Source organism: Oncorhynchus kisutch, linkage group LG16 (genome assembly GCF_002021735.2).
Source record: "Oncorhynchus kisutch isolate 150728-3 linkage group LG16, Okis_V2, whole genome shotgun sequence".
In the NCBI taxonomy this organism is placed as follows: domain Eukaryota; kingdom Metazoa; phylum Chordata; class Actinopteri; order Salmoniformes; family Salmonidae; genus Oncorhynchus; species Oncorhynchus kisutch.
The window spans coordinates 33,537,454-33,598,401 of NC_034189.2; the positions used below are offsets into that span (position 1 = coordinate 33,537,454).

Here is a 60,948-nt window from a genome sequence, read left to right on the forward strand (position 1 = left end):
CTGCCAGTTGAGGACTTGTGAGGTGTCTGTTTCTCAAACTAGACACTCTAATGTACTTGTCCTCTTGCTCAGTTGTGCACCGAGGCCTCCCACTCCTCTTTCTATTCTGGTTACAGTTTTATTCCTTCTTTAATCAGGACAACAGTTGTCAGCTGTGCTAACATAATTGCAAAAGTGTTTTCTAGTGATCAATTAGCCTTTTAAAATGATAAACTTGGATTATCTAACACAACGTGCCATTGGAACACAGGAGGGATGGTTAATGATAATGGACCTCTATACGCCTATGTAGATATTCCATAAATCTGCCGTTTCCAGCTACAATAGTCATTTACAACATTAACAATATCTACACTGTACTTCTGATCTATTGATGTTATTTTAATGGACAAAAAAATTGCTTTTCTTTCAAAAACAAGGACATTTCTAAGTGACCCCAAACTTTTGAACAGTAGCGTATCTACAACACAAACTCCATGTGTACATGTGTGTATAGTGAAAATGTTATCCTGTGTGTGTGTGTATCCATGTGTATGTTCATTTGTTTGTGTTGCTTCACATCCCCGCTTTTCCTTAAGGGGTGTGGATCTGGGTCGCTAAAGAGTGGGGGGGGGGGGGGCAGTTGGTGGTGGGAGTAGGGAATCATGGACAGTAAGGGGTAGGGAGGAGGGATCAGAGGAACTAATGGACTGGGGGGAGACGGTTTCTCTGAGGGGATAGGGGGTTTGGCGGGTCATTTTTGTCCAAATTGGGTCGTCATCATCTAAGAACTGAAGATGTGTGGTGATGGAGTATTCCGGTTGTATGACCTCTCTCGAAAACCGGCTCCACTTTGACCAGGCATTTGCAGGTGGTGGAGGTGAGGGTTTGTTGAAGATGAAGGTGCAGGCAGGGTGGATTGGATGGTGACAGGGATGGGGGGCCATTTCTTAGACATCTTGGATGGTTGGTTGGGCGGTGCCTGTGGAAAGATCTGGGTCTGTGTCTTTGTTGTTTTTGTCTGGTGAGTTGGTGGGTTTGTGATTTGGATTGGTGGCTTTGGCCCTTGCCCTGCCAGCATAGGAACTGGGACAGTTTCTGAAGAAGTGGAAAGTGGCCCCCTTTCCCGCACAGGTTGCAGAGGCATGTGGAGGTTTTATTTTATTTTATTAGGATCTCTTTTAGTCCTCATTTTGACTAATCTTCCAAGAGTCTTTAAACATTAAAGTACAATTTATGATACAATCACATTTTCCCATTTAACACACTGTTACAAACAGACATAATACGCATTCGGGAAGTATTCAGACCCCTGGACCTTTTCCACATTCCAGCCTTATTCTAAAATGGATTAAATCATTTTTCCTCATCAATCTACACACAATACAACATAATTACAAAGCAAAAACAAGTTTAGACATTTTTGCAAATGTATTATAAATAAAAAACTGAAATAGAACATTTACATAAGTATTCAGACCCTTTACTCAGTACTTTGTTGAAGAACCTTTGGCAGCGATTACAGCGTTGAGTCTTCTTGGGTATAACGCTACAAGCTTGGCACACCTGTATTTGGGGAGTTTCTCCCATTCTTCTATGCAGATCCTCTCACGCTCTGTCAGGTTGGATGGGGAAAGTTGCTGGACAGCTATTTTCAGGTCTTTCCCGAGATGTTCGATCGGGTTCAAGTCTGGGATCTGCTGGGCCACTCAAGGACATTCAGAAACTTGTCCCGAAGCCACTCCAGCGTTGTCTTGGCTGTGTGCTTAGGGTCGCTGGCTGTTGGAAGGTGAATCTTCACCCCAGTCTGAGGTCCTGAGCGCTCTGCAGCAGATTTTCATCAAGGATCTCTCTGTACTTTGCTCTGTTCATGTTTCCCTTGATCCTGTCTAGTATCCCAGTCCCTGCTGCTGAAAAACATCCCCACAGCATGATGCTGCCACCACCATGCTTCACCGTAGGGATGGTGTCATGTTTCCTACAGACGTGACACTTGCCATTCAGGCCAAAGAGTTCAATCTTGGTTTCATCAGACCAGGGAATTATAGTAAATTACTGGCAGCACAGTAGCCAGTAAGTTACTGCATATTTACAGGACAAATAAAACGTTAAAACAACAAGGGGTACAGCATTCTCACTAATGGGTGCAACAAATATAGCCTTTATTTATTTGTTACATTTTTATTTAACCTTTATTTAACTAGGCAAGTCAGTTAAGAACAGATTCTTATTTACAGTGATGGCCTACCAAAAGGCTAAAGGCCTCCTGCGGAAAAACGGGGGCTGGGATTAAAAAGAAAAAAGAAAAAGAAAATAAATATAGGACAAAACACACATCACGACAAGAGAGACACCACAACACTACATAAAGACAGACCTACAACAATATAGCATTGCAGCAACACATGACAACACAGCATGGTAGCAACACAACAACAACATGGTAGCGACACAACATGGCAGCAGCACAACATAATAGCAGCACAAAACATGGTATAAACATTATTGGGCACAGAGAACAGCACAAAGGGCAAGAAGGTAGCGACAACAATACATCAAGCAAAGCAGCAACAATTGTCAGTAAGAGTGTCCATGATTGAGTCTTTGGATGAAGAAATTGAGATAAAACTGTCTAGTTTGAGTGTTTGTTTCAGCTCATTCCAGTCACCAGTATTTATGCTGCAGTAGTTTATGTGTCAGGGGGCTGGGGTCAGTTTGTTATATCTAGAGTACTTCTCCTGTCCTATTTGGTGTCCTGTGTGAATCTAAGTGTGCGTTCTCTAATTCTCTCCTTCTCTCTTTCTTTCTCTCTCTCGGAGGACCTGAGCCCTAGGACCATGCCCCAGGACTACCTGACATGATGACTCCTTGCTGTCCCCAGTCCACCTGGCCGTGCTGCTGCTCCAGTTTCAACTGTTCTGCCTTATTATTATTCGACCATGCTGGTCATTTATGAACATTTGAACGTCTTGGCCATGTTCTGTTATAATCTCCACCCGGCACAGCCAGAAGAGGACTGGCCACCCCACATAGCCTGGTTCCTCTCTAGGTTTCTTCCTAGGTTTTGGCCTTTCTAGGGAGTTTTTCCTAGCCACCGTGCTTCTACACCTGCATTGCTTGCTGTTTGGGGTTTTAGGCTGGGTTTCTGTACAGCACTTTGAGATATCAGCTGATGTACGAAGGGCTATATAAATTTGATTTGATTTGATTTGGCTAGCTGCAGCGAACTGAAAAGACGAGCAACCCAGGGATGTGTGTGCTTTGGGGACCTTTAACAGAATGTGACTGGCAGAACGGGTGTTAAGGCCTAAGAGGGTTTTATAAATAAGCTTCAAACAGTGGGTCTTGCGACGGGTATACAGAGATGACCAGTTTACAGAAGAGTATAGAGTGCAGTGATGTCTCTTAAAGGCACTCCTCAAAATATGTTAATGAGACACAGATAACATTTTCCCACAATGCACCATAATTCAAAATATTCCGCTCTAAATCCTCAGCAAAACAGGTAATACAGTACTTTACGGTAAAGCAACAGTTTAGCAGAATGCCAGTGAGCCCCCATAATGCTTTGCTCTTTAAAGTACTGTACTTTAATATAGAATTACAGTAGCTTACCGTGAAAGTTGTGGTGTAAATATCCAGCAATTTGTTAGTGTAATCGACCCCCCCAAACATTTAACCGTGTTACAGTTACATTATTATAAACAGCTGATTACATTTAGGATTTCTTCATCTATAATGATGGCAGCATTTACTCTTTCTGGGGTCCAGCAAACATTAAGGCAGTAATACATAATATAATAACATTTTTAAATATTCTAATACATTTTTACAACAGATTTCACAATATGTTAAATGAGTGCCCTCCGGCCATTACTCTACTACAACACACAATCCAGGTATACGTGTGTGTATAGTGTGTATGTTGTGTGTGTTTGTATGTGTGTGTGACTCTTCACAGTCCTCACTATTCCATAAGGTGTATTTTTATCTGTTTTTTAAATCTGATTTTATTGCTTGCATAAATTACTTGATGTGGAATAGAGTTCCATGTACCCATAGCTCTATGTAGTACTGTACGCCTCCCATTGTCTGTTCTGGACTTGGTCACTGTGAAGAGACCTCTGGTGGCATGTCTTGTGGGGTATGCATGGGTGTCTGTGCTGTGTGCTAGTTGTTTAAACAGTCAACTCGGTGCATTCAACATGTCAATACTTCTTACAAAAACAAGTAGTGATGAAGTCAATCTCTCCTCTACTTTGAGCCATGAGAGATTGACATGTATATGATCAATGTATGCTCTATGTGTACATTTAAGGGCCAGTCATGCTGCCCTGTAGGACCTGGGCCTGTAGGACCTGCCTTGTTGATAATGTTGTTAAGAAGGCATACTGTTGCATCAATATGTTTTGACCATAACAGTTTTAAAATCCAGGGTTACTCCAAGCAGTTTAGTTTCAACTTGCTCAATTTCTACATTGTTCATTACAAGATTTATTTGAGGTTTAGTGAATGATTTGTCCCAAATACAATGCCTTTAGTTTTTGAAATATTTAGAACGAACATATTTCTAGCCACCCATTCAGAAACTGAATGCAGCTCTTTAAGTGTTGCAGTGATTTCACTCGCTGAAGTAGCCCACGTGTATAGTGTTGAGTCATCCGCATACATAGACATACGGGCTTTGCACAGAGCCAGTGGCAGGACATTAGTAAAGTTTGAAAAAAGAAAGGGGCCTAAACAGCTGCCCTGGGGAAAGCCTGATTCTACCTGGATTATGTTGGAGATGCTACCATTAAAGAACACCCCTGTGCTCTGTTAGACAGGAAACTCTCAATCCACAAGATAGCAGTGGGTGTAAAGCCATACAATTTTTTTTCCAGCAGAATATTATGATCGATAATGTCAAAAGCCACACTGAAGTCTAACCAAACAGCTCCCACAACTATTTTATTTTCAATTTGTCACATTCTGACCTTAGTTAATTTGTTATGTCTTTGTTTTAGTATGGTCAGGGCGTGAGTTGTCTATGTTCTTTTTTCTATGATTTAGGATTTCTGTGTTTGGCCTGGTATGGTTCTCAATCAGAGGTAGCTGTCATTCATTGTCCCTGATTGAGAACCATACTTAGGTAGCATGGTTTCACTTTTGAGTTGTGGGTGATTGTTTCCTGTGTCTGTGTTTGTGTTTGTACCACACGGGACTGTTTCGATTTTAATTTGTTCATTCACGTTGTTATTTTGTATTTTTGTAGTGTTCAGTTTTATATATTAAAATGGACACTTACCACACTGCGCATTGGTCCGACCTCTCTCACTCCTCGTCAGAAGAAGAGGACGATCGTTACAGAATCACCCACACCCAAAGGACCAAGAAGCGTGGTAATGGGCAGCAGCAGCGATCTCCAGACTCCTGGCCATGGGAGGAGATCCTGGATGGCACGGGACCCTGGGTACAGCCGGGAGAGTATCGCCGCCCCAAGGCAGAGCTGGAGGCAGCGAAAGCCGAGAGGCGGTGGTATGAGGAGGCAGCAACGGCAGCGCGGTTGAAAGCCCGAGAGGCTGCCCCAAAAAAGTATTGGGGGGGACACACGGGGAGGCTAAGTCAGGTAAGAGACCTGAGCCAACTCCCTGTGCTTACCGTGGAGAGAGGGGGACCGGGCAGGCACCGTGTTATGCCTTGAGGCGCACGGTGTCCCCGGTGCGCAAGCATAGCCCAGTAGTACATAGCAGCGCCTCGTATCGGCCGGGCTAGAGTGGGCATCGAGCCAGGTGCCATGAAGCCGGCTCAGCGCATCTGGTCTCCAGTGCATCTCCTCGGGCTGGGGTACATGGCACCAGCCCTACGCATGGTGTCCCCGCATGGTGTCCCCAGCACAGCCCAGTGCGAGCTATTCCACCTCGCCGCACTGGCCTGGCTACTGGGAGCATTCAGCCAGGTAGGGTTGGGCAGGCTCGGTGCTCGAGACCTCCAGTGCGCCTCCACGGTCCGGTCTATCCGGTGCCTCCTCCACGCACCAGCGTGGAGCTGCCAGAGTCTCCCGTCTGTCCTGAGCTGCCAGAGTCTCCCGTCTGTCCTGAGCTGCCAGAGCCGCCCATCTGTCCTGAGCTGCCAGAGCCGCCCATCTGTCCTGAGTTGCCAGAGCCGTCCGTCAGTCAGGAGCTGCCAGAGCCTCCCGTCAGCCAGGAGCTGCCAGAGCCGCCCGTCAGCTGCCAGATCCGTCCGTCAGCCAGAATCGCCCGTCACTCCGGCCCTGCCGGAATCGCCCTTCACTCCGGAGCTGCCGGAGTCTCCCACCTATACGGTGCTGCCGGAATCTCCTGTCCATTCGGGACCCGTGGCTTGGGTCCCCAGTCCGAGGTCGGCGGCGAGGGTCGACGCTTTTTTATTTTATTTTACCTTTATTTAACCAGGAAAGTCAGTTAAGAACAAATTCTTAATTTCAATGACGGCCTAGGAACAGTGGGTTAACTGCCTGTTCAGGGGCAGAACGACAGATTTGTACCTTGTCAGCTCGGGGGTTTGAACTCGCAACCTTCCGGTTACTAGTCCAACGCTCTAACCACTAGGCTACCCTGCCACTTTAAGAGGCCACGGAGGCGGTTAAAGAGGCGGAGAAAGACTATGGTGGAGTGGGGTCCACGTCCCGCCCCAGAGCCGCCACCGCAGACAGACACCCACCCAGACCCTCCCCTATAGGTTCAGGTTTTGCGGCCGGAGTCCGCACCTTTGGGGGAGGGTATGTTCTGACCTTAGTTCTTTTGTTATTTCTTTGTTTTAGTATGGTCAGGGCGTGAGTTGGCTGGGTTGATAATGTTCCTTTTTCTATGATTTGGGATTTCTGTGTTTGGCCTGGTGTGGTTCTCAATCAGAGGCAGCTGTCATTAGTTGTCCCTGATTGAGAACCATACTTAGAGAAATGACTGATTTACAGTTCATGAGGGTTACCTAGTCACACATATGAAGTTTTGGAAAGATGTGACTTTTTTAACCTTCAAAACAGACACTGTGACCCCAATTAAAGGCACTTCCGGTTGGCACAGGAAGCTAAAAGTAAACCATATCCTCATTTGAGTAGGCTTTTACAGAATCCTGAGTTTTAAGTCTATACGTTAAGAACTGACTGATTTACACAGGGTTGAATGCACTATTTCTCACAAACTGCAGGTTGGGTATGGCAAAACACTTTAGCGTGATTTTAACCACTTCCGGTTGCTCCAGGAAGTTTGGAATCGACACAGGTAGACCTCATAGTGGCCTGATGGACTGTCATCGAAGACAGATTCATAAGACATTCATAACCCACAGAGGCTTCAGGTTGAATTTAGGGGAGCAGGCAATGTATTCCTATGGGGAGAGATGTCATTGTAATCTGTGAGATCAAAAAACCCTGTTTTACGGTTAAGGGTTAATGCCACACGGTCAAGGCTAGGCCTGCACAGATCGGGAGGACCTTAGGAACATTCCTGTGGTTGAATTGTCCTTCTAAACCTAACGGTTCTGCCGCTGTCCCCCAAAATTTAGGGCCAGAAATTTAGGGCCAGAAATTTAGAAATTTAGGGCCAGGCTTCATTTTGAGCCTGCTTTTCTCACGGTTGCTGCACTCAGAGCGAGCTACGGTCAAGCGGGGCTTCTCATTGAACTCGGCACGGTCTGGAGACTATGGTGATGCCATTTTTAGTGTTGATTTCAGAATGCCATTTTGGTAATGGTCCCTCTTTGTTTAAACATATTGCAAATGTACAAAAGTCAACTAGCAAGTCAGTGTCCATCAGTCAATTAGATGTCATTCTGACACCAAACTGATACCATCTGACACCAAACCAACTTTTTCCAACTCGTTTAGAAGCCAACTATCACATATTTCAGAGCAGGCCCATCATTCACAGCGCCTTCAGTTTAAAACATAATACAAACGTAAAACACATAGTTATGTTCTAGCTGCGGGTCCAGTTCTGACAGTAATGTGTAGGCCTATGTGAGGCGTCCCCGAATCCAGAGTTTCGGCTCGATAGGTCATTCGGTGCCCGAGCAAGACCTTAATTGGTGCTGAAAATCCACTTTTTTCCAAGCCTTGCTACGGGGACCTTGAATGAGCTATCGGACAGAAATGTTGGGGTCTGTCTCAATGGGCCGAGCCAGTTTCAATACACCTAGTCTTGGCGACTCTGGGACTTTTGTAAATGTCGACATTTTAGCAATGGTCAAAATGAATTGAAGTCATTGAAATTACTGATTTACAGTTTATGAGGGTTGCCTAATAACACATATGAAGTTTTGAAAAGATCACACCTTTTTAACCCTTCAGCACCTATGACACCATTTTAAGGCACTTCCGGTTTACACAGGAAGCTGAAAGTGAACACATATCCTCCTTGGGGTAGAATTTTGAGTTTTAAGTCTTTACGTTTAGAACTTACTTTTTTACGGAGGGTTTAGTGAGTGTGTGTTATTTTAAAAAATCACAGAAAATCACAGAAATCTCGCAGAGCTCCGAAGCACACTTTAAAAAGATTTGTATGAACGCGCTGCAACTGGATCAACTTTCTTTTTTAAAAACTATTTTTGAACATCACCAATTTCACATTGTACGATTTCTCTTAAATTACGATAGATAAATGGCTGGTTCTTTTTTTATTGACTCTGTAGGTTCCATCACTATAGGAACAGAGGAGGAGTAGGATAAGGGTACAGCTAAAAGCTATGAGAATTGGTCGTCTAGGACGTCAGGAACAGAGAGTAAAAGGAGGTTTCTGGGGGCGATAAAATAGCTTCAAGGTATAATGTACAGACAAAGATATGGTAGCATGTGAATACAGTGGAGGTAACCCTAGGCATTGAGTGATAATGAGAGAGATATTGTCTCTAGAAACATAATTGGAACCAGGTGATGTCATCGCATGTGTGGGTGGTGGAACTGAAAGGTTGGATAAGGTATAATGAGCAGGGCTAGAGGCTCTACAGTGAAATAAGCCAATAAACACTAACCAGAACAGCAATGGACAAGGCATATTGACATTAAGGAGAGGCATGCTTCGCCGAGTGATCATAAGGGTCCAGTGAGTAGTGAGGTTGGTTGGGGTACCGGCGATTCAGACAGCTAGCCGGGCCATCGTTAGCAAGCTGGCAGAGGATGGAGGTCTGTTTTCAGCCACCTCGTGCGTTTCCGTCGGTAGATTAGTGGTGTTCCGTGTGGTAGAGGGGACCAATCCAATTGGCAAAATAGAGATAGTTATAGTGACCCAAGAAAATTGTCCGATAGACCTATTCAGATAGCAGCCGAGAAGACAGCTAATGATTAGCGGTCCGCAGATGGGCGTTCAGGTAACGTCACGACAGAGGGGCCAGTTGGATAACTCCCTCGGGCAGAAAACGTCAGTTATCCAGTCGTGAAGGCCCCGTGGGGCTCTGCATCTGCAGTAAAACGGGTCTGGATTAGTGATTGTAGCCCAGGAGTGGCTGATGGAACTCTTCAGCTGGCTAGCTCCGGAAATATTGATGTTTGCTCCGGGACCGACATAAGCCAATAGTCACTCGGATAGCAGCTAGCTAGCTGCAAGATCCAGGTGTAAATGTCCAGAGCTTGCGATAGAAATTCGGGGATATGTAGAGAAAATAGGTCCGGTATGCTCTGGTCTGAGTCACGTTGTACAAAACTGGCGATAGCTTTTCGAGCTAAAGGATAGCTGACTTGACTCGTGTAGTGTGGTGTCCAAAAAACTGTCCATAATAATATGTTTACAACCATTGAATCTAAACTAATGAAAAAGAAATGTCACTTTTCAGGACCCTGTCTTTCAAAGCTAATTTGTAAAAAAAAAACTTCACATATCGTCATTGTAAAGGGTTTAATCACCGTTTCCCATGCTTGTTCAATGAACTATAAACAATTAATGAACATGCACCTGTGGAACGGTCGTTAAGACACTAACAGCTTATAGACGGTAGGCAATTAAGGTCACAGTTATGAAAACTTAGGACACTAAAGAGGTTATTCTACTGACTGACAAATGCCAAAAGAAAGATTCCCAGGGTTCCTGCTCATCTGTGTGAACGTGCCTTAGGCATGCTGCAAGGAGGCATGAGGACTGCAGATGTGGCCAGGGCAATAAATTGCAATGTCTGTACAGTGAGATGCCTGAGACAGCGCTACAGGGAGACAGGATGGACAGCTGATCGTCCTCACAGTGGCAGACCACGTGTAACAACACCTGCATAGGATTGGTACATCCGAACATCACACCTGTGGGACAAGTACAGGATGGCAACAACAACTGCCCGAGTTACACCAGGAACGCACAATCCCGCCATCAATGCTCAGACTGTCCGCAATAGGCTGAGAGAGTAGGCCTGTTGTAGGCCTGTTGTAAGGCAGGTCCTCACCAGACATCACCGGCAACAACGTCGCCTATAGGCACAAACCCACCGTCGCTGAACCAGAAAAAAGTGCTCTTCACCAATGCAGTTTTGTCTCACCAGGGGTGATGATCGGATTGACGTTCATCGTCAAAGGAATGAGCGTTACACCAAAGGCCTGTACTCTGGAGCGGGATCGATTTGGAGGTGGAGGGTACGTCATGGTCTGGGGCAGTGTGCCATACTGCTCGTTCTGTGTGTGATTTCCTGCAAGACAGTAATGTCAGAGTTCTGCCATGGCCAGCGACGAGCCCGGATCTCAATCCCATTGAGCACGTCCGGGACCTGTTGGATCGGAGGGTGAGGGCTAGGGCCATTCCCCCCAGAAATGTCCGGGAACTTGCAGGTGCCTTGGTGGAAGAGTGGGGTGATCCAGTCCATGAGGAGATGCACTGCAGTATATAATGCAGCTGGTGACCACACCAGATACTGACTGTGGCTTTTGATTTTGACGCCCCCCTTTGTTCAGGGACACATTATTCAATTTCTGTTAGTCACATGTCTGTGAAACTTGTTGAGTTCATGCCACAGTTGAATCTTATGTTCATACAAATATTTACACAAGTTTGCTGAAAATAAACGCAGTAGACAGTGAGGATGTTTCTTTATTTGTTTTGACCATGACAGTTTACAAGATAACCATGGTCTATTTCTGAGTGACAGAGTTCATTACACTCCTTTGGGAAATTATATTTTCTTTAGATGCCATCCACCATAGCCTTACGGATTTATTATAAATGTCAGGATGCGGGATGTTTCTTTTTTTGGTAAAAAAAAATATATTATTTGCCCATGCTTACTCGGAGGCAGCACTTGTTGATTGTTTTCAAGATCAGGACAGAAATAATATTCGTCATACTGTACTTATGTTGAAAAGCCAGGTCTAGGAAATCTCTTGGAAGGGGTTAGAGAGGATGATCCCCACTACAATCACAGCAAACCATAGAATCAAACAATATATCTAACATCACTCCGAATATTGGTTTGTCATCACTCACAATGTCTATACATTGCTCGTATAGAGCAAGTTAGCAAGTTACACAATATCGTTGTGAGCCTCTTACAGAATCCTGGAGTTGGTACTACCTGGCACTGTGTTATACATCCTCACATAAAACATGATAGCCCTGGCATATTTCTTCCCCATGATAGCTTTTTGGCTTAAAGTTGTATAATATATGATGATGGGATGATTACGATACCAACAAGGCAACTTTAATTGAAATACGCAAACAGACCAAAGACTAAAAATGATGGACAAAGCCATTGATGACATCACCCCATTGCTTCCTATGGGAAAGCTCAGTGGCGCATTTGAAGACCAGGAAGTGCCGTTGATGCATGCCGCCCATTGAATTATTAATGTTGTTATTCATTCACCTTGATAAATGAATGTTAGCACTTTTAATTTTCGTATGTATTGTTGTGATTGCGTAGACAGACTATTCAAAAATCTGCATGAACAATTACAGTTGAAGTCAGAAGTTACACCTTAGCCAAATACATTTCAACTCAGTTTTTCACAATTCCTGACATTTAATCCTAGTAAAAATTCCCTTTCATAGGTCAGTTAGGATCACCACTTTATTTAAAAAAATTGAAATGTCAGAATAATAGTAGAAAGAATGATTTATTTCAGCTTTTATTTCTTTCATCACATTCCCAGTGGCTCAGAAGTTTACATGCACTCAATTAGTATTTGGTAGCATTGCTTTAAATTGTTTAACTTGGGTCAAACGTTTCGGGTAGCCTTTCACAAGCTTCCCACAATAAGTTGCGTGAATTTTGGCCCATTCCTCCTGACAGAGTTGGTTTAACTGAGTCAGGTTTGTAGGCCTCCTTGCTCGCACACGCTTTTTCAGTTCTGCCCACAAATCTTCTATACGATTAAGGTTAGGGCTTTGTGATGGCCACTCCAATACCTTGACTTTGTTGTCCTTAAGCCACAATTTTGCTACAACTTTGGAAGTATGCTTGGGGTCATTGTCCATTTGGAAGAACCATTTGCGACCAAGCTTTAACTTCCTGACTGATGTCTTGAGATGTTGCTTCAATATATCTACATATTTTCCTGCCCTCATGATGCCATCTATTTTGTGAAGTACACCTTCAATTACATCCTGTCGCTTTGTTCTGTAGAGAATCATTGAGGACAGGGAAGAATGAACATTGACCATCTACTTCCCAGCATAACAACTATGATTTGTTCTCTTTGAAGAAACCTATTTTTCTTCCACTGAATAACATCAACTGCTAACAGTCTGGGTAATGTGTGCAGGTTTTAAAAGTGAAAAGTGCTGGAGATGGGGTTGTGAGCAAGTGGGTCTGGGCAGGGGTGATGTTGTGGATGTTTGCGTGTGTCTGTATGTTTGCATATGCGTACGTTTTGTATTGTTAAAAAAATAGCATATAGTAAGATATCACATTCAAACTGATCCCAAACACACAAAGTAAATAGCCGCTGGTGTTATAGAGTCCAGGGAAAGTGGTGGTGTGCTGTGGCTGTGTGCTGTACGTACGCTGTATGTTCTAATGAGGTATTTTAGACCAAAAGCTTAACAAATAAACTTAAACAGCCATTGATTCTGTGTGCACTAGCCTCTTTCAAATCACATCTTATCAAATTGCTGAGATACAGTGTTGTAAAATAGCTGTGACATGATAATAACATGAGATTAGAGTAATAGCCTACATTAAATTACAGCCACATGGTTTGCTTGTTAAAACTGCAATGACAACAGACAATAGCAAAAACTCACCTTTATTAAAGTGTCAGAATATAAATCTCTCCGTCCAAGAACATCCAATGCACCACCAATGGAATTACCTCTGTTAATTAACTGTTTGAGACTGCAATGACAACAGACACTAGCAAAAACACAACTTTACAAAAGTGTTGGAACAAACATGTCTTTACATCCTTGCGTAAATTTACGAGGAAGAATGTCCACTGCACATAGAGGTTGTTAATAAATTATTTTTAAAAAGTGAGTACCTCCTAACTACACTGGCATATTCAGACACACAATCTTTCAACATTGACAGTGCTCAAAACCTGGATTTTAATAGTTTGTCCTAATGTAGCCTCCATCACTGTAACTTAACATTTGGTTAATGTGCATTCATATAGGAAGAATAAGAGTGCCAGTTAGCTAAATTATCAAAATGTTAGCATAAAATCACACCAAAAAGGAAATAGTCTACATGTAGGGCCTGTTGCTATGCCTGTGGGAGACAATGTCAACTACAGAATGTTTAGTGCCAGGCATTGTCCATCAAGGACGTTGCAGAACTCCACGGCGGAACGCTGTGTAGTTTATATAGGTACTTGGCACTTGCAGGAGCTGCCCACAGATATGGGCCACAGGGCGTCTTTGAAGTCCCTTCAGGTCTGTGAATTCAACTTGTTGAATGACAAAATGCAACATTTTTGTCATCCTCTCACTGTCCAGTGATTTGACCAACAACTTCCTAAACTGCATTAAGTGATTTTGAGCTGCATCTTTTTACATTGGCAGAGAGTAAGTCGACCATGTTCTTGTTGGTGGGCTTTTTCACTGCATACATGTGTTTTATGTCAGCTACACTTGGTAGAGCGGTCTTCATGGTGGGTCGAGCTGCGGTGGCCACGTCCAAAGCATACTTGGGTTCTTGGATCAGCTGCTTAAGCACCACCTAGACTACGGCTTATTTCATGTTTCACTCAGTTGGGATGGAATGGCTGCCCATTCTCGAAAGAACATCTAGCTGTTAATCTTCGTCACACACAGCAGCAGAAAAGGTGTCTCTCTCAAATTGAGTGATGCACCAATTGAAAAAAAAAATTAAGGTTTTGAAAGCCATAATAACTCAAGAGGTGTATTGTTACGTTTCAGGTTGAATGATTGTATGTAGGGATGAAAGAATGTAATGGGGGGACTCCATCATTATCTCTGGGGTTAAATGAGCTTCTCCGTATATGAGAGCTACCATGAAGGACAAAGAAAGATTAATGGGGAAGTAGCTGACTTCAAGGAATCCTTTGACTAGTATGCAGCCAACAGCTTCCCACTGCTCACGTCCATAGTCAGGACACAGCAATGGAACTTTATCTATCTAGCCTTCTGAACAGTTTTGAAAAAATGTTTGCATCTCTGGTGATACCTGATGTATCCACTCCGCTCTCGTCAATAAACCTCACCGCTAGAAGACTGTTCACTAGGTTTGGATTTTGGAATTCATGAAGTTTGTCTTTCAGTATGTTGACCATTTGTAATTTCAGAACAAGGGTTTCAGGTTGTTTCTCTTTAACACTCTGTGATGGAGGCTTTCCCATTGTGTGGCGTACAGCAGGTCAGCCACCAGGGGGAGTCGATGCCTGGTGACAGACGGAGTCCTACATCATGAGGCGATGGCTCCCTCTGCTAGATGTGCCAGGTCTCGACGGGCTCTTCGGCCAGGACTAATTGGTGCTGATTGTGGTTGGTGAGTAATCAAGGGCTGATTGCTCACCATCTGGACGAGTCCCATAAAGCTGCCAGAAGGGCAGCACACGGGAGAAGCGACTGGGGGAAGAAAGGTTACTCCTGTATTGTTGGTCACAGTCCCAGAGATAAAAGGAGGGAGCTCAGTTTTTGTTCCCCGCAGGATCCAGAGCCCAGAAGACGGTCTCCCGGAGAGGGTCTCATAGGGGAGACCTATTCTTTTCTTTTTGTTTGTTATTTAAATAAACACCCTTGAAACCGAGCTAATCCTACTCTGTCCGTGTCTGATCTGTGTAAATGTTTTGACAAAACCAACCTGGTCTGAAAAAATTGTTTCCATTTCTGACTCTTCACTGTAATTTCTGGAGACACGAGTGACTGAGGTACTGAGTCTTGGTCCCACACTAGTGAGTACCTGGGAATGTCTGGAGGAGAATTGTTACTTGTGTTAACAGTGGCTTTGGAGGTGTAATCACCATCTGTTACAGGGCCAAATTGTACCTCATCTGCACCATCATCATCATCAGATATTACATATGATTCAGAAGATATGGGACCTGCAGAAGCCTCCTCTCCACCCGCATTAACCTCTTCTTCCTCTACACTTGCGGAATGCTCTTCTTCATCCACAGATGCCTCTTCTACAGAAGGGTCCTATTCACCTGCAGAATTATACTCTTTCCCATACTCCTCTGCCTCCAAACAACCTTGATTCCTCACTGTCATCAGATGTGTTACTGTATCACTGATGTGTTACTGTATTTATCTATTTCCTCAGTAAAATATTAATTCATCAATTTTTGTTGCCAACATTCTTGCCTCTTGGCATCTCTTTTCTTTGATGTCCCAGACTTTGAAGGAGAAATCCATTTCTGGCCCTTTAGTGGAATGGCTGTTGTAGAAAATCAACTTTGACCAATTTTTGATTGGTTCCTGATTCCTCCACCACTTCTGGTCCTAACCTGTTTGACGTTATTGATCCATCCCAACTCAACTGCTCGGGTGCTCCTGGCTGCATTCTTGTTTGCCACACTTAGTCTTCTGCTTCATTCTGGTTCCACTTGTTCATCTTTGCTGGAGTCCTCTCTAGACTTTTCTTTGGTGCACATTATTATTTTCATCCTAAGTACTTCCAAGAGGTCCATCTTTCTTTTTCTACTTGCCTTGCTGTGTTCTCACCGTGCCTACATTGGACCACAGTGTCACCAAGGGCAGGAAGATATAAAGACAGAAGACGAGACCCAGGTGCAGACACAGGAGGCAGATGGTTGGAGTCTTACAATGTTTAATAATCCAAAGGGGTAGACAAGTGAATGGTCGTGGACAGGCAAAAGGTCAAAACCAGATCAGTGGTCAAGGCAGGCAGAATGGTCAGACAGGCGGGTACAGAGTCCAGAAACAGGCAAGGGTCAAAACCGGGAGGACTAGAAACAGGAGAATAGCAAAAGGAGTACGGGAAAAACACGCTGGTTAACTTGACTAAACATAGAAGACGAACTGGCACAGACAGACAGGAAACGACCCTAAGAACATAGATAAATACACTGGGGAAAATAAGCAACACCTGGAGGGGTTGTAGACAATCACAGGTGAAACAGATCAGGGAGTGACAGAAGATAGCTTTGTCATCCAATTACATTATGGCTTCTGCATCAATTTGTCAAATACAGTGCCTTTGGAAAGTATTCAGACCCCTTCACTTTTTCCCCAAAAAAATTACGTTACAGCCTTATTCTAAAATGGATTAAATAAAATATTTTCGACAAATAATATCTACAAACAACACTCCATAATGACAAAGCGAAAACAATTTATTTGCAAATGTATTAAAAATAAAAAACAGAAATACCTTATTTACATAAGTATTCAGACCCTTTGCTATGAGACTAGAAATTGAGCTTATTTGCATCCTGTTAACATTGATCATCCTTGAGATATTTCTACAAGTTGATTGAAGTCCATCTGTGGTAAATTCAATTGATTGGACATGATTTGGAAAGTCACATGCCTCTTTATATAAGGTCCCACAGTTGACGGTGCATGTCAGAGCAAATACCAAGCCATAAGGTCGAAGGAATTGTCCGGAGTGCTCCAAGATAGGATTGTGTCGAGGCACAGATCTGGGGAAGGGTACCAAAAAAAGACTCTTCCTAGAGCTGGCTGCTCGGCCAAACTAGGGAATCAGGTGAAGAGGGGCCTTGGTCAGGGATGTGACCAAGAACCGATGGTCACTCTGACAGAGCTCTAGAGTTCCTCTCTGGAGATGGGATAACCTTTCAGAAGAACAACCATCTCTGCAGCACTCCACCAATCAGGCCTTTTTGGCCAGATGGAAGCCACTCCTCAGTAAAAGGCACATGACAGCCCACTTGGAGTTTGCCTAAAGGCACCTAAAGACTCTCAGACCACGAGAAACAAGATTCCCTGGTCTGATGAAACCAAGATTGAACTCTTTGGCCAAGCCTCATGTCTGGAGGAAACCTAGCACCATCCCTACAGTGAAGCATGGTGGTGGCAGCATCCTGCTGTGGGGATATTTTTCAGCGGCAAGGACTGGGAGACTATTCAGGATTGAGGGAAAGATGAACAGAGCAAAATGCAGAAAGATCATTGATGAAAACCTACTCCAGAGTGTTCTGGGGTGAAAGTTCAACATCCAACAGGACAACGACCCTAAGAACACAGCCAAGACAACGCAGGAGTGGCTTCGGGAAAAGTCTCTGAATGTCCTTCATTGGCCCAGCCAGATCCTGGACGTGAACCCGATCGAACATTAGTACTGTCCATGGTGCTGAAGGGATTTGGGATGGTCAACGTTCATAGGTAGCCTACGCCAGGGTTTTCAAACTCGATCCAGGAGCCCCCCCTGGGTACACGTCTAGTGTTTTTGTTACGACTCCTACCCTTCCCGTTCGGGTGGAGCTCGGCGGTCGTCGTCACCGGCCTACTAGCTGCCACTGATCGTTTCCTCCCCCTCCTTGTCTGTTTATTATTTACACCTGTTGTTAATTAGGTTGATTAGTTGGGCTTTATTAGCCAGCCGGCCCGCCTGCTGGATGTGCAGGATTGTTTTATATGTACTCTTTGTACACGCATGTATGTCACGGTTGTTCGTGTACGTGAACTGTTTTATGGGACTGTTTAGTTCCCCTGTGTTTTGGGGCATTTGTTTTGAGTGGCGTCTGTTTTCACCTGGTCGGTGTATAAAGAAGTAGCCTACTCTGAACTCTCTGTCTCCTGCGTCTGACTCCTTCCTCCACTACACCCCGGGCATTACAGTTTTCCCCTAGCACTACATAGCCAATTTAAATAATCAAAGCTTGATGAGGAGTTGGTTATTTGGATAAACTGTGTAGTGCTAGGGCAAAAAGCCAAGCGTGCAAAACCCTGGCGTAGGCTACCTATTAACGTTGACCTTCCCAAATCCCTTCAACACCATGGACAGTACTAATGGTCTACTGGGCCTCAAAAGTGTATTTGAAAAGACAGCTTACTTTTGAATGCATTTTGTCCCGCATTTATGCAATTCAAAACTGTTAAAATCCTGGTTCGGTAGCATATGTAGCAAACACATTTTTTAAAAACAAGAGCACTGTCAGCATTGAAGTAGTCTGAAGTTGTGGAATATGCCAGTATAGTTTCAATGTAATTTTTTCATATATTTTTGATACACCCTCTATGTGTGGTGGATATTATTCTTCATAACGTAATACAATATTGGAAATATTTGTTGGTTTCAAATCAAAGTTTATTGCTTGTGTACACAGTTTAGCAGGTGGTATAGTGGGTGCAGCTAAATGCTTATGTTACTAGTGTCATGCCCTGACCTTAGAGATCCTTTTTATTCTCTATTTTGGTTAGGTCAGGGTGTGACTAGGGTGGGTAGTCTAGTTTTTTTCCATTTCTATGTTGGCCTGGTATGGTTCCCAAGAGGCAGCTGTCTATCAGAGGCAGCTGTCTATCATTGTCTGTGATTGGGGATCATATTTAGGCAGCCTTTTCCCACTGCGTTTTCGTGGGATCTTGTCTATGTCTAGTTGCCTGCGAGCACTACATTAGTTTCACGTTTCGTTTTGCGCTTTATTGTTTTCTGTGAGTTTCATCCACTAAACATGTGGAACTCTATGCACACTGCGCCTTGGTCCATTAATTCAACAAACGATCATGACAACTAGCTCCTAGCAATGCATTAAAGTGTCAAACAATTATTTATTTAGACAAGTAATCAAGAACGGCAGGACGAATCTGATTAACATCCCAAATAGCTTTGTAGAAGTTATCAAATGCAATATATATGTACACCGGGAGAATTTGGACAAGATCAACTAAGTATGATATGTACAGCAGTAGATACAGTATATTAGAGTAAGCTACAGTGCCTTCAGAACGGATTCATACCCTGAGCGTGGGTAAAATCACTGGGGAAGCCAAGCCAGAAAAAAAACATATTACAACCTATGGGTTGTGATAATTGCGTTGTTTGCTCTATAACCTGTTAGTTCATATGCCTTGCCACCTTGATATACAGGCACAAGACCAAGACAATAAGAAGACAGTGGCAGAATATCTGTGGCATTGTGTTGTGTGACACAAGGTGGATGGATTATCTTGGCAAGTAAGAAATGCTCACTAACAGGGATGTTAACACATTTGTGCACAGACAACTTGAAAATTATAAGCTACAAATATTTCATTTTGAGAGAGTATCATTGTTTGAAGTGTTAGTAGCATTGGTTTGATATTTTGTATATACTTTGTTGAGTTCATTAGTTTTGTTTACTTTTATCAGGGATATTATTTTGATTGATTTGTAGGATTCTGCAGAAATTCTTTAGGAATGTAGGGTCCCACTATTACCCTCACACAATGGTATGTTTCAAGAAATAGTGGCCACTGTGACTTTGTGAAGTTGTTGTTTTGTACATATGGCACTACATTCCATTTTAGACTATTGCTCACCTGCTGTGATTTTTTAAAGTGTTTTTACTATTCAAAGAATTTTGGGTTACTTAATTTATTCACGATTAATATGATTCAACTGTGAATAGTGTTAATTCTCATTTATACTGTAGTGTATATGTATTTCATGTGGTCATATGAAAAAAAGGATCATTTTCTTTGCATATAAGTTATTTTTGGATCATGATCTTTAAGTGCTTTGCTATTCATGCTGCATATGTTGGCCTGGATCTATCCTCTGAATGTAGTTCACTGATAAGCGTTGGAAGTGTACAGTTAGTTAATTGTACTCTTCCAATTTAATATTAATGGCTGATAAATACCTTGACCAAACCTTGACCATCAAGAAGAATAGAGCACTTGGAAACATGTTCATTTAAATTGTGTCATAGGGTCTGCATGTCTTCATATGGCAGCAGTCGAGTCATAAACCTTTTTAAAATGCTGTAGATTTAAAAATATATATTTTAAACAGATTGTACTATCCATATATCCTGCCTGGCAAATGTAAATCAAACAAATGGTAGCCTACTATCCTCACTGCCTCAAATGTACAGTGGGGTTAGAAATTATTGTCATCCTTCATAAATATGAGAAAAACTGACTGTATTCAAATAAATAATACAAATACTGAGAAATATTGTTTTAAAAAAAGAAAGAAATGATATTATTTTATACTAATACAATTGCTCAGAGAAGGAGATTTTGTTTAACAAGTAATACTTTTTTCTCAAAAAGGTAGAGGTCAAAATAAAAAAATGTAAAAAACGCAAAGTGAGGGATTGAAAGGTACTGAAAACAGGGGCATCAAATGTATTGGTCGAATACACATTTAGCAGATGTTATTGCGAAATGTTTGTGTTCCTAGCTCCAACAGTGCAGTAATATCTAACAATTCACAACAATACACGCAAATCTAAAAGTAAAAGAATGGAATTAAGAAATATATAAATATTAGGATGAGCAATGTCGGAGTCCGGAGTGTGTGTGTGTGTGTATATCAAATCAAATCAAATTGATTTATATAGCCCTTCGTACATCAGCTGATATCTCAAAGTGCTGTACAGAAACCCAGCCTAAAACCCCAAACAGCAAGCAATGCAGGTGTAGAAGCATATTATATATGTATATATACAGTTGAAGTCGGAGGTTTACATACACCTTACCCAAATACCTTTAAACTCATTCAATTCCTGACATTTAATCAGAGTAAAAATTCCCTGTTTTAGGTCAGTTAGGATCACCAGTTAATTTTAAGAATGTGCCATAAGGCACCTAAAGAATCTCAGACCATGAGAAACAAGATTCTCTGGTCTGATGAAACCAAGTGTCACGTCCTGACCTTAGAGCTTTTTATGTCTCTATGTTGGTTTGGTCAGGGTGTGATTTGGGTGGGCATTCTATGTTCTTTTTTCTATGTTTTTGTATTTCTTCATTTTGGCCAGGTATGGTTCTCATCAGGGACAGCTGTCTATCGTTGTCTCTGATTGGGAACCATACTTAGGTAGCGTTTTCCCACGTGTTTTTTTGTGGGAAGATGACTTTGTTAAGAGCACATAGCCTTTGAGCTTCACGGTTTGTTTTTGTATGGTTTATTGTTTTTTGTCGGCGCCATTTTTATAATAAAATAAAATGTACGCTGACCACGCAGCTCCTTGGTCCTCCTCCTTCAACAGCCGTGACAGAACTTGCCACCACCAAAGGACCAAGCAGCGTGGTAAGGAGGAGCAGCGTGGCTAGGGGTATGAGACAACCTGGGAGGAGGTAGAGAGGTGTTCGGTCCACCCAGGAAGAGTGCCAGAGCCAACTCCCCATGCTTACCATGCTGGTCAGGCACCGTGTTATGCGGTGGGGCGCACGGTGTCTCCATTACGTTTTCTTTGCCGGGTGCGCTACATCCCAGCTCCCTGCATCTGCTGGGCTAAGCACAAAGCCTCCAGTGATGGTCCATGGCAAGAAGCCATCAGTGATGATACATGGCACGAAGCCTCCAGTGATGATCCATGGCAAGAAGCCTCCAGCGACGGTCTCCAGTCCGGAGCCTCCATCGACGTTCTCCAGTCCGGAGCCTCCAGCGACGTTCTCCAAACTGTAGTCTGGCTTTCTTATGGCGGTTTTGGAGCAGTGGCTTCATCCTTGCTGAGCTGCCTTCCAGGTTATGTCGATATAAGACTGGTTTTACTGTGGATATAGATACTTTTGTACCTGTTTCCTCCAGCATCTTCACAAGGTCCTTTGCTGTAGTTCTAGGATTGATTTGCACTTTTCTCACCAAAGTACGTTTCTGGAATTTTCCAAGTTGTTTAAAGGCATGGCCTACTTAGTGTATGTAAACTTCTGACCCACTGGAATTGTGATACAGTGAATTAGAAGTGAAATAATCTGTCTGGGAACAATTGTTGGAAAAATTACTTGTGTCATGCACAAAGTAGATGTCCTAACCAACTTGCCAAAACTATATACAAAATATAGATTTTGTTATTCATTTTTTCCCCTCATCAATCTACACACAATACCCCATAATGACAAAGCAAAACGTTTTTTACACATTTTTGCTAATCTATTAAAATTAAAATAAAAAACTGAAATATTGCATTTACATATGTATTCAGACCCTTTACTCAGTACTTTATAGAAGCACCTGTGGCAGCGATTACAGCCTTGAATCTTCCACAAGTTTGGCACACCTGTATTTGAGGAGTTTCTCCCATTCTTCTCTGCAGAACCTCTCAAGCTCTGTCAGGTTGGATGGGGAGCATCGCTGCACAGCTATTTTCAGGTCTCGCCACAGATGTTCGATCGGGTTCAAGTCCGGGCTCTGGCTGGGCCACTCAAGGACATTCCGAGACTTGTCATGCATTGTCTGTGCTGTGTGCTTAGGGTCATTGTCCTGTTTGAAGGTGAAGCTTCAACCCAGACAGGTCATGAGCAGGTTTTCATCAAGGATCTCTCTGTACTTTGCTCCGTTCATCTTTCATTCGATCCTGACTAGTCTTCCAGTCACTGCAGCTAAAAACATCCCCACAGCATGATTCTGCCACCACCATTCTTCACCGTAGGAATGGTGCCAAGTTTCCTCCATACGTGACACTTGACATTCAGGCCAAAGAGTGCAATCTTGGTGTATGGGTGTCGTCGTCAGATGAAGAGGAATCAGACAAAATCACAGCGTGCTAAGTGTTCATGACTTTTTATTTAAACTGAACACTAAACAAAATAACAAAGTGAATAACCGAAACCGAAACAGTTCTGTTATTCTCAAGAAGGTGTTTAGCTTGTCCGGGAGCAAGACGTCGGTGTCCACGACGTGGCTGGTTTTCCCTTTGTAATCCACGATTGTCTGGAGTCCCTGCCACATATGTCTCGTGTCTGAGCCATTGAATTGCGAATCCACTTTTACTATGTACTGTTTGATTGCCTTACAGAGGGCATAACTGCACTATTTGTATTCAACCATATTCCCAGTCAATTTGCCGTGGTTAAATGTGGTGGTTTGCCCTTTCAGTTTTGTACAAATGCTGCCATCTATCCACGGTTTTTGTTTTGGGTGGGTTTAAATAGTCATGTTGGGAACAACATCCCCTATTCACTTCCTAATGAACTTAGTCACTGTGTCAGTGTATATGTCAATGTTATTCTTAGAGGCAACCTGGAACATATTCCAGTCCACGTGATCAAAATAATATTGAACGGATTCCGATTGGTTAGACCAGCGTTGAATAGACCTTTGCACAGTTACTTCCTGTTCGAATTTCTGCCTGTAGAAAGGGATGAGCAGAATGGAGTTGTGATCTGATTTGCCAAACGGGGACCGGGGGAGGACCTTGTAGCCATCCCGGAGTTTTTGAAGTGTGAGTACTACAGGCGAAGTGTTGATAGAACTTCAGTAGCATTTTTCTTGTTAAATGCGGCCTCAGAATATATGGTTTCTGGTTTGCACAACATCCAGTGTAGTTCCTGGACGGCCGTTGTGGTATCGGCTTGAGGGGGAATACACACGGCTGTGACTGTAACCCGAAGATAATTCTCCCGGGAGTTAATGCAGTGGGCATTTGATTGTGAGGTATTCTAGGTCAGGTGAACAGAAGGACTTGAGTTCCAGTACGCCACACCATGAGTAGTTCATCATAAAACATACACCTCCGTCTTTCTTCTTCCTGGAGTTCTTTATTCCTGCCTGCGTGATGTACTGAGAACCCAGCTGGCTGTATGGACAGGGGCAGTATATCCGGAGAGCGCCATGAATCAGTGGAACAGAGTAAGTTTCAGTCCCTGATGTCTCTCAGGAAGGAGGTCCTCACCCCTGAGCTCGTCTACTATATTGTCCAGGGACTGAACATTAGCAAGTAATGTACTCGGAAGCAGTGGATGGTGTGCACACCTCCTGAGCAGGACTAGAAGTCCACTCCATCCACTCAGAGCTGCCATGTCTATTGGTGCCAAGTTCATGATGCTGTTGACCTAAACAAGGGCCCCAGGAACAGTGGAAGCAATATAGCCCCATAGCATCAAAGATTCACCACCATATTTTTCAGTAGGTATAGGGTTCTTTTCTGCTTATGAATTCTCATTACGATAACAAACCCACCACTGGTGTCTGGCCAAAGAATTATATTTTCATGTCAGTGGGGTTAATTGGCCTCTAGACTTGAAATCCGTTGAAAACCTGTGGCTTGAATTGAAAACGGCAGTCCATAAGCGCAGAGGAAGGATATCAAAGATCTGGAAGGAGTCTGTATGGAGGAATAGTATAAGATCCCTCCCAATGTGTTCTCCAACTCATAAAACATTTTAGAAAAGGTTCAGTGCTGTTTTCCTCACAAGGTGAGGTGTGTGTGTGTGTTTAAGCATTTATCAGCAAATGCTGTCATTTCAATGAAGGATTTTTTATTATTATTTGAAGTTCATAACATTTGATCAACGTGTCTCATTTTACATAACTTTTTTTATTTTTATCCACAATTCATATCAAGAACTTGAAATTAGCTCTCAGTTGTGTTGTCCATTTAGTGAATCACTCTCCTCTCCATATTCTATTAGCTTCTGATAGCCTTCCCCCTCCATTTCCCCTTGAATTTTTTCTTCCTCCTCCATTTCATCTGCTGAACTTTCCCTCTTTCCCTGTTCTCCTTCTCTCTCTGATCGGATGGATGGTATCCCCACACTCCTCTGTCTTGCAAGGGAGAGAGCTATGCCCTTCTCATAGTACGCACATTCGTTAATGAAGAATGGATAGAGTGGCTCAGTCCCTTTGTACTTTAGTGTCTCTCCAGAGAAAGTCTGGAACACAGGGTCATTGGGTCGGAGGAGGCAGAAGTCCCGATCCTGAGAGAGAGGGGGGAGAGAGAGACAGAGGAGTGTGGGTATACCAAATCCTGACCCAGAGATTGCTTTGTTGTTACTTAGCAAGGAACTATTGTGCATCCCATACTGAGTGAGTGTCCAGTTGTTAAAGTTTCAAGGGCAATGTATACCTGGAGTTGAGGATGAATGGCGGCTGTAATACCGTGGGTCTCAAAGTCTCTTGGGTAGTCCACATTTTTCACCATGGTGTACACATCCACTTTTCCTCCTTCAAATTGGGTACCTGTGAAAGAGAGAGACAGTGAGAGGGGGAGAGAAAGAGGGGAAGAGAAAGCTCTGTGGGATGAATCTGAATGAGGGGTTACAATTCAAGCATGTGGGACAGTGAACTATTTCAATCTGAAAGCAGCGCTGAATTGAATGTTGGAAAGGATTCTGTAGGCCATGTACCTGAGTTAAAGAGGTGGACCCATTCTAGCATGTGCTGGACCCCTTCTTGCATTGTGGATAAAATATTGGACCTGACTACTCCATGGGCCTGAGGACCAATCTCAATCGCTGCAGAGGAAAAAATACACATTTACATGAATTGCATTTCAAATACACATATGACCTAGTATGATTCCAATACATCGTACGCAATTATAGCATGTATTGCAACATTAGTTTTACAATTCCTGCCTTAATCTTTCTCTGGAGAGACACAAACAAGTATATATCAAGGTTAGGACAATAAAGTCAGTCACGTATTTCCATTGTGATGGAAATACGTGACTGACTTTATTGTGCTATCCTTGATATATATTTGTTTATGTACAGTATGTACTGGCTGTATCTGTGTTTTTTAAGTTGTCAAAACAAACTCAATCAACTAAGCACCGTTAAATGGAAAATAAGGTTCCATTTTAAAAGTATGAACAAAATCTAAATGCAGAGAGATGTGCATCATCAGACTACCATGGCAAAAAAACTGAAAAATGTACTGGTAGTAAAGAAGCCCACCTCCCTACTAACTCACCAAAGCCATGTTTGCCTACAGAATCGAGGGAATATGCTTCATTGAGGGGAAGGTCAAAGTGAATGAACCTCACAGGTATGTCAGACATTTGTCTCTGGAAAACAAAATCAATTGTCAATACCCCAGTGGAAACCTGACAGAAATCATCTCAAGATAACGTGGGTAAGATCATAGAATCTTTTTTTTCACCATGATTGTGTGTATCCTCAAAATAGATCTGGTTCAAAGTTCTTAGCATAATTTAGGCTACTATTCAAAGATCATTCCGAATTGTTAGAAGCAGACTAGTTAAGGCCAACCTCATTTTCTACCCTACTGAGTTCCTAAATTAATTGAAAAAAAAATCATTGTATACCTCGTTAACTTTCATTCATCCATATTGATCTTTAAGAATAGAACTATCCCAATTTTCAATCTAATGAGAAAATGCATCCAAAATAATGAGTCTCTGTGAGGATTGTTTTCTCTTGCCTGCAGGTATCTGTAGATGTGAAGAGAGATCCAGTCACAGTCTGAGTAGGCGATGAGGCACAGGCCCATGTTAGCGGTAGTGTTGTGGAGGTCACACACCAGGTCCATGGCCTCTGGACTACCTTTAGGACCTAGCAGGGTGTTCAGCTCCTGGGACCGGACTATCTCATAGGGGGTTTTGTCTGTCACAGGCCCACTAAGAGGGAGAGAGAGAAGGATGAATGGATGGTCATTAACATCAATAATAATACAACTTTTGTCTCCAACCTCATCATCATGCTCTTTATCCCGCTCATTCTCATCATCTCCTTCCTCACTTTCACCATTACCAACATAAGACCATCATCATGATCAACAACATACCTTTTGACATAAATGTCATCATCGTCATGTCTCTTTTCTACATTACTCATAATCACTATCATCACCACCATACCTTCTCCCTTATACTTTATCATCATAATCATCATCATCAGACCTAAGGGTGGCATGGGTGAAGCAGCGGTTTAGGTCTGTCTCTGTGTATCTCCGACACTGCTGGACAGCACGCGGGTTGGACATCACGGTCACCACGGAGATGTGGTCTTCTTCCACCTTCCTCTTCCTCTTCAGCCGCTCTCTCACCAGGTACACTCCTGACAGCTCATTGCCATGGGTACCACCACATAGTGCAACGCGGGACACAGTCGGCAACATCACCTCCCTTCCTTCCATCTATGGGATGGCAATCCGAGTTACAGTATAACAGTAAAATGTAATTTTAACAGTATCACACACGTAGAAATGTCACCTGTACAAGCATTCTGTTTCTTGATATAGTAGCTCACTAGCTTAGCGTTAACAGTATGACGGGTAAAAAAAAAAAACTTGGTTGCCTTGACGCATATTGTACCCACACCCCATAGTGACTTCTAGTTCTGTCATTCCCAGCTCTCATCCATTCTCTAATTGGAGGTATGAAAGACTTCCGGTTGCTGACAGAGCAGGTAAACAATACCAGCAAACACCATTGCTGCAGAAATCCATAAGAAATCATGTTGTCAAATTCTTACCTTGGCTTCCTTTCCTGGTCTGCAGCAAGGTGTACGGCCACCTCAAGCTCACCGTGAACGTTTAACCTATGAACTTTCACCTATAACAAAATCACCAAACACACTTTCACTGAATGGTTTGAAATTAACTGAATGTCTGGACCTTGATTGAGATTTACAGATATTGAAACCTTAGATGCAAGGTAAACCTGTGTTTATATTTGTCCTTCACAAAGATACATTTAACTACTCTTTTTTAAAAGGATATCACAATTCTTACCCTTGCGGCTATCTTTCCCTTCCCTCTCTCCTGCAGTTCACCCTCTCCCACCCTCTCCCTGGCTATAATGCAGTTTCACTGATTCAGCATTCTCATCCCTCCCTCTCAATAGTAATGTAGCCTGTGCCGGCCTGTATGCTGTTGTACAACCCCCCTCCCCTTCTATGACACTCCTCTCCAGTGGACTGGCGGTACTGCACAGTGATGCAGACAGCAGTGTGTGTACTCAATGCGATGTGGAAACTCCACCCTTCCTTTCACACAGCCTCGGTCCCAACGGCTCTGTCCAGTCAGCCTGCTCCAAAGCCCCTCGCCAAGCAGGGTCTCTCACACACTGTACAATGTATAGGATGGTAGGTTCCAGTCAGCCCTTTCAAATGTTGGCTCAAAGCAAATCTGCTCCATTGACAGAGGCCAGAATTACATACTGTATAGTACACGTTGGGAGAGATTGCTAGCCTTATCATAAAATGTAATTTAAATATAAAGACAGAGGTGTGAGCCTGTGAAAAGAGAATTAATAGAGAATAGTCATACACAGTTCATTCTGAAGAATTCAATTGTTTTAGTGATAACTTATCTTTGCAAAGGCTACACACCTCTAAATAAATGGTGTCTTAATCAAATGATTTTTTAAAAGGTTCTGGACAGTGGACTTGAATTAAAAAGACGTAAAAATCAAGTTAATTACTATAATCATGTTCAATAAAATTAAATAGAAACAAATAGCTTTTTTTGCCAACCACCAGACCATGGAGGGGGGATAACCGATCCTCAGGTCAGTTGTAATTGGAGAGACTTGAAAAATAGTGTGAGGTATACAACACAAACGATCATTAGTGTATGCGCAGAGATGACTGACAGACATCCCAGCATCCAACCCATTTGAACAGTACCAACATTCGATGTCTTCCTCATAATAACTGCAAATGGTTTTAATGCAACTAGCACAACACCCATCAACTGAAACGATGTGAAACAAACAAAAGGGCGGGGCACACCCTGAGAGAGATTGAGACTGAGGAACCAGGTATATTAAGATCAAGCTTGATCCAAATGACAAATAAATATATCCAGATGCACACAAATGACTTCATGTAACTTTTTTACATTTCATTGTCAAAATCTTGTAATCTCCACCAATATCGCACAGCTTGCACTAAAAACAAGACAGATATATTATTTTCTATTGAATTTCTTTGGCAACCAACTTTCCTTTTTTTGTTATCCAATTAATAACTGAAAAATATTCCACATAGACCTAAATAACTGAGGGACAAAAGTATGAAAAACACATTACAGCAACCTGTTTGACATTCTGGTAGTAATTGCTTAAGACAGATTGTTTTATCTTAAAAACAATAGTGTCATATGTCCTTTCACACACATGATGATTACTGTTTTGAAAGGGATCTCCCTTTCCGCTTCAGGAAAAAAAACACCAAAACCAAATAAAATAACCATACCATTATCATCATTACTATATAGTAATCCATTTTCTATACATATATAAAATCATAGTTATTTGCAATGGTTTTAAAGTCTTCATTTTAAGTACACTTAAACAAAACAAAGTAATCCCATATTTTTTGGTGTCAAAACACTTGCATACTCTTCAGAACAGAAATGGATTGCTGTCATACATTGTCCATAGACCGCTTACTGAGTAAGGAAACCAATACCATTTTCGCATTTGTTGCACAAATCCCATTTAAGTCATGCTACTGATATTAAATATGTTCAAAAATTACAGTTAAGTGACAGTTTTTCACCTCAGAATTGATTTCCCCTTGACAAATACAGACTAAGCATTTACCATAACTATTTAACAACTTTGAATAACATGTACAGCTCATGGCTACTATTATTTCCCATCAAACACATACTGTGGGTAGAAACCATTGTTCCTAAACTGCGAAAATGCTTTTAAGTAATGCTATTCATTTTTACTTGGTTAAATTAAACTTCAATTGAAATTTTTCTTGAAATATGCATTTTCTTCGCAAAGGGATAATGGGTTTGTCGTTCAGTGGATTTTACTATGTTCTGCTGATTGTTTTTAAAGAAATGTTTTACATTATCTGAGTGTGTCCACTCATTGGAGATGAGAGCAGGGATGTCAGGAAAGGACACTAAGAGAGCCAGCCAAGAACCAGACAAGAGGTCTACTTCTCACAACTTCAACTCAAGAGCACCCCTATAAAAAAGTTAATTTCACCATCTCATAATATCCATGACCATAGATTATGAGAAAGACAAGGCCCTAGTAAGAAAACGGATACAGTACAATAACTACTATTTAAGAGAAGGAACATACAGTAGTCTGGGCACCCACTATTGATGTGTTGATACTGCATGATGGGAGTACTGCACAACGATGCGTTTCATAAAGCTTCCAATGGATGAACAAATACAATCATACTAGCAGACACCCCAAAACCTTTAGTTAATTTGTTAAATACACTAATCAACAGAAAATTAAAAATGAGAAACCTTCTCCAACTTCTTGAAGGCCACCAATCACTGTTTCAATTACTAATTATATTAACCTAGTTTCATTCCATTTAATTAAAAAAAGTTTACCCCCAACCACAAGGCTCTTGATGAAGAGAGGAACATTAGTATGTAGCTTCACAGAGAGCGCTATCGGCACAATATGGTAGGTAGAGGTGTAACTGTTATCTAACCTCATCTGCTCTGGGCCCACGCCACTAATGCCAAAGACAGAGGAGAGAGATTACTTTTATTCAAAACTTATGCCCAGTTTCATTTCATGTCCCTTTTCCTCACACCCTATGACTTTTTGCAAATGTGAAGGAGTACACAGTGTGATGAAGGCTCCACCTACCCCTCTTATAGAAGTGAGGCTTCTGCCAAATTGCCTTCACCTAGGATACCCTTCAGATCTGTGAACACTGACGGGGTAGAAGCTGAGGAAAGAGGGGCTAGGGACTAAAATGCAACCAAGTCTTAGGAATACCCCGTTCACCCATTGGATCAGACTGCAGCATCTAGATCTCTTAGAACAGAGAGCCAGTGGAGTGAAACATCCACACAATGGGAGGAGTGTAGCTGTTCATTGGTAGGGTCCAATGAAGTAGGTTACGTCCTGGGAAACTTTGTAGTCAAAGACAGCCATTAAGAGGTCAGTATATTTCGGGACAGGACTCCCAGCTGCCTTTCTCCTTAGCCTCCCAGTAGCATCCCTTATGTGAGTGGATTCAGCTGTGGCGGGGTCGTCGCAGCGTTTAAACCACTGCGCTGTGTAGTTATCTTGGCGAGTACCTGATGAAAAAAATAAATGAGATATTTTTTAGTGTATTGGACCTGTGAAAAAGAGAAGCCGATTTATAAAGTGACCACAGTTAAACTGCTTCCAAGAAACTTGTTTAATTGAAAACGATGTTGAAAGTGTGAGAGACAAAAACAGACAGAGAAGCACAGAAAACAGGCAAAACACTTATTCCGATTGAGACAGATGGAAAATGAAGGGACTCGAGGAAAAGCCTTTACTCAGTTACCTTCCTCTGACTCGCTGGCTGTACGCTGGCTGGCGGCACTCCGTTCCCTCTCACGGTGGACACTATGCTGCTTCTCCTCCAGCCTCTGTTTCTCTGCGTTGGCCTCGTCCCACTGGCCCACCTCCATAAGCCTCTGGTCGGGTCGTAGACGGCTGTCCGTGGGCGCCACGCCTTCCTCAGGCTCGTTCAGCGTCAATGCCAGGTTCGTGAAGAAGTACATTGTCTCTGCTCCCTTGCTGAAATTCCAACATTAAATGCAAATGTAACCCCCTGTAAAGACTGGCTTTAGTTTTTTTTTTGTGTGTTGCTATGCTAATGTCTGCATTCTGAAACTGTCCATGTACAGTGTGGGGCAAAGATTCGCCGAGTACATGATTGGTCTGAGGTGATCTTGGGGAACATCGACAGAGTTCGTTAAGAGTGTTGTGACACAGAAGTTTATTGTTTAATTTGCTTTTTGTTTAATAGTCGGTATGAGTGTAGTTAGCTCCTTTTCACCAGCTATTTTCTTTTAATTTTGTTATTCACTGGATTCGTCATCTTGAAGGACAGACAAACGAACTGTTGGCTAGGTTCAGTTAGTTAAGCTAGCTAGCTATTCTACCAGCAGCATTCTACCACTTCATCACCGGCTGCCTCCAGTTGTTCTTACAAGTAACCTCTCGGCACCGATGGAGCTCTCAAGGTTGTTTCTTCCACCTGTTAAATCCTGAGGAATCCTTGGCCCTCTTGTTGACGAATGCTAGCTTCCTATGCTCCCTCTGTCCGGTTATCCTCTCTTCACTGACACCTACTCATTCCAGGTTTTTTCTTAATTTTTTACACATTTTCTACATTGTAGAATAATAGTGAAGACATCAAAACTACGAAATAACACACATGGAATCATGTAGTAAACAAAGAGGTGTTAAACAAATAAAAATATATTTGATATGAGATTCTTCAAAGTAGCCACTCTTTCCCTTGACAGCTTTGCACACTGTTGGCATTCTCTCAACCGGCTTCATGAAGTAGTCACCTGGAATGCATTTAACAGGTGTGCCTTGTTAGAAGTTAATTTGTGGAACTTCTTTATGTCTTAATACTTTCGAGCCTACCAATTGTGTTGTGACAAGTTAGGGGTGGTATACAGAAGATAGCCCTATTTGGTAAAAGATCAAGTCTATATTATGGAAAGAACAGCTCAAATAGGCAAAAAGAAATGACAGTCCATTACTTTAAGGCATGAAGGTCAGTAAATCCCAAAAATGTCAAGTGCAATCGCAAAAACCATCAAGAGCTATGATGAAAGTGGCTCTCATGAGGACCGCCACAGGAAAGGAAGACCCAGAGTTACCTCTGCTGCAGAGGATAAATTCATTAGAGTTACCAGCCTCCGAAATCGGCAATTAAATATACCTCAGATTGTACCTCACATAATTCAAGACACTGACATCAACTGTTCAGAAGAGACCGTGTGAAATCAGGGATTCATGGTCGAATTGCTGCAAAGAAACCACTACTAAAGGACACCAATAAGAAGAAGAAGACTTGCTTAGGCCAAGAAACACGAGCAATGGACATTAGACCGGTGGAAATCTGTCCTTTAGTCCAGAGTCCAAATCCAACCTCTGTGTCTTTGTGAGATGCAGAGTAGATGAATGGATAATCTCTGCATGTGTGGTTCCCACCGTGAAGCATGGAGGTGGTGACATGGTGTGGGGGTGCTTTGCTGGTAACACTCAGTGATTTATTTAGAATTCAAGGCACACAACAAGCATGGCTTGCAACCACAATGTCACAAATAATTTGTATCTACCTTTCCAGTTACTTTTAGAGTTTGGGATTCATTTGATTAATATTATGGTGTTTCTATTCTAAGAAAAACCAAAAACCATCCTGGTTTCTGGTAGGATGGAACTGAATATTGCGCTGTACATTGTGACGGCGTGCAGTACAGTACTGGGCTATTTAGCTAAAGAATCCCTGTGTCGTGTGGGCACGTGGGAGACCCAATTCCCGACGAGGAGGAAGGAGTAGGCTGTCCTTGTAAATAAGAATTTGTTCTTAACTGACTTACCTCGTTCAATAAAGGTTACACGAAGAGCATAAGATTTCTACACCATAATTTTCTAATTCTACTGTAACCAATATCCAAATGGAGATTGTCAAAATAAAATCTCATTGATTTATCAAGACCAGTCCCCATGCTTGTCTCAGAGCAGAGCAAAACGATGCTAAAAGAGTTGTAGGCTATTGCTTCAAATCCTATTGCTTCTAACTTCAATATGCTCTTTAAATAAAAGACCTACACCATTTATAACAGCACATTACTCAACAATTACATTTGGAGGATATTTCTGTAATTCAGTGGTATTTATTCCCATAGTAATTAGTTATGGATCCATAACTAAATCAACATCGTCATTTTGAAAGAGTATTTTTATCATTATTTTATTAACGAAAGCATAGAGATGCCATTATTAGTTACATTGTTTTAGTTTGAACGTGAAGACTGGCTCTAAGAACAGAACATCGGGAACGTTTACCTAGTCAGCACCATTATTAGTGCAATGCCCCTTAAAGTGTTGCCGTGTGCTGGGGTACACCCTGACTCCCCCTCCTCCTCCCTTCCCCATGGGCTAGGTCAGTCTTCTGTGCGCGGCTCTGCAGCCCATCCCGTGACCCCTGCCCTCGAGCCTCGAACCTTGCCAGCTTTCAGTGGATACAGCTGGAGACCTGCAAGGAATCGCATTGTGCGCCACTTGGGAGCCATGAACAATATGACCAATATACAGTGCCTTGCGAAAGTATTCAGCCCCCTTGAACTTTGCGACCTTTTGCCACATTTCAGGCATCAAACATAAAGATATAAAACTGTATTTTTTTTGTGAAGAATCAACAACAAATGGGACACAATCATGAAGTGGAACGACATTTATTGGATATTTCAAACTTTTTTAACAAATCAAAAACTGAAAAATTGGGCGTGCAAAATTATTCAGCCTCTTTACTTTCAGTGCAGCAAACTCTCTCCAGAAGTTCAGTGAGGATCTCTGAATGATCCAATGTTGACCTAAATGACTAATGATAAATACAATCCACCTGTGTGTAATCAAGTCTCCGTATAAATGCACCTGCACTGTGATAGTCTCGGAGGTCCGTTAAAAGCGCAGAGAGCATCATGAAGAACAAGGAACACACCAGGCAGGTCCGAGATACTGTTGTGAAGAAGTTTAAAGCCGGATTTGGATACAAAAAGATTTCCCAAGCTTTAAACATCCCAAGGAGCACTGTGCAAGCGATAATATTGAAATGGAAGGAGTATCAGACCACTGCAAATCTACCAAGACCTGGCCGTCCCTCTAAACTTTCAGCTCATACAAGGAGAAGACTGATCAGAGATGCAGCCAAGAGGCCCATGATCACTCTGGATGAACTGCAGACATCTACAGCTGAGGTGGGAGACTCTGTCCATAGGACAACAATCAGTCGTATATTGCACAAATCTGGCCTTTATGGAAGAGTGGCAAGAAGAAAGCCATTTCTTAAAGATTTCCATAAAAAGTGTCGTTTAAAGTTTGCCACAAGCCACCTGGGAGACACACCAAACATGTGGAAGAAGGTGCTCTGGTCAGATGAAACCAAAATTGAACTTTTTGGCAACAATGCAAAACGTTATGTTTGGCGTAAAAGCAACACAGCTCATCACCCTGAACACACCATCCCCACTGTTAAACATGGTGGTGGCAGCATCATGGTTTGGGCCTGCTTTTATTCAGCAGGGACAGGGAAGTTAAAATTGATGGGAAGATGGATGGAGCCAAATACAGGACCCTTCTGGAAGAAAACCTGATGGAGTCTGCAAAAGACCTGAGACTGGGACGGAGATTTGTCTTCCAACAAGACAATGATCCAAAACATAAAGCAAAATCTACAATGGAATGGTTCAAAAATAAACATATCCAGGTGTTAGAATGGCCAAGTCAAAGTCCAGACCAGAATCCAATCGAGAATCTGTGGAAAGAACTGAAAACTGCTGTTCACAAATGCTCTCCATCCAACCTCACTGAGCTCGAGCTGTTTTGCAAGGAGGAATGGGAAAAATGTCAGTCTCTCGATGTGCAAAACTGATAGAGACATACCCCAAGCGACTTACAGCTGTAATCGCAGCAAAAAGGTGGCGCTACAAAGTATTAACTTCAGGGGGCTGAATAATTTTGCATGCCCAATTTCAGTTTTTGATTTGTTAAAAAAGTTTGAAATATCCAATAAATGTCGTTCCACTTCATGATTGTGTCCCACTTGTTGTTGATTCTTCAAAAAAAATACAGTTTTATATCTTTATGTTTGAAGCCTGAAATGTGGCAAAAGGTCGCAAAGTTCAAGGGGGCCGAATACTTTCGCAAGGCACTATATATTACCCTGCTAATAACAGGGTTAATTATATCTGTGAGAATATCCAACTGGCTTTTATATAAATAATCCAAAAAAATAAAATAAAAACCTTAGCATAACAAGTTTTAGTAAGTAATACTGAAGTTGTGCACAATTATCAGTTTCTATTTAGGTTTATGTCGCCCATTCATTGTCAGAGACACAGGAGGACCCAAAAGCATAATCAGTGCTCCAACTCCCCCTTGCGCTGGTCTGGGGCAAGGAAGTGGTTATGCAGGGAACCGTACTAAACCACAAATTACATCTAAGTCCCACATCATAATCGCAAAACTTTTAGTGGAGCAACCACTGTACATGTACAGACAATCCATTTGATATTAAAGTAGATCTTTAAATTATTTTGCAAGATTCAATTTAAGGACGTGTTCTCTCAAAACACTGTTTCAGGCCTAGAAACCCAACAAAGAACTGGTACCCATTTTAAGCCCAAAAGCAAATTCTGTCCTATGGTTAAAAACTCTTCAATTAATACCCATTGTAGGTTAGTCGAACAAGAAGCCATGTCAGTATATTCGAGAAAAACAAACCACATTCAGAAGAACCTCACTAGAACAGAAGAACAGGAACGAGATGAACTAATGAAAGATTCATCTTTGGTTATTAAATCTGCAGACAACGGGGGTGCTGTGGTTGTTTTAGACTATGAAAAATACAAAGAGATTCAGAGACAACTCAGTAATGAACGTTTCTATAGAAAACTGAGTGTTGATCCACACAGGTGTTCCAAAGGGATATATGCTCTAATCTGGAGCAAGCCCTATTAAATAACCATCTCAAAACCTGAATACTGTCAGGATTCACCTAGGGGTCATGATTTGGGGCTGTACAAATGTTTGATGTATTGATGTTATATTAATAATAATAATAATAATAATAATAATAATAATAATAATAATACCCCTCCCGCCTTACATTTATAGGGTCCTAGACTACAGATTAACAATATATTCATTATATAGTTTTAGAATTATTCCACAGTTGTTCTCTCGCTCACTCACAATGTGTGACTGAGACAGAACTCTGCAGGGGAGTGTGGGAGACGAGACTACTCAGACATTCCACACTAAATCAACTTTGGGGAGGGGACATTTATTGCCTAGCTTTTAGATCAACACTGAAACTCTATGTTTATACAGCTGTGGATATAGGGTTTTGGTCTCAGGAGTAAAAAGGTAATGATGGTCAGTGACATCACTAAGGCGGAACTTTGGTTTAATAAAACAACTTGAGACCTTTTGTTTGATGCAGAACTTACTCAGAAACATGCGTGCTATGTTCCTGTTTGTCAACTTCTGTCTGTAATTGCATTAAAGGTTTTTGAATTATTTAAAGATAGTCAATGCTAATTTCACCAATGATTGACAAGAAAGGAAAAAAAAGAACCTAACAATACCTTTGCTGCAAATGTGACATACGTCCATGCCTCTACATTTGGCTGAAATTACACAAACCTCACAAACAAGGCAATTATCCAGGCAGACCAGTGGTGGCAGGAATGGGCTCAATGTCAGAGCCATTGTTGAACTTTGTAGACTTTTATTAAAACTCATGTGCAAGCATTGCCATCATATGGCAAAGACTCTATATATTTCATAAACAAGATCACACCAATAACAGGTTTAACAGAAGAATGCATTTTGGTCACTTTAGATGTTGAGTCTATAGAACAGCATTCCCCATACGGGGGGCTGGCAGCCCTAGCTCACTATTTGAGAGACAGAGATACTAACAAATACCCACCAACAACCTTTATTCTAGAGCTGGCTTGCTATGTTTTGATGTCTAAGTATTTCAGGTTTGATGATGAATACTATCTCCAAACGAATGGAACATCGATGGGCACAACATTCCCTTCGAGCTATGCAAACCTTTACGTGTGTCTTTTTGAAGAACGTTTTGTTAATAATGAAAACTAAAATCAATTTTTGAATAAAGTCCTGAAGTACATGACATTGACCCCAATCTCAAATTCACTATTGAATGTGCTCATTACCACAATATGTGGATTGAGAAAACAAATGGAACCCTGTTTACAACTCTGTATAGAAAAGAAACAGACAAATACTCTATTACAGGGGGACAGCTTCTACCCTGAGCCATTAAAAAGAGGACTTCCAAGAAACCGTGTTTTCAGACTGCGCCGTATATGCCACTCCACAGAGGACTATCTAGAAAAAGCAGAGGAAATGAGCAATAGGTTTCTAAGAACAAGCTATTCTCCACAATGTGTGGATGAAGCTCTTAATTTGGCATTGGGGAAAACACAAGATTAAATGCTACAAAAAAAAAAGAGACCACTAGAGCTAAAGAACACTCTGTAATGTTCACAACCACATACTTTCAAGATGCTGTCAAGAAACACTGGCATGTTTTATCATCGGACCTAGTTTTGCCAGCTGAATTTAAGAATCCACCACTTATTGTATATAGGAGAGGTCGCAATTTACGCAATAAATTGGTCCATGCCAACTGCCAGCCACAAAAGAAAAATCAGCCAGGCTCTTTTACGCCCTCTTCCAAATGTTAGCTATAAATGCAGAGGATGCGCGCAGTGCAACAATATGATGAAGTGTTAATACTTCTGCCACCCACATACAGGAAAACGGTTCCAAATAAATTACATTATTACGTGCTCCACAAATAAATTACATTATTACTGCTATGTTATCTACATTATTAAATGTCCATGTGGGCTGGGCTATGTAGGTAAAACCTCTCGTTCTCTCAAACAGAGAATCATAAAACATAAAAAAGTCCAATTAGGAGAAAAGACAGGGATTATACAGATTATCCACATTTTAAGTGACCTTAAACATGACATTTCTACTTTTTAGATTTTGTGGCATAGAGAAAGTTAAGATATCAGACAGGGGAGGTGACATTAATAATATTCTGAGCGAAAGAGAATGTTTGGGGATTTTCACCCTCTAGACATTTCCTAAATGTCTTAATGATGAAATGACTATGTATGTTATGTTGTGAATTTGAACATGAATTATGCCCCTATTTCAGATTACTCTGACGGTTTTCTTGCGCTTGTACCCAATGATTTATGAAAACTTGCTTGGTAGGTCGATGTCCTCATTTTGGTTTTACAGACGTGTTTAATACATTTTATGTACACACTTTTAGAATATTTATGAAATGCATAATGTTATATTTGGAATCACTTGATTTCCCTCAAATCCAACCCCATTTGATGCGTGGAACGTATGTGGGTGGGGCAAGGTCTACATAAGTGTGCTTAATTGAAAAAACTAAAAAGCTCTGACGAAGGCCATGAGGCCGATACGTAAAGCTAATTACAGTGATACTATCAAGAGCAGTGTGTGGATTCCCTCCTTTTATTAAACTGTTACCATCCACCTGCAAAAAAGATAGGCACTCGCACATCTGACCTTTTGAATTTAGCTAGAGTGACATTTTCATGCTCCAAGGAGAGAATGCACTCACAGCTAGGGTTGCAAAGGGTCGGAAACTTTCCATGTGAAGTTAAGCACAGGAATTTTGGGAATTTCTCTCAAATTCATCAAAAAAGTTTGCTTATAACAGTGAATCTTTTTTTGTGGGACACACAAGGCAATTCTGGGTCTTGTAGCATATTTTGGTTAAACTACCTCCAAGTCAATGGAATTGCAACCCTCTGCATGCACAGTGCATTCTTCAATCACATGTGCAGTGCACTCTTCCATCACACTAATGAGATGCTATTGAGCCCACACAACAACCCTGTCTGAGCCAAGGACTACATGATTTCTGGTAAGTTTTGATTACAATACTGGGTGGGGTGAATACATTTTACATGACATACATGATTTTTTGTTAACTAGTAAATAGTAGCCTACAGCAAAGTGTGTTTAAAAACTTTCTGCTAGTTAGTTTTTGCTACCATGTGGGTTTTAGCATGCTTGAGCCTGCTAACTGAGGAGTGTTAATTCACCTGTTCTCATACATGTCTCATTTAAAAAATGTTATCTTCTAAAGGAGTTGTTTAATCTAACTGCTTAACTATTTATCTGTACATGGAATTGTTGTATTTTCCCACAAATTTCTCTAGTCTTAACAGGAAAATGCCACGGGCACTATCTGATGTGTGGAGACATTTCACTGCAGCTAAATGAAGAAGGAAAATCTGTGTACATTTGCAAATACTGTGCCAAATCATATGTGAATAATGCAACAAAGATGCAAAATCATCTGGCCAAGTGCTCAAAGTTCCCTCAGCGCTCACAACAAGCAACCTCTGACAAAAGTCCCTCTACTTCTATTCGAGGTGAAAATTATGAAATCAGACACTTTATCGACAACAGCTCATGGTCCTCCTGGAACCAGAAGTTTTTTGGACTCCATGGAGGAACGTAGTCAGAGAAATGCTGATAATGTCTTGCTCGAGCTATGTATGCAACTGGTTCACCTCTGCTGTTCACAGGCAAATGTGTATTGGAAGATTTTTTGAATGTTCTTTGCCTAGCATACACCACTCCAACCAGACATGCTTTATCTGCTAATTTGCTGGATGCAGAGTTCAACAGAGTTCAAGTGAAGGTCAGGCAAATAAAAGAGAAAGGATACTGTATTGCAATCATCTCTGATGGGTGGTTGAACGTTCGTGAGCAAGGAATATTTAAGTACATCATCTCCACCCCTCAACCAGTATTCTACAAGAGCACATACACAAGGGACAACATACACACTTGTCTCTACATTGCAGATGTAGGCAGTCATCAATGACCTTGGACCACAGAAGGTATTTGCACTGGTGACAGATAGTGCTGTGAACATGAAGGCTGCTTGGTCTAAATTATAAGAGTCCTAGCCTCACATCACACCCATTGGCTGTGCATTGAATCTGCTCCTCAAGGATATCATGGCACTGAAAACAATGGATACACACTACAAGAGAGCCAATGAAATGGTTAGGTATGCGAAGGGTCATCAAGCCACATTGAAGCTGCCCAGCAACACCCGTTGAAGTGGTGTTGTCATCATGTTTGACAGCCTCCTGGAGGGGAAGGAGTTTCTCCAAGAAATGGCCATATCACAGTCTGCCGATATGGACAGCCCCATCAAGAGGATCCTCTTGGATTATGTATTTTGGGAGAGAGTGGAAAGCAGCCTGAAACCTATAGCAGTAGCCTTTGCACAGATTGAGGGAGACAATGCCTTCCTGTCTGATGTTCAGACTTTGCTTGCAGAGGTAAGAAAATAAATCCGTACTGCCCTGCCCACTTAACTGTTGCTCCAAGCAGAGGAAACTGCAGTTCTGAAATACATCAAAAAGCGTGAAGACTTCTGCCTGAAGCCCGTACACGAGGCAGCATACATGTTGGACTGCAAGCATGCTGGCAAGAGCATCCTGTCTGGTGCAGAGATCAACAAGGCCTATGATATCATCACTTCCGTGTCTAGCCACCTTGCCCTGGGTGAGGGCAAGGTTCTTGGCAGTCTGGCGAAGTACACTTCCAAGCAAGGGCTTTGGGATGGAGATGCAATATGGCAGTCGTGCCAACATATCTCATCAGCCACCTGGTGGAAGGGACTTTGTGGATCGGAGGCTCTTTCCCCTGTTGCCTCCATCATCCTCCAAATCCCACCAACATTAGCCGCCTCAGAGGAGCAACTTGTCCTTCTTTGGGAACACACATTAAAGCCCGCAACTGGCTGACCAATACGAGGGTTGAAAAATTGGTTGCCAACCAGGCAAATTTGAGGCTTTTTGAGCCTGACAACAAGCCATCCTTAACAAAGTTGGAAAGTGACAGTAAAGATAAGGCCTCAGGGTCTGATGTTCAAGGGGTGGACATTAAGGAGGTCCAGGGAGAAGACATGGAAGCCTGAGAAAGACAACCAAAGCTTTAGTTTCTAGACTATAATTTTACAGATGTCTGTTGAAAATGTTTTTGGGAGTTGCGATGGATCATTGGGGATCATTCAATATTCCTTTCTTTTGTTGTTCAGCGAAAATCATCCCATGTGAAGAGTCAACTCAATTCCCTCTTCAAAGGGGGAGACACTCTAGACCCAAACTGTTACAGACCTATATCTATCCTACCCTGCCTTTCTAAAGTCTTTGAAAACCAAGGTAACAAGCATATCGCCGAACATTTCTAATCGCACCGTGCCTTCTCCGCTATGCCATCTGGTTTCTGTGCTGGTCTGCCAAGCTCAAGGTCCTAAATGATATCATAACTGCCATCGATAAAAGACAATACCGCGCAGTCTTCATCGACCTGGCCAAGACTTTCGACAATGTCAATCACCGCATTCTTATCAGCAGACTCAAAAGCCTTGGTTTCTCAAATGACCGTGAACCAGGCGAGGCTGTCATTTGAGAAACCAAGGCTATTGAGTCTGCCGATAAGAATGCGGTGACTGACAGAGTCGAAAGCCTTGGCCAGGTCGATGAAAACGGCTGCACAGTACTGTCTTTGATCTATGGCGGTTATGATATCGTGACCAGCTCGGAAACCAGAATGCATAGTGGAGAAAGTACGGTGGAGTTCAAAATGGTCGGTGATCTGTTTGTTAACTTGGCCTTCGAAGACTTTAGAAAGGCATGGCAGGATGGATATACAGTGGGGTAAAAAAGTATTTAGTCAGCCACCAATTGTGCAAGTTCTCCCACTTAAAGAGAGGCCTGTAATTTTCATCATAGGTACACTTCAACTATGACAGACAAAATGAAAAGAAAAATCCAGAAAATCACATTGTAGGATTTTAAATTAATTTAAAGTATTTGGTCACCTACAAACAAGCAAAATTTCTGGCTCACAGACCTGAGGCTCCTCTGTCCTCCACTCGTTACCTGTATTAATGGCACCTGTTTGAACTTGTTATCAGTATAAAAGACACCTGTCCACAACCTCAAACAGTCACACTCCAAACTCCACTATGGCCAAGACCAAAGAGCTGTCAAAGGACACCAGAAACAAAATTGTAGACCTGCACCAGGCTGGGAAGACTGAATCTGCAATAGGTAAGCAGCTTGGTTTGAAGAAATCAACTGTGGGAGCAATTATTAGGAAATGGAAGACATACAAGACCACTGATAATCTCCCTCGATCGTGGGCTCCACGCAAGATCTCACCCCGTGGGGTCAAAATGATCACAAAAACGGTGAGCAAAAAGCCCAGAACCACACGGGGGGACCTAGTGAATGACCTGCAGAGAGCTGGGACCAAAGTAACAAAGCCTACCATCAGTATCACACTAGTCCGCCAGGGACTCAAATCCTGCAGTGCCAGACGTGTCCCCCTGCTTAAGCCAGTACATGTCCAGGCTGAAGTTTGCTAGAGAGCATTTGGATGATCCAGAAGAAGATTGGGAGAATGTCATATGGTCAGATGGTAAAAACTCAACTCGTCGTGTTTGGAGGGCAAAGAAAGCCGAGTTGCATCCAAAGAACACAATACCTACTGTGAAGCATGGGGGTGGAAACATCATGCTTTGGGGCTGTTTTTCTGCAAAGGGACCAGGACGACTGATCTGTGTAAAGGAAAGAATGAATGGGGCCATGTATCATGAGATTGAGTGAAAACCTTCCATCAGCAAGGGCATTGGAGATGAAACGTGGCTGGGTCTTTCAGCATGACAATGATCCCAAACACACCGCCCGGGCAACGAAAGAAGCATTTCAAGGTCCTGGAGTGGCCTAGCCAGTCTCCAGATCTCAACCCCATATAAAATCTTTGGAGGGAGTTGAAAGTCTGTGTTGCCGAGCAATAGCCCCAAAACATCATTGCTCTAGAGGAGATCTGCATGGAGGAATGGGCCAAAATACCAGCAAGTGTGTGAAAACATCTGTCATTGCCAACAAATATATATATATATATATATATAACAAAGTATTGAGATAAACTTTTGTTATTGACCAAATACTTATTTTCCACCATAATTTGCAAATACATTTATAAAAAAATCCTACAATGTGAGTTTCTGGATTTTTTTCTTCTCTCATTTTGTCTGTCATAGTTGAAGTGTACCTATGATGAAAATTACAGGCCTCTCATCTTTTTAAGTGGGAGAACTTGCACAATTGGTGGCTGACTAAATACTTTTTCCCCCCACTGTAGATCTATAACAGTTTGGGTCTAGAGTGTCTGCCCCTTTGAAGAGGGGGATGACCGCGGCAGCTTTCCAATCTTTAGGGATCTCAGACAATACGAAAGAGGTTGAACAGGCTAGTAATAGGGGTTGCAACAATTTTGGCTGATAATTTTAGAAAGAGAGGGTCCACATTGTCCAGCCCAGCTGATTTGTAGGGATCCAGCATTTGCAGCTCTTTCAGAACATCATCTATCTGGATTTGGGTGAAGGAGAAGCAGGGGGCCTGTTGGCCGCGGTAGGGGTAGCCAGGTGGAAAGCATGGCCAGCAGTAGAAAAATGCTTATTGAAATTCGATTATAGTAGATTTATCGGTGGTGACAGTGTTTCCTAGCCTCAGTGCAGTGGGCAGCTGGGAGTAGGTGCCCTTATTCTCCATGGACTGACTGTGTATATTGGTTCCTGACTTCCCTGAAAAGTTGCATATCGCGGGGGCTATTCAATTCGACTTTATGGATCTAGTCCCCCGATGAGATGAAGTCACAAGTATTTGGACAAATTCACTTCTAGTCTAGTCAAAAGTTTAATATTATTCCTAGCAAATGACTACATCAAGCTTGTGACTCATTGGATGCATCTTCAATTTGTTTCGGGATATTTTATGCAGTGCCATTGGACAATGCAGAAAGTTATTTGCTGTACGGAAAAAGAGCGGGAGAGACAGACAGTCATGCCATACCTCAATAGTCTCTAATTGGTGAAATTCGTGCGGAGACTTTCTCAACATTCCATTTACAGCTAAATATCAGTACTGTATCTTATGGTGGCTGGCAGGAAAAGAGGAGACACAAAACAAGTCAGACACTCACGGTAGAGGGTTTTTCCACCACAGCTCCCTGGCCTTGAGCGTCTGGTAGACAGTCTTCTGTTAGCCCTCGGTGCCGTTCTCTCCCTTGCTGCTCTGCATGACCCTGGAGAACTCAACCTTCTCATCCCAGGTCCCTGGCAGCACATAGTGGGCCTTCCCATCCTTATCCATCACCTAGACAGAGATATGGAGATATACAGAAAAGGCAAAGGAACCAGAAATACAGCTGGAAAGAAGGAAAGGTACAGATTTATGTCTTCTTTTTAGTCTGTTATGTGAGCGGACCAAGTAATTGGGCGTCACTCTAAAGCGGGAAGGTGGAATAAACAAGTCAGGAGTAGGTTTTCTTGATTGAACACAGTTCTCTATTAAGGGCATTTGGTCAACAAACACTACAACATAATCAATGAAAATCTTCCAAGGAAAAACACACATCTTCTTCTCCAGATGAAACAGGAACACAATAGGATTATCTTTAAACTACAACAAGAAGTCACGGGATTGTCACCGTCTTAGTGGTTCTTCCTGGATAGCTCCTCTCTCTCGGTGGCCATCTTCCAGAGATAGTTTTCCCCCCTCTCTCTGCTGGTTCCATTCTCTCTCTTATAGGGGAAGGAGAGTATGTCATTAGTACCGTCAGCTGTGCTTAATTGCCTCTGGTTACCTTGTCTCCCATGCCTTGTTGGGCTACTATTCATGAGCCCAGCCTGCCCTCTGGTGGTCCTTCCACAGTTACATAAACGTCAAATGTGTACACCTCATACCTTCCTGGCCACATCTCTAAAGAAGATATCCCGTCTCTTGATTTACCACATCAATGTCTCCAGACCAGAATTGAAGAGAGAAAAATTGGGCATAAACCAATACCCACTGGCAAATAATCATAAAAGAAAAATACACCTACAAGGGTTTTTCTTTATTTTTACTATTTTCTACATTTTAGAATAATAGTGAAGACATCAAAACTATGAAATAACCAAGAAAATGTTAAACAAATCAACATATATTTTATATTCTTTAAATGGCCACCCTTTGCCTAGATTATAGATTTGCACTCTCAAGCAAGCTTAACCTGGAATGCTTTTCCAACCGTCTTGAAGCAGTTCCCACATATGCTGAGCACTTGTTGGTTACTTTTCCTTCACTCTGCGATCGGACTCATCCCAAACCATCTCAATTTGGTTGAGGTCGGGGGCTTGTGGAGACCAGGTCATCTGATGCTGCACTCCGTCACTCTCCTTCTTGGTCAAATAGCCCTTGTGTTGGGTCATTGTCCTGTTGAAAAACAAATGATAGTGGGACTAAGCGCAAACCAGATGGGATGGCGTATCGCTGCAGAATGAATGCTGTGGTAGCTATGCTGGTTAAGTGTGCCTTGAATTCTAAATAATCACAGTGTCACCAGCAAAGCACCCCCACACCTCCTCCTACATGCTTTACGGTGGGAAATACACATGCGAAGATCATCCGTTCATCCACAGCACACATCTCACAAAGACACCGGTTCGAACCAAAAATCTCCAATTTGATCTCCAGACAAAAGGACAAATTTCCACCGGGCTAATGTCCATTGCTCGTACTCCTTGGCCCAAGCAAGTCTCTTCTTCTTATTGGTGTCCTTAAGTAGTGTTTTCTTTGCAGCAATTCGACCATGAAGAACTGATTCATGCAGTCTCCTGTGAACAGTTGATGTTGAGATGTGTCTGTTACTTGAACTCTGTGAAGCATTTATTTGGGCTGCAATTTCTGAGGCTGGTAACTCTAATTAACTTATCCTCTGCAGCAGAAGTAACTCTGGGTCTTCCATTCCTGTGGGAGCCAGTTTCATCATAGCGCTTGATGGTTTTCCCGCAGCACTTGAAAGAAACTTGCAAAGTACTTCACATGTTCAGTATTGTCTGACATTCATGCCTTAAAGTAATGATGGCCTGTCGTTTCGCTTTGGTTATTTGAGTTGTTCTTGCCATAATATAGACTTGGTATTTTACCAAATGGGGCCATCTTGTGTACACCCCCCCCTACCTTGTCACAACACAACACAAAAAAAATCCACAAACTAACTTTTAAGAAGGCACACCTGTTAATTGAAATGCATTCCAGGTGACTACCTCATGAAGCTGGTTGATAGAATGGCAAGAGTGTGCAAAGCTGTCATCAAGGCAAAGGGTGGCTATTTGAAAAATCTCAAATATAAAATATTTTGATATGTTTAACACTTTTTGGTTACTACATGATTCCATATGTGTCATTTCATAGTTTTGATGTCTTCAATATTATTATACAATGTAGAAAATAGTACAAATAAATAAAAACCCTTCAATGAGTAGGTGTTCTAAAACTTTTGACTGGTAGTGTAGGTTGTGTATTTTTGTTCCCTCAAAGTTCATCTCACCTGGTCGATCCACAATTTGCCGACTATGATGTTGTGCACGGTGGTGGTGACCTTCTTCCATGTGTAGTGGTTGTTGCACTTCTCAAAGATGGCATGGATTGTCCCTACGGGAGAGGGTCAACGAATAAAAAATCCTGTAGTGCTGAAAACAAAGGCCATATGTATCAAGCGTCTCAGAGAAGGAGTGCCAATTTACACAGAACAAAAATATAAACGCAATATGTAAGGTGTTGGTCCCATGTTTCATGAGCTGAAATAAAAGATCCCAGATAAGTTTCTTTGAAATGTTATGCACAAATTTATTTACATTTGTCGTGACTTGACTATAACATAGATATTTATCTAACTATGTTAAATTGTTACCCGATTAAATTAATCATGTAACAATTAACTCATTAGGATCTAGGGCACCACAAGAGCGTTTCTTTAAAGAGTTACCATATCCCCAATTAAACTCTAGAAGGTCTTTAGCTATCACATTTATAAAAAGTCAACTTATTAATCACAACCTCGTATCATATAATTCTGACCCATCATAACCTTCTTGCGTCTGCATAAACCCGAGCCTTACTTATGATTCAGTACTACACTAGTTGGTTTAATTATTTATTTACTAGCTAATTAAATTGTAACTAGATAAACATACACACTTAATACATTAAAAACAGGTCCCAAACGGAATGACAACAACGTGGCTGCTTGTTAAAAAAGAGATGGAGGGGGAGGGAGAGAGGGGGACAGAGACACTTAACATTGGCACTTTCAAAAATGACTCTCACCTACAGTAACCACATACAGTTGAAGACAGAAGTTCACATACACCTTAGCCAAATACATTTAAACTCAGTTTCACAATTCCTGACATTTAATCCTAGTAAAAATTCCCTGTCGTAGGTAAGTTAGGATCAACACTTTATTTTAAGAATGAAATGTCAGAATAATAGTAGAGAGAATAATTTATTTCAGCTTTTATGTCCTTCATCACATTCCCAGTGGGTCAGAAGTTTACATACACTCAATTAGTATTTGGTAGCATTGTTTTAAATTGTTTAACTTGGGTCAAATGTGTCAAATATCCTTCCAAAAGCTTCCCACAATAAGTTGGGTGCATTTTGGCCCATTCCACCTGACAGAGCTGGTGTAACTGAGTTAGGTTTGTAGGCCTCCTTGCTCACACATGCTTTTTCAGTTCTGCCCACAAATTGTCTATAGGATTGAGGTCAGGGCTTTGTGATGGCCACTCCTATACCTTGACTATGTTGTCCTTAAGCCATTTTGCCACAACTTTGGAAGTATGCTTGGGGTCATTGTCCATTTGGAAGACCCATTTGCGACCAAGCAAATGTCTTGAGATGTTGCTTCAATATATCCACATAATTTCCCTGCCCTCATGATGTCATCTATTTTGTGAAGGGCACCAGTCCCTCCTGCGGCAAAGCTCCCCCAGAACATGATGCTGCCACCCCCGTGCTTCTCGTTTGAGATGGTGTTCTTCGGCTTGCAAGCCCCCCCTTTTTTCCGCCAAACATAACAATGGGCATTATGGCCAAACAGTTATTTTTTGTTTCATCAGACCAGAGGACATTTCTCCAAAAAGTATGATCTTTGTCCCCATGTGCAGTTGCAAACCTTCGTTATGTCGATATAGGACCAGTATTACTGGGATACTTTATATAGATAATTTTGTATCCGTTTCCTACAGCATCTTCACAAGGTCCTTTGCTGTTGCTCTGGGATTGATTTTCACTTCTCGCACCAAAGTACGTTCATCTCTAGGAGACAGAACTAGTCTCCTTCCTGAGCAGTATGACGGCTGTGTGGTCCCATGGTGTTTATACTTGCGTACTATTGTTTGTACAGATGAACGTGGTACCTTCAGGCATTTGGAAATTGATCCCAAGGATGAACCAGACTTGAGGTCAACAACAAAAACATCTGAGGTCTTGACTGATTTCTTTGGATTTCCCCATGATGTCAAGCAAAGAGGCACTGAGTTTGAAGGTAGACCTTGAAATACACCCACAGGTACTCAAATTATGTCAATTGGCCTATCAGAAGCCATGACATTTTCTGGAATTTTCCAAGCTGTTTAAAGGCACAGTCAACTTAGTGTATGTAAACTTCTGACCCACTGGAATTGTGATACAGTGAATTATAAGTTAAATAATCTGTCTGTAAACTGTAAATTGTTGGAAAGAATTACTTGTGTCATGCACAAAGTAGATGTCCTAACCGACTTGCCAAAACGATATAGTTTGTTAACAAGAAATATGTGGAGTGGTTGAAAAACAAGTTTGAATTACTCCAAGAGTATATAAACGTCCTACTTGTGTGTGTGTGTGTGTGTATCTTTTTATTTTACCCTTATTTTACCAGGTAAATTGACTGAGAACACATTCTCATTTACAGCAATGACCTGGGGGAATAGTTAAGGGGAGAGGAGGGGGGATGAATGCGCCAATTGGAGGCTGGGAATGATTAGGTGGCCGTGATGGTATGAGGGCCAGATTGGGAATTTAGCCAGGACACCGGGGTTAGCACCCTACTCTCACAATAAGTGCAATGGGGTCGTCAGTGACCATTTTTTCTTAACTGCTACAATTGATTGGTGGCGTAGTCCACTATAATAGAGTTGGCTCATAGTTTAATGGTTGGGAGTTCTAATCCCACATGGGGCAGATATCTTTTTTTTATTTACAATATTCATCCCGTGCCCACACACTTCTAATTCTGAAATCATACCTGTGAGCGTGGTCACCCTGGTAGCAGTTGTAGGTTTTTATACAGTACCCGAGAACAATCTGTGAGTTAATTTGACCATTGGAAAAAGAGCTACTGCGTAAATATTGAAATGCGGGTTTGATTGAATTCCCACAACTTTCACCTAAATGCATTTTTTAATTGAAGGGGTTGGGCAAAGGCTGAAATTGGCATTGAGAGTTACCCTTTAATGAGAAAGAGTCCTTTCATGACATGAATTATTCAAAGCTGTTGACTCGCCAGGGGATGTTATGAAATCATTAAGCTGCAGATGGTATTAATAAGCTTGTTCAACATTGCAGCCGACTTTGAAGGCTTTGATGCTATCCTAAATGGCCATAATCTGATTCAGACTTAAAATATTCATGATCAAGACCAATTGAAATCAATAAAGTCTGACATTGCCAGTTCACGTGACAGGCAAGAGGTATTTCCTGGGTGGATTTGAGCAAACATTACACTGATAGCATTCCGGACATTGTATGGTATCCCATAGGAAGCAACATTTTATGGTGCATACAGTCACCTTTAGGAACCGACACAAAATAACCCTGCTTGAAGTACTGGCTAAGGAGACCAGCTCAGAATTTCCAGTACAAAAGACAAGAGCAATTTTCATCACCTTTGCAAGTCAGATTTTCCACATATATGTGTTTAGTATACTCCCGAGTGGCACACCGGTCTAAGACAATGCATCTCGGTGCAAGAGGCGTCACTAGTGCCTGATTCGAATCCAGGCTGTATCACAACTGGCCGTGATTGGGAGTCCCATAGGGCGGCGCAATTGGCCCAACTCATCCGGGTTTGGCTGGGGTAGGCAGTCATTGTAAATAAGAATTTGTTCTTAACTGACTTGCCTAGTTAAATAAAGGTTAAATAAAAACTACTGCATTGTTAGCTCTACTTTTGTCAAAGGAGCCAACAGGGACTATTTTGGAAACTCCTCAGCTTCACTTTGATGGATTTGTCCTTGATGTCGCCCTACCCCTCTAACTTGGAGACAAATCTACAATTCAAGTAGAGGATACACAGAGCTGGCAATCACCCGTTCACAAAGATGTGCAACTAAATTAAAATACATGCTAATGAGTTTCATTTAATTTCCTAAACTGAATGAATACTGAATTGGGCCCCAACCCTGTTCAGTGGAGTAGAGGTCTTACCTTTCTCCTGTAGCCGCTGGCCCCCATGGTGAGCAGGGTGATGAGCACATCCGGGCAGGGGGAGGCTGATGCTTGACCTGTAGACAGAGGGCAGTCAGCATCATACTAAAAAGGGCACAAACACTTTCTAACCTGAACCCTATCAATTTCAGTACCAATACGGATTCCTCTCAATTATTTGTTTCCTTAAATGGTTCCAATTCATATAATGAATTGATTATTATTATGGCTTTGAATGCCTCACATCTAGCCCAGTGGTCTCCAACTCCAATCCTAGAGAACATTATTAGAGGTAAAAGGAAAGGAATGCACTCAAATCTATATTCTTAAGTAAAAACAGAGAAAGGAAGCTTGAAGTCAACAGTCAATCACATAACAAGGAAAAAAGGGGACCAGCACTCACTTGAAATAGTTGCAAACTGACATTTCTGTTTATTTTATTCTCATCTTTTAGGCAACATATCCTACTACAACACATACTACCACTTGCAGATCTTTATTGTAGCCAAGCACTAACATACATGATTTCATGACATGTTGATTATTTGAATCTGGCGTTAGTACTGGGCTGGAATATAATCCAGCACACCAAGTAGCTTCCCCAAGATGGGCATTAGATCGAGACCCTGTGCTACCAAAATGAACAAACTTCCAATATTTCAGAGGGGAAATGGAATGTGTCACCAGCATAAGACAGACAGAGACAATACAGACACACAGGAATACAACAGAGCACAGAGACACTGAGGGCTGGCGGAACAATTACACTAGATGAGCCCTATGATAACAGTAAACTAGTAGCTAATCCAGGTAATAGCAACTTTACACAAAAAGGTTGCAGGCTTGGTTCAAACACATATGGCCCTTAGTGATATGAAACAGCACTAACCTGGATACATTCTGCTGATCTCCTGAAATAAAAGACTCAGCAATTGTGGCACCACCTACTGGAACCATGAAGTTTTTGTCCAGGCTTTGTACAAAGGCATCGATTCTTCCAACACGAGCCCCCTGAAGAGATTATGAAAATAACCTAACTTTGCTATGCCTATGGAACGGAAAAATATGATTTATGAAAGAGGAGTTGGAGCAGTAGTACCTGCTGAAGAAAGTGCATACACTTGGATGACTGCACTCCATAAGCATTGTTGACAACATGGAGGATGTCATATTTGGCACACATTGTGGCTAGCTCCTCCAATCTGCCAGAACAGAGGAAAGTCATTATCAAATAATGCCCTGGTAATCTTCACCCAACATACACTGTAATAATATGGAAGTATGCTTCTGTGAGTAATGTCATGAAGTAGACTATATAATAAAACCGTATGCAGACTATACAAATAACATTTGTTTCCAGTGATAATAGCACATGATAATAGGACATGGACATTTTATTTGTTACAGCTCTATTTAACCATGATTGGATGGCAAAGCAAGAAGTAGTGGAGTGGACACAAATGATGTTCTCTGCTCCCAGCTCTTGCATCTTAAGGTCCACAGACTCCAGATCTGTTCTCAGCTCATCGCCTTCCAAAATGTTCTCACCACCACGGGTTCAAACCCTGTTCATGGTTACAACGAGCAAAAGTGGTCAATGTTGGGGTTGGACAAAAGTTGCCTTGCAGGGGAGCTACAGTGGGGTAGTGGACGCATAACGTTTGCCGGCATGAGCAGAGCACAAGATACTTTATTAAGTGTTTTCATGTGTGAGCCGTGCGCCAAATTCTTGAAAATAGAAACAGAGAGAAATGTTGCACTAAGCAGGGATGAATGAAAGGGAGCGTGTCACACTCTGCAAAAGTTAGGCCCTACGAGTCAAGTATAGCATGCATAGGCAGCTCTTAGAAAAGTTAAGTCATTTTCAAAACTAGCTGAACTGATAGGTGCATCTAGAGCAGGAATGGGGAGTACAAGAAACTGTAGGGCATAACTTACTTTTATAATGTTACAGAGAGTGGTATTGAACACGGTCATGCTAGTACTTAATCTGCAGTGATCATGGCATTGAAGCAGGACTTCTGGTCAATGAGGGGCCAGATGATGTAGCGTGCCTTTGGTCTCTTGTGGCGAAGTGTTAGGAAGCACAGTGTCAGGCTCATCCCGGTTGCCATTGGAACTACAAAACAGCTGGCCACACTTTGCACACCTGTAAACATACACAATAACAAACAAGCTAGGAACAAAAGTGTGCACATAGTGTAGCTCTACTACAGAACTGGAGGTGTCCATTACTGTCATACATTTATCAGTAGGCTAAATGCAATTTTAGTTACACACCTGAGTTTTAAAATGTCCAGCACAACTGAATTAGTCAGCTTGCTCAGCAGACTGGAACCTGCATCCTTAGGAGTTGCAGCGATGTCACCAGATCGTCCTATCCCATGTATTAACCTGTATAAAGCAACACACACATATCTCATGATCATGACTCCACTGAACATGTATGGCAAAACAGGTAGCTACTTGGAATTTAACAAAGCAATATAAAATTCCTTTACTTTGAAAAGCAACAGTTAATAAGAACCTGTAATGTCATCGGGCCACCAAACTAGAGGCCACTCTGCCCTCCCTCTCACCAAAACCACAGTTTCCAAATAAGTTGTTGCTGTCCATCACAGCCAGTTCATTTTGCTGTTTTGTTCCTAGTGAATACACCCCTGATGTAGTTACCTGGCAAATGTGCAACTGATCTGATCATCTTATCGAAATAATAGAATTTGAAGGAATGTTATTCGGATATTAACGTTACCTGGTCCAAAAGCTGTCTAATCAGCTGCTCATGACTGCGACGTGCCTGTGACCCCTGGCGAATGTAGGATGCCGACACAATCTTCTCACTTATGGAAAAGTTTTCACTATTCATCTCAACATTCGCTGTTAAACAGATAAGAGTAGATTAGCATATGCAATTCTAGCTTTAATAGTCAGTAGAAACGTGTACTTTAGCGAACGTGTTCATCACAAAACTAAAGTACAACCTTCTAACGAGTGGTGTATTCAGGGCTAATGCCGAATCAAAGTAATCCTCAGCTCCATTTATGCTAATATTGATTTGGCTACTGGTTATTGTAGTGTTTATCTTTTTTATTTTTTATTTATCTGCCTTACCTTTGCAGCTATTTTCACTGTCAAGAACCCGATTTCATTCTCTCACGTTTTGAATTCTACTTCCGAGTTTTCTTCTGTGTTTATCATCGGATAGCGAGCCCAGAAACACAAAACATCGCCTCCGATTGGATGGAGAATGACTGCCCCCTCTCATTGAAGCTCTGAAGCTCAAAGTCGATGGGTGTACATCGGCTGTTGTACAGTATAGTCAGAAAGTATTCAGACCCCTTCCTTTGTCCACATTTTGTTACGTTATAGCCTTATTCTGAAATAGATTAAATACAAAAAAGGCCTCATCAATCTAAACACAATACCCCATAACGGGTTTGTTTTGTGCAAATTTATAACAAATAAAAAACCGATACCTTGTTTACATAAGCATTCAGACCCTTTGCTATGAGACTCGAAATTGAGCTCATGTGCATCCTGTTTCCATTGATCATCCTTGAGATGTTTCTACAACTTGATTGGAGTCCACCTGTGATCATTTCAATTGATTGGACAGGATTTGGAAAGGCACACACCTGTCTATAAGGTCCCACAGTTGACAGTGCATGTCAGAGCAAAAACCAAGCCATGAGGTTGAAGAAATTGTCCGTAGAGATCCGAGACAGGATTGTGTTGAGTTACAGCCCTGAGGAAGGGTACCCCAAAAAATTATTCAACATTGAAGATCCCCAAGAACACAGTGGCCTCTTCCTAGAGCTGGCTGCCTAGCCAAACTGAGCAATCAGGGGAGAAGGGCCTTGGTCAGGGAGGTGACCAAGAACCCCATGGTCCCTCTGACAGAGCTCCAGAGTTCCTCTGTGGAGACGGGAGAACCTTCCAGAAGGACAACCATGTCTGCAGCACCAGATTTGGCCAAAAGACAACTAAAGGACTCTTTAGGTGAAATGGAGAAAAAAAAACTGGAAAAGTGTTGCGTGCATATGTATTCACCCCTTTGCTATGAAGCCCCTAAATAAGATCTGGTGCAACCAATTACCTTCAGAAGTCACATAATTAGTTAAACAAAGTCCACCTGTGCCCAATCAAAGTGTCACATGATCTGTCACATGATCTCAGTATACAGTGCCTTGCGAAAGTATTCGCCCCCCTTGAACTTTGCGACCTTTTGCCACATTTCAGGCTTCAAACATAAAGATATAAAACTGTATTTTTTTGTGAAGGATCAACAACAAGTGGGACACAATCATGAAGTGGAACGACATTTATTGGATATTTCAAACTTTTTTAACAAATCAAAAACTGAAAAATTGGGCGTGCAAAATTATTCAGCCCCTTTACTTTCAGTGCAGCAAACTCTCTCCAGAAGTTCAGTGAGACGGAGACGGAGACTTGATTACACACAGGTGGATTGTATTTATCATCATTAGTCATTTAGGTCAACATTGGATCATTCAGAGATCCACACTGAACTTCTGGAGAGAGTTTGCTGCACTGAAAGTAAAGGGGCTGAATAATTTTGCACGCCCAATTTTTCAGTTTTTGATTTGTTAAAAAAGTCGTTCCACTTCATGATTGTGTCCCACTTGTTGTTGATTCTTCACAAAAAATACAGTTTTATATCTTTATGTTTGAAGCCTGAAATGTGGCAAAAGGTCGCAATGTTCAAGGGGGCCAAATACTTTCGCAAGGCACTGTATATACAGCTGTTCTGAAAGGCCCCAGAGTCTGCAACACCACCAAGCAAGCGACACCATGAAGACCAAGGAGCTCTCCAAACAGGTCAGGGACGAAGTTATGGAGAAGTACAGATCAGGGTTGGGTTATAAAAAAAATATCTGAAACTTTGAACATCCCACAGAGCACTATTAAATCCATTATTAAAAAATGGAAAGAATATGGCACCACAACAAACCTGCCAAGAGAGGGTCGCCCACAAAACTCCAACTTAATGCCCTCCAGTCAAGGAGGGCATTAATCAGAGGCAACAAAGAGACCAAAGGTAACCCTGAAGGAGCTGCAAACCTCCACAGCGGCGATTGGAGTGTCTGTCCATGGACCACTTTAAGCCATACACTCCACAGAGCTGGGTTTTACGGAAGAGTGGCCAGAAAAAAGCCATTGCTTCAAGAAAAAATAAGTAAACACATTTGGTGTTAGCCAAAAGGCAGGTGGGAGACTCGAAGAATGTACTCTGGTCAGATGAGACTAAAATTGAGCTTTTTGGCCATCTGGTGTAAACCCAACACCTCTCATCACCCAGAGAATACCATCCCATCAGCAAGGACTGGGAAACATGTTCAGAATTGAAGGCATGATGGATGGTGCTAAATACAGGGAAAGTCTTGAGGAAAACCTGTTTCAGTCTTCTAGAGATTTGAGACTGGGACAGAGGTTCACATTCCAGCAGGACAATGACCCTAAACATGCTGCTAAAACAACACTCGAGTTGTTCAAGGGAAAACATTTAAATGTCTTGGAATGGCCTAGGCAAAGCCCAGACCTCAATCCAATTGAGAATCTGTGGTATGACTTCAAGATTGCTGTACACAACTGTACACAACAACTGCCCGAGTTACACCAGGAATGCACAATCCCTCCATCAGTGCTCAGACTGTCTGCATTAGGCTGAGAGAGGCTAGACTGAGGGCTTGTAGGCCTGTTGTAAGGCAGGTCCTCACCAGACATCACTGGCAACAATGTCGCCTATGGGCACAAATCCATCGTCGCTGGACTAAACAGGAGTGGCAAAAAGTGCTCTTCACTGACTAGTCGCGGTTTTGTCATCCTGACCCTCCAGCATGACAATGCCACCAGCCATACTGCTCATTCTGTGCATGATTTCCTGCAATACAGAAATGTCAGTGTTCTGCCATGGCCAGCAAAGAGCCCGGATCTCAATTCCATTGAGCACGTCTGGGACCTGTTGGATCGGCGGGTGAGGGCTAGGGCCATTCCCCCCAAAAATGTCTGGGAACTTACAGATGCCTTGGTGGAAGAGTGGGGTAACATCTCACAGCAAGAACTGGTAAATCTGGTGCAGTCCATGAAGAGGAGATGCACGGCAGTACTTAATGCAGCTGCTGGCAACGCCCGATACTGATTGTTACTTTTGATTTTGACCCCCCCCCCCTTTGTTCAGGGACACATTATTAAATTTCTGTTAGTCACATGTCTGTGGAACTTGTTCAGTTCATGTCTCAGTTGTTGAATCTTATGTTCATACAAATAAATAAAATAAAAGTGTATTTGTCACAGGCGCCGAATACAACAGGTGTAGACCTTACAGTGAAATGCTTACTTACAGGCGCTAATCAATAGTGCAAAAAAAGGTATTAGGTGATATTAGGTGATATACAGCTGTTCTGAAAGGCCCCAGAGTCTGCAACACCACCAAGCAAGCGACACCATGAAGACCAAGGAGCTCTCCAAACAGGTCAGGGACGAAGTTATGGAGAAGTACAGATCAGGGTTGGGTTATAAAAAAAATATCTGAAACTTTGAACATCCCACAGAGCACTATTAAATCCATTATTAAAAAATGGAAAGAATATGGCACCACAACAAACCTGCCAAGAGAGGGTCGCCCACAAAACTCCAACTTAATGCCCTCCAGTCAAGGAGGGCATTAATCAGAGGCAACAAAGAGACCAAAGGTAACCCTGAAGGAGCTGCAAACCTCCACAGCGGCGATTGGAGTGTCTGTCCATGGACCACTTTAAGCCATACACTCCACAGAGCTGGGTTTTACGGAAGAGTGGCCAGAAAAAAGCCATTGCTTCAAGAAAAAATAAGTAAACACATTTGGTGTTAGCCAAAAGGCAGGTGGGAGACTCGAAGAATGTACTCTGGTCAGATGAGACTAAAATTGAGCTTTTTGGCCATCTGGTGTAAACCCAACACCTCTCATCACCCAGAGAATACCATCCCATCAGCAAGGACTGGGAAACATGTTCAGAATTGAAGGCATGATGGATGGTGCTAAATACAGGGAAAGTCTTGAGGAAAACCTGTTTCAGTCTTCTAGAGATTTGAGACTGGGACAGAGGTTCACATTCCAGCAGGACAATGACCCTAAACATGCTGCTAAAACAACACTCGAGTTGTTCAAGGGAAAACATTTAAATGTCTTGGAATGGCCTAGGCAAAGCCCAGACCTCAATCCAATTGAGAATCTGTGGTATGACTTCAAGATTGCTGTACACAACTGTACACAACAACTGCCCGAGTTACACCAGGAATGCACAATCCCTCCATCAGTGCTCAGACTGTCTGCATTAGGCTGAGAGAGGCTAGACTGAGGGCTTGTAGGCCTGTTGTAAGGCAGGTCCTCACCAGACATCACTGGCAACAATGTCGCCTATGGGCACAAATCCATCGTCGCTGGACTAAACAGGAGTGGCAAAAAGTGCTCTTCACTGACTAGTCGCGGTTTTGTCATCCTGACCCTCCAGCATGACAATGCCACCAGCCATACTGCTCATTCTGTGCATGATTTCCTGCAATACAGAAATGTCAGTGTTCTGCCATGGCCAGCAAAGAGCCCGGATCTCAATTCCATTGAGCACGTCTGGGACCTGTTGGATCGGCGGGTGAGGGCTAGGGCCATTCCCCCCAAAAATGTCTGGGAACTTACAGATGCCTTGGTGGAAGAGTGGGGTAACATCTCACAGCAAGAACTGGTAAATCTGGTGCAGTCCATGAAGAGGAGATGCACGGCAGTACTTAATGCAGCTGCTGGCAACGCCCGATACTGATTGTTACTTTTGATTTTGACCCCCCCCCCCTTTGTTCAGGGACACATTATTAAATTTCTGTTAGTCACATGTCTGTGGAACTTGTTCAGTTCATGTCTCAGTTGTTGAATCTTATGTTCATACAAATAAATAAAATAAAAGTGTATTTGTCACAGGCGCCGAATACAACAGGTGTAGACCTTACAGTGAAATGCTTACTTACAGGCGCTAATCAATAGTGCAAAAAAAGGTATTAGGTGATATTAGGTGATATACAGCTGTTCTGAAAGGCCCCAGAGTCTGCAACACCACCAAGCAAGCGACACCATGAAGACCAAGGAGCTCTCCAAACAGGTCAGGGACGAAGTTATGGAGAAGTACAGATCAGGGTTGGGTTATAAAAAAAATATCTGAAACTTTGAACATCCCACAGAGCACTATTAAATCCATTATTAAAAAATGGAAAGAATATGGCACCACAACAAACCTGCCAAGAGAGGGTCGCCCACAAAACTCCAACTTAATGCCCTCCAGTCAAGGAGGGCATTAATCAGAGGCAACAAAGAGACCAAAGGTAACCCTGAAGGAGCTGCAAACCTCCACAGCGGCGATTGGAGTGTCTGTCCATGGACCACTTTAAGCCATACACTCCACAGAGCTGGGTTTTACGGAAGAGTGGCCAGAAAAAAGCCATTGCTTCAAGAAAAAATAAGTAAACACATTTGGTGTTAGCCAAAAGGCAGGTGGGAGACTCGAAGAATGTACTCTGGTCAGATGAGACTAAAATTGAGCTTTTTGGCCATCTGGTGTAAACCCAACACCTCTCATCACCCAGAGAATACCATCCCATCAGCAAGGACTGGGAAACATGTTCAGAATTGAAGGCATGATGGATGGTGCTAAATACAGGGAAAGTCTTGAGGAAAACCTGTTTCAGTCTTCTAGAGATTTGAGACTGGGACAGAGGTTCACATTCCAGCAGGACAATGACCCTAAACATGCTGCTAAAACAACACTCGAGTTGTTCAAGGGAAAACATTTAAATGTCTTGGAATGGCCTAGGCAAAGCCCAGACCTCAATCCAATTGAGAATCTGTGGTATGACTTCAAGATTGCTGTACACCAACGGAACCCATCCTACTTGAAGGAGCTGGAGCAGTTTTGCCTTGAAGAATTGGAAAAATCCCTGTGGTTAGATATGCCAAGCTTACAGAGACATACCCCAAGAGACTTGCAGCTGCAATTGCTGCAAAAGGTGACTCTACAGAGTATTGACTTTGGGGGGTGGGGGAGTAGTAATGCACACTCAAATGTTCATAAAAAAAATATATATTTCTTGATTGTTTCACAATAATAATATATTTAGCATCTTCAAAGTGGTAGGCATGTTGTGTAAATCAAATGATACAACCCCCACAAAATCCAGGTTGTAAGAAAACAAAATAGGAAAGATGCAATGGGGGATGAATACTTTCGTAAGGCACTGTATGTATACAAAACTATGAGGACACCCTTCAAATGAGTGGATTTGGTTATTTCAGCCACACCCGTTCCTGTCAGGTGTATAAAATCGAGCACATAGTCACACAATCTCCATAGACAAACATTGGCAATAGAATGGCCTTACTGAAGAGCTCAGTGACTTTCAACGGGGTGTGGCTGAAAGTCACTGAGCTCTTCAGTAAGGCCATTCTATTGCCAATGTTTGTCTATGGAGATTGTGTGACTGTGTGCTCGATTTCAATGTGGCACTGTCATAAGGATGCCACCTTTCCAACAAGTCAGTTCATAAAATTTCTGCCCTGCTAGAGGTGCCCCGGTCAACTATAAGTGAGGTAATTGTGAAGTGGAAACATCTAGGAGCAACAACGGCTAAGCTGTGAAGTGGTAGGCGACACAAGCTCACAGAACCGAACCGCTGAGTGCTGAAACGCGTAGTGTGTAAAAATAGTTTGTCCTCGGTTGCAACACTCACCACCAAGCCTCTGGAAGCAATGTAAGCTCAATAACTGTTTGTCGGGATCTTCATGAAATGGGTTTTCATGGCTGA

General features: G+C 42.2%; 2 protein-coding genes across 3 annotated transcripts; both read right to left on the reverse strand.

The window, feature by feature from the left end:
- Positions 1 to 24,687: 24,687 nt before the first annotated feature.
- Positions 24,688 to 28,216, reverse strand: LOC109906771 (N-acyl-aromatic-L-amino acid amidohydrolase (carboxylate-forming) B-like). Its single transcript, XM_020504628.2, has 8 exons — positions 27,922 to 28,216; positions 27,663 to 27,742; positions 27,089 to 27,324; positions 26,611 to 26,806; positions 26,140 to 26,233; positions 25,572 to 25,679; positions 25,292 to 25,404; positions 24,688 to 25,142 (listed from the first exon to the last, which is right to left on the reverse strand). Exons 3-8 carry the CDS (start codon positions 27,322 to 27,324, stop codon positions 24,807 to 24,809), a joined length of 1,083 nt encoding a protein of 360 aa, XP_020360217.1. The 5' UTR covers positions 27,663 to 27,742; positions 27,922 to 28,216; the 3' UTR covers positions 24,688 to 24,806.
- A 331-nt stretch (positions 28,217 to 28,547) lies between these two features.
- Positions 28,548 to 54,584, reverse strand: LOC109906772 (oxysterol-binding protein 1-like). 2 transcript variants are annotated; one of them, XR_004203422.1, is made up of 11 exons: positions 54,217 to 54,584; positions 53,858 to 53,982; positions 53,386 to 53,499; positions 52,205 to 53,254; positions 51,995 to 52,116; positions 51,106 to 51,182; positions 47,183 to 47,286; positions 45,299 to 45,392; positions 44,792 to 44,964; positions 31,443 to 31,678; positions 28,548 to 31,206 (listed from the first exon to the last, which is right to left on the reverse strand). XR_004203422.1 is itself a non-coding variant. In XM_031792237.1 (4 exons), the coding sequence occupies exons 3-4, from the start codon at positions 31,660 to 31,662 to the stop codon at positions 30,998 to 31,000; spliced, it is 429 nt and encodes a 142-aa protein (XP_031648097.1). In that variant the 5' UTR covers positions 31,663 to 31,678; positions 44,792 to 44,964; positions 45,299 to 45,349; the 3' UTR covers positions 28,548 to 30,997. The 2 variants fall into 2 exon arrangements, 1 of the variants encoding a protein (XP_031648097.1); XM_031792237.1 differs by lacking the exons at positions 47,183 to 47,286; positions 51,106 to 51,182; positions 51,995 to 52,116; ... (2 more) ...; positions 53,858 to 53,982; positions 54,217 to 54,584 and having other exon boundaries at positions 45,299 to 45,349.
- Positions 54,585 to 60,948: the final 6,364 nt, after the last annotated feature.

Bases quoted from the DNA above. Each gene is read 5' to 3' on its own strand.
- LOC109906771 (XM_020504628.2), bottom strand. From the start codon at position 27,324: ATGGAAGGAAGGGAGGTGATGTTGCCGACTGTGTCCCGCGTTGCACTA. The intron at 26,234-26,610 runs GCAAGAGAAAAC...TTTGTTTTCCAG, and splicing joins ACATCTACAGATACCTGCAG to AGACAAATGTCTGACATACC. The intron at 25,680-26,139 runs GTGAGTTAGTAG...TTTCCTCTGCAG, and splicing joins TGTAGGCAAACATGGCTTTG to CGATTGAGATTGGTCCTCAG.
- LOC109906772 (XM_031792237.1), bottom strand. From the start codon at position 31,662: ATGTACTTCTTCACGAACCTGGCATTGACGCTGAACGAGCCTGAGGAA. The intron at 31,207-31,442 runs GTAACTGAGTAA...TTTTTTCATCAG, and splicing joins AGCCAGCGAGTCAGAGGAAG to GTACTCGCCAAGATAACTAC.